The sequence below is a fragment of the Ranitomeya variabilis genome, chromosome 1, assembly GCF_051348905.1.
Source record: "Ranitomeya variabilis isolate aRanVar5 chromosome 1, aRanVar5.hap1, whole genome shotgun sequence".
Lineage (NCBI taxonomy): Eukaryota > Metazoa > Chordata > Amphibia > Anura > Dendrobatidae > Ranitomeya > Ranitomeya variabilis.
Window position 1 is genome coordinate 673,548,698 of NC_135232.1, and position 71,637 is coordinate 673,620,334.

Below are 71,637 nucleotides of genomic sequence, written 5' to 3' on the forward strand. Positions count from 1 at the left end.
AGTGTGTCCAGCATATTGCTCCCAGTGTGTCCAGCATATTGCCCCAGTGTGTCCAGCATATTGCCCCCAGTGTTTCCAGCATATTGTCCCCAGTGTTTCCAGCATATTGTCCCCAGTGTTTCCAGCATATTGCCCCCAGTGTGTCCAGCATTCTGCCCCAGTGTGTCCAGCATATAGCCCCTAGTGTGTCCAGCATACTGCCCCCAGTGTGTCCAGCATCCTGCCCCCAGTGTGTCCAGCATATTGCCCCCCAGTGTGTCCAGCATATTGCCACCATTGTGTCCAGCATTCTGCCCCCAGTGTGTTCAGCATCCTGCCCACAGTGTGTCCAGCATCCTGCCCACAGTGTGTCCAGCATTCTGCCCCAGTGTGTCCAGCATATTGCGCCCAGTGTGTCCAGCATTTTGCCCCAGTGTGTCCAGCATATAGCCCCCAGTGTGTCCAGCATACTGCCCCCAGTGTGTCCAGCACACTGCCCCCAGTGTGTTCAGCATCCTGCCCCCAGTGTGTCCAGCATATTGCCACCATTGTGTCCAGCATTCTGCCCCCAGTGTGTCCAGCATCTCTGCCCCCAGTGTCTCCAGCATATTGCCCCCTCTGCCCCAGTGTGTCCAGCATTCTTCCCCAGTGTGTCCAGCATATTGCCCCCAGTGTGTCCAGCATATTGCCCCCAGTGTGTCCAGCATATTGCCCCTAGTGTGTCCAGCATATTGCCCCCAGTGTGTCCAGCATATTGCCCCTAGTGTGTCCAGCATATTGCCCCCAGTGTTTCCAGCATATTGTCCCCAGTGTTTCCAGCATATTGTCCCCAGTGTTTCCAGCATATTGCCCCCAGTGTGTCCAGCATTCTGCCCCAGTGTGTCCAGCATATAGCCCCCAGTGTGTTCAGCATCCTGCCCCCAGTGTGTCCAGCATATTGCCACCATTGTGTCCAGCATTCTGCCCCCAGTGTGTCCAGCATCTCTGCCCCCAGTGTCTCCAGCATATTGCCCCCTCTGTGTCCAGCATCTCTGCCCCAGTGTGTCCAGCATTCTTCCCCAGTGTGTCCAGCATATTGCCCCCAGTGTGTCCAGCATATTGCCCCCAGTGTGTCCAGCATATTGCCCCTAGTGTGTCCAGCATATTGCCACCATTGTGTCCAGCATTCTGCCCCCAGTGTGTCCAGCATTCTGCCCCAGTGTGTCGAGCATTCTGCCCCAGTGTGTCCAGCATATAGCCCCTAGTGTGTCCAGCATCCTGCCCCCAGTGTGTCCAGCATATTGCCCCCCAGTGTGTCCAGCATATTGCCACCATTGTGTCCAGCATTCTGCCCCCAGTGTGTTCAGCATCCTGCCCACAGTGTGTCCAGCATCCTGCCCACAGTGTGTCCAGCATTCTGCCCCAGTGTGTCCAGCATATTGCGCCCAGTGTGTCCAGCATTCTGCCCCAGTGTGTCCAGCATATAGCCCCCAGTGTGTCCAGCATACTGCCCCCAGTGTGTCCAGCACACTGCCCCCAGTGTGTTCAGCATCCTGCCCCCAGTGTGTCCAGCATATTGCCACCATTGTGTCCAGCATTCTGCCCCCAGTGTGTCCAGCATCTCTGCCCCCAGTGTCTCCAGCATATTGCCCCCTCTGTGTCCAGCATCTCTGCCCCAGTGTGTCCAGCATTCTTCCCCAGTGTGTCCAGCATATTGCCCCCAGTGTGTCCAGCATATTGCCCCCAGTGTGTCCAGCATATTGCCCCTAGTGTGTCCAGCATATTGCCCCCAGTGTGTCCAGCATATTGCCCCTAGTGTGTCCAGCATATTGACCCCAGTGTGTCCAGTATCTCTGCCCCAATGTCTCCAGCATATTGCCCCCAGTGTGTCCAGCATCTGTGCCCCCAGTGTGTCCAGCATATTGCCTCCAGTGTGTCCAGCATCTGTGCCCCCAGTGTGTCCAGCATATTGCCCACAGTGTGTCCAGCATCTCTGTCCCCAGTGTGTGCAGCATCCTGCCCCCAGTGTGTCCAGTATATTGCCCCCAGTGTGTCCAGCATATTGCCCCCAGTGTGTCCAGCATATTGCCCCCAGTGTGTCCAGTATATTGCCCCCAGTGTGTCCAGTATATTGCCCCCAGTGTGTCCAGCATATTGCCCCCAGTGTGTCCAGCATATTGCCCCAGTGTGTCCAGCATATTGCCCCCAGTGTTTCCAGCATATTGTCCCCAGTGTTTCCAGCATATTGTCCCCAGTGTTTCCAGCATATTGCCCCCAGTGTGTCCAGCATTCTGCCCCAGTGTGTCCAGCATATAGCCCCTAGTGTGTCCAGCATACTGCCCCCAGTGTGTCCAGCATCCTGCCCCCAGTGTGTCCAGCATATTGCCCCCCAGTGTGTCCAGCATATTGCCACCATTGTGTCCAGCATTCTGCCCCCAGTGTGTTCAGCATCCTGCCCACAGTGTGTCCAGCATCCTGCCCACAGTGTGTCCAGCATTCTGCCCCAGTGTGTCCAGCATATTGCGCCCAGTGTGTCCAGCATTCTGCCCCAGTGTGTCCAGCATATAGCCCCCAGTGTGTCCAGCATACTGCCCCCAGTGTGTCCAGCACACTGCCCCCAGTGTGTTCAGCATCCTGCCCCCAGTGTGTCCAGCATATTGCCACCATTGTGTCCAGCATTCTGCCCCCAGTGTGTCCAGCATCTCTGTCCCTAGTGTGTGCAGCATCCTGCCCCCAGTGTGTCCAGTATATTGCCCCCAGTGTGTCCAGCATATTGCCCCCAGTGTGTCCAGCATATTGCCCCCAGTGTGTCCAGTATATTGCCCCCAGTGTGTCCAGTATATTGCCCCCAGTGTGTCCAGCATATTGCCCCCAGTGTGTCCAGCATATTGCCCCCAGTGTGTCCAGCATCTGTGCCCCAGTGTGTCCAGCATATTGCCCACAGTGTGTCCAGCATCTCTGTCCCCAGTGTGTGCAGCATTCTGGCCCGGGCCCCCAGGATTGCCGTTCGCAATAAAAAAAAACAAAAAGCGAGTTCTCCTCACCTGTTCGCTCTCCTTCGGCGATGCTCCCTCCAGCAGCGCGCACTCGCCGGCGACTGACAATGACATCAGATGCCGGCGATGTGCATGCTGCGACTGACGTCAGCTGTCAGCCTCCAATTGGCTGGTGGCTGTTAACTATTGACGTGCGGGTGCGCGGCCGCACGTCAAAAGCGTTAAACTGCCGCAGCATCGGATGCGGGCCCCCTCTGCCCACCGGGCCCATACGCCAGTCAGGGCAGTAATGCCTTGATGGCGGCGGTCAATCTGAGCGGTTGCCCAGGGCCCCCCCACATCACTGGGCCCTCGACTACCGCCCAGATTGACCTCATTATAATCCGCCACTGACTCCAGCCATTACATAACACGAACAATCCAGTTTTGCAGGCTTGTTTGCTCGCTCTTGAAAAATGTCAAATATTCTGCTGGCCCTGGGGCAACAAATGGGTGAATTCTGCACAGAAACATAGAAAGTATGATCAGTTCACCTATCCACGAGTGCAAGGGATCCCAGATTCAAGGAAAGGCGGTCCGAAAAAAAAGAGAGAATTGGATCTAGGACAGATAAAATGTAAAGTTAATCCCAGCGATAAAAACATTATTCAAAACAAAATCCATATTATCCAATGAGCGGTAATATCATCCGAGGAGAAAGTCCCAAGAAAGAAATTCAAGGACCTGGTTGACACGTTTCGAAGTGATACTGCCTATTCATAACCTGAATTCTGCCCATATATTGATACTAATCATTCAGCGATAGTAACAATGTGATGATGGAGGAAATGTACCAACTTGGCACCATCATAAAACACCAAAAAGTCCTCTTTTTTTCATACTATTTTGCATTCTCTGCAGTATGGCAGATTATTTTATCATTATACCTGCAAGCAACATCGGTCCCTTTCTATGATATTATTAGAAGTCATATCTAGATCAACTGCAAACTATCATTTGCATTTCCATGCATGATGGCACATTGCCATAGGTAGTAATGGCCACATCTTCATGGTGCTATCTTAAGCAATGTGCCAGTAAATACGTTACCAGGTAAAGGAACCCTAATTGTCCATCACTGATTTAGGTGGGGCTGTATGTCGACTTTGGCCAGGTCACATGTCCAAAGCTTGCTGTATGCCGCTACAAAACTCTCCAAATCCTCATAAGCTCAGTGTGAACATAAGTAGTGTTGGACATGTGTGGCCACGCTTAAAAATTACGCTCCCGGGGGGAGGGGGAGTTCTTCAAATAAAACATTAAAGGATAACTAACAACAGCTGTCCAACATGTTCTGTAATCTGAGATGCAAAGAAAGTTCCATTTTTTTTAAATGCAGTTTTTTATACTCCGAATTCTGAAATACAAGAAACACCCCTTTAAATCATAAGGGTATGTGCACACGTCAGGATTTTGTCAGGATTTTCTCAGGATTTTGTCAGGCTTTTTCCTCAGGTTTTGTAGCCAAAACCAGGAGTGGGTGATAAATGCAGAAGTGGTGCATATGTTTCTATTATACTTTTCCTCTAATTGTTCCACTCCTGGTTTTGGCTACAAATACTGATGAAAAATCCTGACAAAATCCTGACGTGTGCACATAGCCTCAGAGTAAACCTAAAGACACGTTCACACTATCAGTATTTGGTCAGTATTTTACATCAGTATTTGTAATCCAAAATCAGGAAAGGAACAATCAGAGAAATACACTCCAGCCAAAGGTGGGATAATCTCTAGTGGTGATCAATGCTGTTTTTCCCCGAATATCCATCACCACCGTCAGCCTCTGAAGTATAGACAATTCATTTGTCTCCTATTGCTCTTCTGCTGTGCAGTCTTGAATGTTTTAATTTATGCAGGGAAATTGCTAAAAAAATATGTAAAAGCAGAATATTGGTATATATACATGAATTGTACCCCTTTATTAGCGCACTAGGCAGCTGCCTACTATACTTGCCCCTGAGTCAGTCCATCAGTCATACTATATACAAGTATCCAACAAGCACCAGCTAATGTATCATTAATTCTCCTAGCCTGACTTCTAGCTTTGAGGCAGAGTTGCCTTCTATTTCAAGAATTGTGCACCATCAGGGAGGGTTCGTAAATATTTAGTCCTCATTTGCTTCACTGTCTAAACAAACCAGTAACCCAAGAATCCTCCATGCAAATAAGCTTCCTATCATCATTTCCATTCAGCCTGCAGTGATCTGTGCCTATATTTGCTGCATGTCCTATGCAAAATACAACCACCCCTTCCTGAAAAGTGGTGGTCAGGAGTGCAGACATATTTCTGGTTTTCTTGTCTGTTTTCACATTTAAAACAAACAAGCAAACTAACAAACACTACAGCCTAGCTGTTAACCGGAAATAATAAATGATTGATCTGCTGTCAAAATTCTAAATTTGATAGATTTTAGATTTTGTATCCCTTTAAGTGAGTGGGTTTCTATGAAACACTCTAAATAAACATTATTCTTCCTTAAAATACGTCCCCTCCCACTAAAAGAATGTAAAAATGCCAACTTGAGGCAGAGGCGGCGCCTGGTGTTGACATTTTGGGTGTGTTCTGTTCAGGTTTGGGTAGATGTTCCTGGATAGGTGTGGTATTACTGGGCGTGCACACCGCCCCCTTCCACAATCAAAGCCCTCTTTATATTAGAGCGCTTGCTGCTGCAGAGTTGTGCTGACTTTTTTTTTTTCTGCCCTTCTGCTTGTGGTTCCTGCCTGCATCCATCAGTGAGTATACTTTGCTTGTTCCTTATTCCTACAGCTGGTTTTACTTTTTGCTAAATGTTTTCCTTTTTGATAGCCAAGTTGATACTGACGTATGTATAGGCTGGAAAAAGAATAGAGTATAGCGAGGGGCGGATGAGCCAAAGATGCCACTTGTCCAGTTGCCCTAGAGGTAAAGGGGTCACTTCCACCTCCAAAACTGCAAGCGAAGATACCTAAGCGGGTGTGTTCTGATGACCTGTAAAGGACCCATATACTGTTCTTGCACAGGGGCCCTATTCTGTGTGTGTCAGCCCCGGGTATATCAGAGGAAGTCCCTGTAGTCTTCTGGTTTGTGGGGAGGGGGGCTTCACTTATGCTGACCCCCCTTCTCCATGGATCGCGTGATAACCATGATTCTGTACAGAGTATTTCCTCTTTTTGCATGCTACTAAAGAGCAAAAGGGACCTTCACGGGGCGCACAGGACCCTGAGTTACGGCAAAAGGATTTAATGGTTGGTAAGGAAGGGTCTTGCCTTTTTGTAATATAATGGGGTATGTGACCATCAGGGCATGAACTTTGATTTAATTAATATGCATAAATTTCTAAGATAATTACTACAGGGCTTGAAAGGATAACGAGGGATCGAAAGACAATCTCTGTATTGTAGTGGAGTGTAGGTTCACACTTCAAATATTTGAGATTTTTATTTTTTTTGTTTAAGCTACAGCTTTGTGCAGAATCTGAATCCGTGTTGGAGAAAAGTGACCTCTGCACCAAATTTGTAGTAACACACGTGGATTCTGCTGCAAGAGTGCGGTGGAATTATCCACCCCAAGCACACAACGTGCGGTTCCCAGCCTAAGACCTCGTTCACACGTCTGTGTCCGACCATCGGTGCAGTCAACCATGTATTTTATGGACGGATAAAGAAATGACAAAGCTTCTTCTATGCTTTGCAATGTTTCACATGGATTGTACATTGATGGGGTTTTTTTTTTTTTTTTTTTGCATGGGCACAATCCAAGAAAAAACACTGACCTGTGAACAGCAGCACTAGGTTTTAATGGTTACACTTTGTACCCGTGGAAAAAGAAAATACTGATACAAAAGAGACGTACAACAAAGACGTCTTTGAGTATATTTAATGGGATTGTCCGGTCAAACCCGGTTGTAAGTATCACTCATACATATCCTCCATTCCTGGGTCTGAAACTGGCAAATCCCTGCTGCGCACAGTGCTTGCGATGGGGGGATTAATAAATCTGCAGACTTATCGTTTTTGACCAGACATCCCTTAAGGGCTCCTTCTCACTTGTGATAAATACGTCCGAGTCTCAGAGCGGAGCATGCAGCTCCATGTATTGCTGTGCGGTCGCACGCTCCTCTCTGGAGTGCCGGCGCCAGAGAAGGGCTTTAACTTGCGAGACTTGGCTGTATTTCTCGCAAGTGAGAAGGAACCCTTAGGTGTCTAATGGGACAGAGCACTTTAAATGTGCAAGTCTTAAAATGGTTGGATAAAATTGACATGCTGTTGCTTGTTCTGTGAAACTTTTGAAGGCTAAATGATCACCCGTAATTTCTGCCTTTTTTACTTTAAAGTGAATGTGTCATCAGAAAACTACCTATTGTTTAACTGATGTACTATGACTTTTTGTTTTTAGCATTTATGTTGTGTAACTTTTTGGATATCTTTATCTAGATTTTTTTTGTTTGTTTACATCACCATATCTGAAATTTTCAAATTTGCTGTTAGTCCTTAAAGGGTTTTCCTGCTTTTGATAACTCCTGCTCCATAGCTTCAGGTTTTTCCTTTTTTTTTTTTTTCTTTTGTGCTTTACTCACCCTCACTGGGTCTAGCACTGAGTCTATGTTGCTGCCTTTGGTGTCTGTTATTCTCTGCTGCGCTGACATCACATCGACAGCGTTGCATCCAATAACCAAGCTCAGCGGCTGTGCCCGAGTTGACTGCAAGTACTGCCGTACTCACTAACTGGCTGCAGCGCTGTCATGCACGTGACCTCGCTGCTGCAGACAATAAGATAACAGGAGCAGTATCAGACTCAACAGTAGACCCGGGTAGAGAGGCACTAAGTGCAGTATGTTTACCCCCCCCCCCAAAAAAAAAAAAAAACAAAAAAAAAAAACCCTGCAACTGGGGGACAATGGTTTACTACAATGGCTTCACCCCATTAATAGTTAGCTCTCCCTCGATGGTTTTCATACATCTTATGCTGTGTGTACAGAGACTGTCTAAGGGCTTATTCACACGAGTATCTGGTCAGTATTTTGCATCTGTATTTGCATGCCAAAACCAGAAATGGGACTTGCAGAGAAAAATGATAATGGAAAAATTGCAACTTCCTATGTGTTTTGGAGACACTCTTGGCTTTGGTATACAAATATTGATAAAATACTGATGTGTGAATAAAGCCTAAAGCATTTCTTCTCCTGACCATGCAAGTATAGCAGCATGCTGACAGACGAACACTGTGCAGTGCGGCCATGACACGTCTATGTGCAGATAAACCTGCGCTCGTGACCATCTTTCCATTGCAATGATTAGTGAAGCCCACCGCTGCTTCCAGTGTGCCTCTAAGTGATGACCTACAACGTAATGATTGTGAAACCCCTTCATCAGTGTGACTTTCCATCTATGGCTGAATAATATCACGTGTGTCCGGTGCCATTGCATGCACTTGTCATATGTTGCTTATATTCTCTCACGTGTAAATTTAGGCCTAAAATGTGGCGTGACAAGTAATTTGTCAGATCCATCGTAACCCCTTCGGCTACATAGCGACAGCCTCACACGGGTGTCACGCAGATATATGTCCATCATGTTATTGCTCGTCTTTCTCTGAGATGAAGACTTCGAATGACTCTCGGTTTCATGAATGGTTACGAAACAGACTGGGTGTGACATGTCTGCATTAGCATTTATTGTTTAACGGCAAAACATTTGTAATGTTAGATTTAATATTTATTTGTGACCAAATTTTTTTAAAAAAAAGCAAAATATAGGTTAAAATTGTGCTGGTTAGGGCCTACAGTAGCTTCTGTGCAGTCTTGTCTCCATGGTTACAGGCTACAAAGTCTATGTAGTTATGTGGTAATCCCTCCTGCTCCTTAGTAAGGAATGGGGGCAGATAGAAATGAGTAACATATGACTGCAGGATCCGACTACAAAGGGGTTATTTGTAGTCTGTTACTACGGCGACACAGCCGATCTCGCTCTTGTGTAGGCCTCTACTGAGGGCAAAATCTCAATATAGATCTATTAGAAATTTATCTGATGAGGTCATCAGCATGGGTGGTAGCAAATGTCTTATGTGCATCATTTACCCCCAATTTAGATGCTAGAAGAAAGACGTAGATGTTCAAATAAACATGGGGGTGATTAAAGGAAAAACCGTGCCAGGATATTAAAGATGGCGGTCTAGAGAAATGCTGTTTAGTAGCAACAAGACAGATCCAGCTCCTGCTGCCGTTCACACTGTCTATGGGTGTAACATGGCTGAAATCTGCCTACGTTCAGCTCCTCGCCTTCCCCTCAGGCTCAGTTCTCTTTATACCAGAATGAGTCATGATGTTGAAATATCAGTTGTTTTAAAGCACAATGCACCATTTTCTGCTTCATGTAATCTTATACAATCTACACGTCTAGGACGAGAATAATGTTTTAAAGGAAGGGATTTGGTGATTCTTAGGCCTCATTCAGACTTGCTTATTGTTCATAATGTGTAGAGAAGAATATCGGGGCATCAATTTCTGAAGCCTTTTTTAGTGTCTCACTGACCCATATAGCAATTGCACAACCTCATGCACAAAGTCAAAACATATATTAAGCTTTCCAAGGAGAAGGAATGTCAGAACTCACCCAGTCTGCAGGTAAATCAGTCCAATTTTATTTTCTTAACATTCTGGACAATATCATAGTGCAATAGTTCTAATATTGCAGGGATTTCAGGAAAAAAGTGAGACATGGCTGACAACGACCGTTTCGCGCTTCACGAACGCAAGCCTGATGGGAGTCACAGGTCCATAATCATCGCAAGTTGCTGCACTCACTGATTGGCTGCCAATGTCTTTATTGGTTAATTTTACATTTATTTTGAGACTTTTTTGCTGTGCCTCCTTATTGTTTTAAATCGGTCACCAGCCACCATATGAAGCATATGTGTATTACTGTTTTTTTTGTAGAGACCTGAGTAAGAGATTGGTCCAATCTCAAAACGCATTGTCCTAATTCACTTGATCTTCATCTTTAGTCCTGGTGGTGCTTCTGTTAGCAGTGATTGGTGTGTGTGTGTGGTTTTTTTTTTTTCTCTGAAGATAAACGGTTTTTCTCCCTGATGGTTAAAAAGGCAAAGCTCCCTGCCCTCGACAAATGTGTGAATAAGGACTTGGCCTATGAGAATGGATTCTAAGAGTGTGTGTGTTTGTGAAGGATAACCCAGGTTCTACTACTAAAAGCCCATAAATTATGAATTTAGGTTTTCCAGTGTTTGGCTCGTCAATGTACAATAAATGAGCGCAGATCTAGTAGACATAAATCAGTCAGTGCTTGTTTACTGGACATAATGATGGCTAATACATTCCTTCTGAGCGAAATATACTCATTGCTCGGGTGATCCTCGAGTATTTGACTGTCGGAGATTTAGTTTACCTTGCCTCAGCTGAATGATTTACAGCTACTAGCCAGGCTGAGTACATGTGGGGGTTGCCTGGTTGCTAGGGAATCCCCAGATGTAATCAAGCTGTCTAGTAGCTGTAAATCATGCAGCTGGGGCAAGGTAAACTAAATCTCTGACAGTCACAAATACTCGGAGACCACCCGAGCAACGAGTATATTCGCTCATCACTATTTGAGTCATCAGACTCTTGTTCCTTGGGGTATCAGATAATTTATTCCAGAAAAATATAGATCTACTGATGTAGCTGTCAATTTTGGAGGGATTGACTGCGATCTTATGTGTACAATAGCCTAGCCACCATTATCTCATGCAGCATGCAGGAGAAGAGGTGTAGTTTGAGCATTTTTTTCGATTCAATATAATCGATCCTTAGTTCTTGCATAAAATTAGTGTTGAAAAGACATTCACTTTTGGCTTGGCTGAGATTATGTATGATGCTGCTGGGGAGGTGTTCGGACCTTAGTATACATTCGTTCTAAATACTTTGACAAAGTAGAGCTCTTCAAAACCTGGTACCATAGATATTGAGCTAAAAATATAGTCCAAGAAGTAGCATCTCATAAAGCAAATGCAGCAGTAGGTGTGGACCTAGTCGGAATCTTTTCAATATGGAAAGCCATTCTATTCTTTTAGGGTTTGTTGGCCCCATGGATGGGTTCATGGGGTGGTTCAGGCTGAATCTATAAATCCACACCCACATCTCAATGTGGCCACATTTGTCATTCTGCTTGTTTAACAGAGGACATACAACCAACCTTTGTTTCTCCTTTCTAAAGATGAGTTTAAGATGTCTCTACCTAAAGTGATCTATGTGCATTTTATGCCAGTGTAATGCCACCACTCCAGCCAATGGCCAACATTGCCACAGGCAGTAAAGTGGCTCAATATGACATGTCCCTATGATGACGACAAATTAATTATTTTGTAACATTTTTTTAACCCCTTCTTGCTGAGACAATTCTTGTACTTTTTTTTTTTTTTTCCCACTTCTATGTGATATAACTTTTTTTTTAAGTTGACGATGACATGGCTTTATTTGGCTACGTGCCCATGATCAGCAATGGCAGCATTGTGGATGCAGCGTATGTGCGCATTCTACATCACGAGCACAGTTGATGAGATTTTAGAGAAGTCCCATGCCCACTGTTTTTTTTTTTTTTTTTTTTTTTTTTTTTTTAACGCTGCATAAACTTACAATTGTGTAATAGCAGGGCTGATGGGAGTCGCTGTGTGCGCGCATGCATCGGCAATATCTTCGTTCAAATGCCGCTGTCAGTGATTGACAGCAGTGTTTACTGCTCAGAGCTACTGCTGTTACGGGCTTGTGCACTTTTTAGCACTTTCTTATTTTTTGGCACAGGTCTGTTATTATTTTCACACTATTTTTCAACATTTTTACACTTTTTCACTAGTGTATATTTGCATATTGGTTCACTTTTTTTATCCATTGCTATTTGGGCTCTGAATGTACTTTTATATATTCGGATGTGCGTCCGTATAATTTACTATATTTTTCTAAATTTTTTTTTTTACTACTTTTTATACTATTTATGTAATCTGCTACTGTACTTGTGCATTGTGTCCCATTTCCTGATTTTAATTTGACTATAGTAAAAATAAAAATATATTCTTTGGACTTTTTGGTCGTGTTTTTTTTTTTTCTTTTAATGGATTCAAAGTAAGTACACCATTTGTCATCAGGTCTAAGATCTATTTTAATTTATGTATGTACTGTGAAATTTGGTGACCATCAACTTTAAGGGATCTCTCTGCTCTTACATGTCTTGCTCGGTGATTATCTCCATTCCCAATGAAATATCAATTCTTGAGCATTTTTTTTTCTTACATTCTGGGAATGTAGCCTAACTCGTCCTGAAAATGTCTGAATACACTATTTGGATGTTGGCATAGACCTAAATAAATGTTGTGGTTTTTTTCTTGTATATAGAGGGGCTGAGCTGCACCGACCGCTCTACTGGTCACTGTTTGATTTTAGAATGTTATTGAGACTTTTTTTTTTTTTTCCCTTTTCATTTCAGAAAATGTCTGACGGCTTTTCGGTAAGTGGGAAAAAGTCTTCTTACTTGCTGATGTCTAACTGAGATGGTGTTTGGATGGGTTTTAGGTTGTAATTACCGTTATTGTACAGATTTATGGACCTTTCCTTTTTATATTAATGTTGAAATGTCCCATTGAACTTGCATTTCTGCTTTTGAAACATTTCTACCAGACAGGAAAATAGTCAGTCTGTATTTTGCTCATACATCTCACCCCGTTCTGAAACAGTGGGTTACCCCCTAAGACATGGGGGTCAACAACCATAAAAAGTTGCCAGTCCCTAAAGATTTGATACTGAGCCTCCTAACACAATCTAATTAGCATTCCTAATTACTTTGTTACATTAGTCACTGTAATTTTGGCGAAACAAAACCATTTTTGAGATTTACAGACATGTAGCAATTAGGAAAACTGTCCCCTGTAAACCTACCAGAAGATTTAAGCTCTGGTGGCTGAAGTTAGGAGTGTTGTACACTAACTTTTTTTTTTTCTCTTACCAGCTCGACGATGCTTTATCTGGTCAAGGCGCCCAGCAATCACAAGGGCAAAACTTGAATAATCCTTGGGGAAGTCAGAACCCTGGACAACCTGGTTTCCCTGGTCAGCAGTACCCAGGATACCCTGGGCCAGGTCAGCAATATCCAGGGTATCCTGGACAAGGACCAGCGCAAGGGCAAGGTCAGCAATATCCAGGGTATCCTGGACCAGCGCAAGGGCAAGGTCAGCAATATCCAGGGTATCCTGGACAAGGACCAGCGCAAGGGCAAGGTCAGCAATATCCAACGTTTCCTGGAGCACCACAAGGCCAGCAGTATCCAGGTTATCCCGGGTCAGGACAACCCTTTGCAGCAGGGGCTACCACAAGCCCGACAGCACCTATAGTAGCTCCTGGTCCAAAGGTAAGTCTGGAAGAATGGACACCTACAAGCATTTAGCAAGAACGGTTTATAGTTTCGCCACTCGATCTTCATCTGGAACAAAAGCTGGTGAAACATTTGCAAAATGATTTGTTGTTTTGACGTTAAAAAGCATCACGTTTAATTTTTTTCTTTTATTTATAGTCAGTACCATGTGCCTTACCCTTACCCTCAGGATGTATCCAAGGAATGATGTTGAATATTCAAGGTGTACCGACTGGTAACAGGTAGATTGCTGATACACCCATCATATGTCGACTAATAGTCATAATGGTCTCAACTCCAAAACCGTGCCAACCACCAGCGGTGTAACTCTTGAAGCTTGTGAGCCCCAATGGAAAATCTCCAACAGGGCCCTTAATCTTTAATAGAATTTGTATTTGCCCCACTTTCCCCATAAGCTTCAGGGCCTGGCCCGGATGTAACTGCATCCCCATGTGCCCATTTTGGTTATTAACATCAAAGTTTTAAACATTAGAATCGTTCCATCGCATCCTTGGCGGCGCTTCTGAAAGCCAAATTTTTGTTGCCCTTATCTGAATCCACTTTGCATAGCGGGGCCATGTGGCTCATGATAACCAAAGTGTTGGCTATACCTTCCCAGCTCCATATGCAGAATTCTCACCAATTTGTTGACATGACGCTTGAAGAAAGGTGTAAGGCACTTTGGAGGTATATAAAAGTATTTGTGCGCTGTGGCTTTTTTTTTTTGTAGTATGAATCTCGGTGTATTTAGAACCCCAGTAGTGTTGACGGCGTAGGTCCTGATCCCAAAAAACACCATGGATTTCACAAACTAAGAGGCAGGGGTACTTTGTTATGCTGACATCCAAAGATAACTTGTGTAGGACCTCTACACTTGCCATTGAGCCCCTCTGCTCACAATTGAGAAGCTGAGCACTCCTGCTTTGATTTTTGCTGTCTCCACACCAGGCCTGGAAGAACGCTCATTTATCAGCCCAGTAAGCTTCTGGCAATCGCCCAACAACCAAAATGCTTGTTAATCAGATCACGAACGCTGGTATGAAAAATCATTGTAAGGCCAGAGGATGGATATACATTTTTCTGAGCGATGTTGTTTTTTGTGGACAGTACTTGGATCGAAAATAGTGGTGTTAACATCTCCTTAGCTGCAGCACATCGCCCCTTTCTAATGAGATGTTCTGTCGATAATATATTTTCAGCCTTGCTCGGTTTCACAGTGGCGAACATTCTGATGCTCAGTTTATTCTTTCAGGTTTTCCATTGACTTTGTAGAAGGAAATGACATTGCTCTCCACATCAATCCCCGATTTGATGAAAAACCGTATGTAGTTGTGCGTAATTCAATGATTCAAGGTAAATGGGGACAAGAGGAACGTCAATGTCCAAAGTTTCCGTTTCAGATGCAACAACCATTCAAGGTAAAAATGAAAAGAGGAATAATCTCCACTTTAATAACCTTTTAAAAATGCAATGTAGACTTTTTTTTATATAATAAATGATATGAAAATTGTGCTGATTTAGCCCCATAGAGACTAAGGTTCTAGATCTCCTAGTCATAGGAAATGGTAAAGTCTACACTTCCTGCAGCCACAACTAGGGGGAGCTTTCTGTATGTTTATTTAATAAAATGCTGTGCAGTAAGAGCTCCCCCTGGTGGAGGCAGCAGATTGTATGATTATTTTTAAATCTGTCATTTGCTGTATTGCCAAACTTCTTGTAAGTTGGTAGTGCAGAGGAAGATTAACTTCAATGTGCCATTAAGGCTATGTGCACACGTTCAGGTTTTATCGCATTTTTTTTTGCGCTAAAAACTTTATAAAAACTCATTAAAAAACGCATGCATTATGCATTCTATCATTTAGAATGCATTCTGCATGTTTTGTGCACATGGATGCATTTTTTTCCGCGAAAAAAACGCATCGCGGTAAAAAAATGAGCATGTTCATTAAAGGGCCACTGTCACCGCATTCTAACAAGGTGGCTCTTTTAGTTTTAGGTGCATGTATTACCAAAATAAAGGGTTTTATATTTTCGCCAAAATACCTTTCTTTAGCCAGGGAGGCAGGTCCTCACCCCCCTGCTTGTAACGCCACATTGCCGTCACTCAAATGTTCAGGGGCGCCGGGCACCGCCCCCTCAGCGCTGTTTACCCATGAAATCCGGCGCCTGCGCTGTGTAGTACTGTCTGGTGCAGGCGCAGAGAGCTCTGGCCGTCTGACGTCACAGCCAGGCTTGCAGACTGCACCTGTGCGGCTAGTGCGGCCACCCACCTTGTGAATCCCAGCCCCGCAGTGTGTTATGCATTATGCAGAGTGCGGGGCTGGGATTCACAAGCAGGGTGGCCGCACAGGCGCAGTCTGCAAGACTGCATTGGAAGTCAGACGGCCAGAGCTCTCTGCGCCTGCACCAAACAGCGATACACAGCACAGGCGCCGGATTTCATGGGTAAACAGCGCTGAGGGGGTGGTGCCCAGCACCCCTGAACATTTGAGTGACGTCAATGTGGCGTTACAAGCAGGGGGGTGAGGACCTGCCTACCTGGCTAAAGAAAGGTATTTTGGCGAAAATATAAAACCCTTTATTTTGGTAATACATGCACCTAAAACTAAAAGAGCCACCTTGTTAGAATGCAGCATTACTGCTGCACAAGGTGGCTCTTTTAGTTTATAACGGCTGGAGGGGGTGACAGTGGCCCTTTAATTTTGCGGATTTTCTGCGTTTTTCCCGCAATTCTATGCATCTGGGAAAAACCGCACAAAAAAACGCATGCGGATTTCTGGCAGAAATTTCCGTTTTTTTGTCAGGAAAATTTCTGCAAGAAATCCTGACGTGTGCACATACCCTTAATGTGTCTGAGCTCAGTAGTAGGGTTATGAGCCTGTACGACACTTTCTGATGGTGCTTAGCAGTGTGCTTTAAAACAGACTTTTGTAATATCAGTGGGTGGTTGGGTCCCAGGACTCTGCTATATGATGGGTAAATAATAATGGCCTCTTATCACTAATCTCATTATGTACTCCTGATTAGAGATGAGCAAATTTGCTTGGGTTCCCTCTTAGGGTACCGTCACACAGTACCATTTTAATCGCTACGACGGCACGATCCGTGACGTCGCAGCGATCGTATGATTACCGCTCCAGCGTCGTAGACTGCGGTCACACGTTGCAATCACGGCGCTGGAGCGATGCCGAAGTCCCCGGTAACCAGGGTAAACATCGGGTAACTGAGCGCAGGGCCGCGCTTAGTAACCCGATGTTTACCCTGGTTACCAGCGTAAACGTAAAAAAAACAAACAGTACATACTTACATTCCGGTGTCTGTCCCCGGCGTTCTGCTTCTCTCCACTGTAAGCGCCATAGCCGGAAAGCAGAGCGGTGACGTCAGACGTCACCGCTGTGCTCGCTTTCCGGCTGGCAGGCGCTCACACAGTGCAGAGAAGCTGAGACGCCGGAGGACAGACACCGGAATGTAAGTATGTACTGTTTGTTTTTTTTACGTTTACGCTGGTAACCACGGTAAACATCGGGTTACTAAGCGCGGCCCTGCGCTTAGTTACCCGATGTTTACGCTGGTTACAAGCGAACACATCGCTAGATCGCTGTCACACACAACGATCCAGCGATGTCAGCGGGTGATCAAGCGACGAAAGAAAGTTCCATACGATCTGCTACGACGTACGATTCTCAGCAGGGTCCCTGATCGCTGCTGCGTGTCAGACACTGCGATATCGTAACGATATCGCTAGAACGTCACGAATCGTACCGTCGTAGCGATCAAAATGGTACTGTGTGACAGTACCCTTATTCGGCAAGCTGCAGAGGGAACCCGGCTTCCTGGATCAGCGCCGCAGCTGCATGTGTCAGTCACGACACATTCATGGAGAGCCCAATACACAGGCTGTCCATGCACGTCGTGACTGTGACACATGCAGCTGCGGTGCTGATCAGCCAGCGCGCTCCATGTGTCTGGGTTCCCCCTGCAGCTTATTCAGCAAGCGCTATAGCTTGCCGAATAAGAGGGAACCCGAGCAAATCTGCTCATCTCTACTCCTGATTACTGCTAAATTAATCTTGGGAGTCTGATTATTAGCTCACTGAGGTATCACATTACAGCCACAGCCTATGAAGATGGTGAAATATAGAGCGGCCTTCATTTTCTAGTGTTGTCACCCCTTTGCTGGATAATAGCATCTGTATAACTTCTTCCATGTTGCTGATTGTATTGCTGATGGAGGAGCCTGATTTTATATATCTATTTTCTCAGCTTCAAATTCTTTTTGAACCAGACGGCTATAAAGTGTCCGTGAACAATGAGACCATCTGCAAGTACCCACACAGGCTGAAAAACTTTGCCGGGATTAAGACTATACGCATTAATGGTGCTGTGACAATCAACGACGCTTCAGTTACTATGGTGTAATCTGTATCTCCATTTCCTTATTATCACATCTAGCCACATTGTTCATAGTCCGGTACAAGCTGATCCAGTGCATATATAGCTCTGCTGCTATACAAGTTTTATATCTGCGAAGCTGGAGACTTAAAATAAAGCCTATACACACCCATGTCTGAATGATTGCTCCTTGTCTATAGGTTCATGCATTCCTAGGTGGAAGCAGTAACAATGTGCTGCCTCTGGTATTTCTCCTCTAAGCCAGATCTGAGACCTGAGCTGGTGCAATATGAAATGCCAGTTACTTCCCATTACCAAAGTGTTAATTACTATTCTGTATATCTCAAGTGATGCCACCTCTAGGCTCATGTTGTCCTAGCTGTAGCCACCCTGACTTGCTATGGTTCCACATGGGATCTGAAACAAGCCTTAAAGGGCTTGTATTGATTTATTTTACTCCCTTGTATAGCACCATTCATTCCACAACACTTTACAGACATCATGACTGTCCTAACAATCTACATTCCCTATTAGTATGTCTATGGAGAGTGGGAAGAAAACGCACACAAACCTGGGGACAACATACAAACTCCTTGGTGGGATTTGAACCCAGGACTACAGCGTTGCAAAGCTAGAGTGCTAACCACTGAGCCACCCTTCTTCCTGTTACTCTTAGAAATTACCGTATTTTTCAGACTACAGTATAAGACGCACTTCCCCCAAAAAAATTGTGAGGGAAAATGGGGGGGTGCGTCTTATAGTTCGAATGCAGGCTTACCGGCAGTGGTGTGGGGATGATGAGGAGCGGTATGGTGTGAGCAGGGTCCCTTCCACAGGTGAGGTGACCCCGCTGCCCAGTATCCAAGAGAGCAGCAGAGCCGGGTGAATCATGGCTTTCTCAGTGGAGGCGGCCATCTTCCTGAGGCTGCGCGTGCGCAGATTGAGTTCTCTGCTTCCCAGGACTTCAGGAAAATGGCCACGTGTGCGCAGATTGAGTTCTCTGCTTCCCAGGACTTCAGGAAAATGGCCGCCGCGATCCCCATCTGCGCACGTGTGGCCTCCCGCAGCCATTTTCCTGTAGCACCGGAAAGCCGAGCACTCAATGTGCGCACGCGCCGTCTCAGGAAGACGGCCGCGCCACAGCGAAACCGATGATTAACACAGCGCTGCTGCTCACCTTGGATACCGAGCCGCGGCATCACCTCACCTGAGGTGACCGCATGTCTGCCACAGCACCGTCTTAAACCCCCCAATGGACACCAGGCCATGGCGTCACCCACTTAAGCAGGAAGGGACCCTGCTCAGGTGCATGCTGTACCGCCCACCGCGCCTCAGCATCACCGCACCTCTGCCAACACCATGCCTCCTGTGACCCTGCTCTGCCACTGCCAGCCCTCGGGTAAGATACCATACCTTAAATTCAGTCCCCCATCTTATAAAAAATCTTTTTCTGCAATTTTCACCCCAAATTTGGGGTGCGTCTTATAGTCCGAAAAATACAGTACATTTATTTTAAATACTGTTATTGCTCTTAAACCATGTACCCCTCAGTGTCCTTTGTACACAAGCGGATACTTGGCAAGCACTTGTTATCTGCAGGGTTAACACACCAAGAATCACTCAAAGTGCAAGCGAAACACTTAAAGCATGTATACAAACTGGCAGCAGCACACTGCAGTGTAAACCAAGGATGTGCTGTAAGTAACGGTGGCAGTGCCCCCAATCATCATTGTTCATATGCCTGTGTAAAACTATTACTGACCTACCTTAGTCAACTAGCACTAGTTGTTAGCCTTAAATCGACCATAAAGCATATGATTGATGGAAGCAAATGCCACATCTGCAGACGATTGGCTGCAGCAGTTTTGTGAATGATTGACAGGACAGCGCTTCAGATCCCACTGGCGAATCACAGCAGCCAAGACTAAGGGGAATAATCTCATTGCATCATCTTAGAATTCTCTCAAATTAAAGATTCTGGGACATGGGTTGTTTTTTTTTAAGAATTTATAAAGAAAATGTAATTTTGGTATAAGAAGCCTTTATCCCAGACCCCAGGTAAATGTGAGCTCGGGGTCCACACACTTTACTGCAGTGACTTCAGCTCGTTGCATTAGTATAAGTGATCTACTTCTGAGCTGCTAGGGAAATACATTAGATGGCCAGAGGCAAAGAATACACAACTGTCTAAAATAAAATATATACAGAGGTGGGTGTATGATGGAGGCAAAGCTTACAGTAAACTCCTGATATACATGTAACAGATCTCACTATACAAGAACACTATAAACACCAGCAAAACAGACTAGGTTTGTAAGGTGAGGCTCATGGCTTCCAGTCTGTACAGGTCCGAGGTCATGTCGCTGCATTCCTCTTAGCAAAGCAGATCAGTTCTCCATAGGTGAAAAACTCATTAAATCTGTTAGTGCGGCAACGTCAACCATCATAGGCGAATGCTGAACCTGCAAAGAAAAACTTCAGTTAGAACTAAGGGCCGATCAGGGTGAGTGAAATCTTGTAAAGGAGCATTAATTATTCCTTATCCAAGTAGGTTATATGTATAATATACAGATGCCCTTTAGAGGGCCACTTTTCTAAAATGAGTGCCCGAAATACAAAAGGAAATGTGTCCTCAACTTTGACTTCTAGAGATCACTTCATTTTCAACTTGCTCAATGGTTTACAATAAGTCATTTTGAGCAGGGTTGCCTAAACTTTCACAGCCCCCAATCTCTAAATGCATGGATTTGGGGATAGAAATAATTTTTGCAATTAGATTTCATTTAAAATTGGTGCAGCACTTATGAAGTAAGAAATACAGTGGAACTTGGGGGGGGGGGGGGGGGGGGGGGGGAATTATAGATTAAAATGGGCATAATGTTTAATAAAACACAATTGCTAAAGAGGTTAGGCCAAAATAAATGCATTTTGGAAGAGTGAAATATAGAGCAAGACTATAACTTAAAAGGGTAATCCAACACTAGACATGGCTTATCTGTAATGCCCGAATCTGTATTTTAAGGCCGGGGTCACACTAGCGAGTGCAATGCGATAACCTCACATGAATCCCTCACATCAATACTTGGGACCGGAGTGTGAGGCTCCATAGAAATACATGTAGCCACACACTCCAGTGGCAGTGCCCGGTATTGATGCAAGGGACTCGTCCGAGTTTCTCGCATTGCACGCGCAAGTGTGACCCCAGCCTAAGTGCGTAGAGACATCACAGTTGCAGAGATAGGTCCGGTACAGAGCAAAAGCAACTTCTAAAACATTTACAAACCAGACCCTGATCCCATTTTATGCCAGGAGGGAGGAAAACAAAAACCGTACACACTAAGCAATAGAAAAGTTTAATGTAGAACAGAATAAAAACATTTGGAAAAGCAAAGACAGAACTGAGGCTTTGTGTGTATATACAGAATCTGGATCATTCCTCGGATGGCAATGATCTACTGGGAGGAATTAAATCATTTCTCTACCATGATCGGGGTGCAGCTTCCAAGAAAGTGGAGTGGATCATTGGTGGTCTTCACATCTGATAAAAGAAAAAAAGTGCACAATCAGGTTTAGCAGCTGCTTTATTTCCAGGTGTTAAGCACAATCTCCTAGGAATGATTACAAGTGTTGCTGTGCCTGGCCCCTCAGGTTGCAGTACAGGCACAGCCCCACCAGTGTGCACAGCGCTGTGACTGGATAACCAATGAAGGGGCCATGGCACCTTTGTGGTGCCGATTGGGGAGAACAAAAGCTGAAGACCACCCCTGTATACATTAAAGGTGTTATCCCATTTAGTACATTAATAGCATATAAACATATCTCCCCTTCTTCCTAAATCTGATGTGTATGGCTACAGTTTCTATTGAAACTCCCTTTCAAAAAGTCTAAATTATTGGGCCCTATGATCGCTACATAATCTCCAGGTCTAAGGAGCCCTTGAAGCATCTACATCAAACAAAAGATTCACACTACCCTCATCCAGACCAGGGTGGTATTAGTTGGCACCACCTGCATTTACCAGGCCCTGAGAGGTTATGTTCCGTCATCCTGTACTGTACAGGTAAGATCAGGATTTTGGATGCAACGTACCCACGACTATCGTCATCTTAGCTGTAGTTAGGCCTCATGTGGCCTGGTAAATGCCAAGATGCTGCGCCACAAGTTCCAGCTGCAGAAGTAAAAACTGCCCCAAAAGACCAGACCAGGGCAAGATGAAGTAATATTCTTTTCCAGCTCCACTTCTGTACTTTAGGTTTGTTGATGCTGTCACTGACATGGATTATGGCCTTTTCCATAGGGTATAGGGAGATGCATACCGTCATCAGGCCCCGGTTCTGAAGTCTCCAGTAACTGGGGAGCTTGCGGTGCATGCACATCTTTTTCTGGGCTGTCCATGAAGACGTCGTCATCAGTAGTCACATTTATGTCAATATCCGTCCCAAGGTCACAGCTAGCTTGAGTGGTTTCGCTTGCTTCAAGGTCTAAACATTGCATGAGGCCTGGAGACTCCGCTGCTCCCATGTGGACTGCATGAGTGGGAACTAAATACTGTGTCAGGTCCACTACTGCAGGGACCTATGTGAGATATGACAAACACAGTGACATCCATTCTATATAGAACCAAGAAAAAAATAAATATATAGTCAAACAAAATAAAAGACAACTCACAGAATCATCTTCTGTATGCTCGGGATTCTGCACTATAGGATCTGGTTCTTGATTCTGCAGACTGAAGACACAGTTGTGATAAGTCAGACAGGGCTCAGAGACGAGAGTGACAGGAACCATGCATGGCACATCATACCACATAGGTAAACCTAACTTTAACCGAGTCAGGAACCAGGCTTGGTACAACACTATTTAAAGTCAAGAAGCAAGGAACGGTGCAAAATTTATTTTTTTAAATATTGCATTGTGCCAGACTTCAAATATGTTCACAAAGTGACTTTGGCGTACTTTGTCTGACCTGTTGAGGGCAGAGCAAAGTACTGCAGTGCGGAAGGTGCCGGGCCTCTCTGACCTTTCCCGGTGCTCTGCACTCAATAGTGCAGACAAAGTACACCTGTGCCGGAGCCGCAGCGTAAAGACAAGAGGACGTCATCCTAAGAAGATGGGAGGCCCTGGACCGGACCACGACGCCCATCGTACCAGGACCGCCCCTGGGTGAGTATAATCTAACCTCTTTTTCTCATCTTTCAGGATATATCGGGGGCTTATCTACAACATTACAGAATGCTGTAGATAAGCCCCTGATGGCGGTGGCCTTAGCTCACCCTCGATTTTGGGGGTGACAGGTTCCCTTTAATATAAGGCTAAAGTGCACATTGCAGGTCTTTTATATAACACAACGGGACCCTATAGTAGACAGACACCACAACCTTCCAGACTGAGGCCACTGATTATCTTATATACAGGGGAGTGTGTGCAAAATCCTAAAAGAACTTGGCCTAAAAATTACAACTGCCATGTCTTCCATAAGCCATAGTAGGGTATATAGATGGACATGGACGCATCTCATATACTGATAAATGTATGATGAATAAAATGAAGGATAGGTCAACACAGTGACTTGACAAGGATGGTGAATGTAGCAGCCCTACATTACAATAGTCCATCTCATGGCTACACGAGTCCTTTATTAGGCACCAGGTCAGAGGTACAGCCAAACTGCAGGAATTACCTTTCTTCTTCTGGCATACCAAACAGGGATTTTCTTATAGGGGACTTTGCTGGGCTTGGAGACTTCTCCGGTTTCAGGTCTACTGCAGCTTCTTCTACGCAACTTGTAATTGGCGTTACAGAGTTCTGGGCAATTTTCTTTGTTGATCTCGGCGTTTTTGGCCGAGAAGAACAGAGATTTCTGCAAAGACCTAAAAAGGAAAAGCAGAAAAAGAAAGTGGAAATTTTAAAAATTATAACAAGCTCCATCTGGAGATTATGGAATTAAGTGGAAAATGTCAAGAGAAGTCTCCGCAATGCTGCGTGGCTGAACAACGACCTGCAGTGATGGAAGCCGGACAGGGCAATGAATCACTTACTGCCGGGGACTTTGGCAGGACTCTCAATCCTAAAGAATCCGGCATCAAATACGATGGGGTCCACTTGCACTGGGATTACTGGCGCCTCCGCTTCAGAGGTCGGATCCTCAGTTTTAACTTTATTTTTCATTGCAGCTCTAATGGCAGCGAGGCGACTTCTGGCGGCCGCTTTCCCAATATCTTCTTGGTTCGATTTCCCGGGTGCTGCTGGACACATTTTTTTCTGCAAACCAAAAGTTAGGAAACTCAGATCTGTAGTACAGAGGCGATACCCGCTCCCATTGAAGCGGACGCTCCTAAAAACACGGGCTTGTCCAGATCTTTGACATTTGCAGTTCCTGACAGAAAATTAATTATTCCACCAAAACTGTAAACATTGAAAATTCCTTACCCTTACAGCCTTTTTAGCTTGAGTCTGAACTGTATTTTGCTGCCAGGCATTTTCTTCTAGTTTTCCAAGATTAACAAACTTTTTATTCACATCTTCAATCTAATTTAGAAAAAAAAAAAAAAAAAAAAAAAATGTATACAGAAAAGAAAGCTGTATTCTCATAATAGACACCACCCACTACTATAAAGGATAAACTGCCCCCTGCTGGACAACGCGTGTCACATCCACAACATCTGTTATGCACCAAGCACAAGATGGAATAAAGCCAAAGTGCTAAAAAGTTTATAAACTTTACTGTTATAATCCAAACATTACAGGAAATATATTAAAAGTGCAAGTGACGCTTGAATTGTATAACAGGAGGACTCATTTCTTAGTCCTAATCCAATTATTAGGGTGTGAAGGCTTTTATATCACAATGTCGCTGGTTAACGCTATACTTTTAAAATCCACCAGTGCTCTTAAAAGATTTCACTTAAAAAGGCAATAGCCAAGTATATGGACACCAGGGTTAATCATTCACTAGTGAGCCCATAATGCGAATGCACAAACAATACATTTTGCTGCCATGCATATAACATTCTGTCACTGTGTGCAGAGTCAACAATGAAAGGATGACTGTCGTAGAGGAAAAGTAAAATCCTTGGAGATCATCTCTGGAGAGGGGACATTTCACCTTTACATTGAACATATGGGAATAAGTATAAATGAGGAAATGAGAAAGAGCTGAGATTTCAACCTCCACTGAAGTAGGGACTTCCTGCAGTGATCAGGTAATTACAGTGTGAGAGTTGTTCTGAGAACTAGACACCACAACACAGATTAATTTACTTAGTACTCTTCCAAGGGAAGAGCTTCCTCTGTTCAAAGCACTGGTCCTCAGGCTTTTTTGGAGCTAGCGGCAATATTGGGGTTTGCATCAATCCAATATTTATGGGAGATACAATTTTGGCGCTGTGGCGAAAAGATGAACGTGGCAAAAGGATGAACATGATGATAAATTCACTCACACTGTAAAGCCATCCTAACTCCCTCCTACATGGTATTGGTCCGATCAATGATGCTATCCATGTTTCAGCTCTATAGAGGGATAGAAACATGATGGGAAACATGACGACAGTGACTGTCGCCTGGGACCTCTAAGGGTGAAGATGTTGGCGATCTCATGGAGTTCTAACAGACCTGGCACGTCCCACAAGCAGCCCCCATATGAGCAGACCAAGGGGAGGTATGTGGGTGTAACCTTGATCTAATAAAATCGGAGTTTGGGTGTCCTCTACAAAAGGATTACAACCTTTTACAAAACTACAAAGAGCCGTCAGAGAAGAGTAGTGTAGACATTATCCCAAGATTGTGTTAATACCTCATTCCTTTTTGCAGGAACTCACCTGAAAATAGATCATATCCCAAAAGCCATCGAGATCCGTACATGTAGTTTCCTTCTCCCCTCTCTTAAATTCACAATTGTCAACCAGTCCCTCAAACTGCTTAAACCGCTCGGTCATCAACAGTCTTGTTTGCCCCACTGTGGTTCTGATCAGGTCTTTGGCTGGAGAAAATATAAAAAGGAGACACGTTGCACCGACACCGCTCCAAACAGAAAACTAAAGTCCCATTGTATAACAGTCATATTTCATGAGAGACACAAAAGTGTGTGGTTATAGTAAGGACATAGCCAAGTCTGGTGTCAGCCAAAAGCCATAGTAAAAACTACAACAGTGCGAAACGATTTCTCCCTAAAAGGAGGCAATGCCATGTACTTTGCACCACTGGGATTTTTACCACTGCCCCCATAGATCACTAGTCTTAGCCGCTGTTCACACAACTTACTTGTCTTGAGCAAAATTCACGTGGATTTGCAAAAGAATCAGCCAGTAACCAGAGGCTGGCCCGCACGTTGCCACTATGGATTTTCAGCTTTAACCGACGAGGGTCCCCATCTGGATTAGCCTAATACACAACATGTGGCTACTAGTCGTGGTCTTTGCACAGAGCCCAGTACAATAGATCACTGTTCTTTCCACGGTTGTATGAAGTGCTTTGAGCAGGGGATTGGACCAGATGACCTAGGAGGCCCCTTCCAACTTTGTTGTTTTTTTTGTTTTTTTTATGCAGAAAAAGCACCAAAATCTGCCCGGTACTTTCAGATGTCATAATGGAGTTTTTATCTATTTGAAAATTACCATCTTCTGGAATATCCATGTCAATCCTTTTATCCCAGACGCTACACAACAGTGTCAGCTTCTGAATCTCAGACTTCAAGATGTCCCTAGAATTAGAAAAAAAAATTGGAATCACCTAAAACAAAATGGTACAAGCTGCCGCCAGAAATGAGCCAGAGTAAAGACGCTTAGAGAATAAAACCAATGATCACACCTAACAGACTAGTTATGTCCTGCTGCAATTCCAGCAGGGTCATGCAGTGGATTTCACTTCGTGAATTCTGATCTCCAGAAAGTTTTCACCTAAACGTCATTGTACTTTGCGATCTTTGTCGGTCCCGTAGACTTTAAAACAGAGCTCAAGGGAGTATGTCCATCCAAACAGGGGACTCTTGACCCGCATGTGTGTGATTAGTGGGGGTCCCAGTGCTCAAACCCCTTGCGGTCAGCATATTCGCACCCCATGTATACTGAAAAGTCCTAACTGAACCTGCTGTATTCTTTGTTTGATACTATTAGACATTTGGCTTTTTGTGCTATTTTGGCCAATATAAAACTGAATAGGTCCCTGTAATACATTTCCCCTATATAGGGCGTCATATTCAGACAAAAGATCCGCCTTGGCGGAGACTAACCTGAAGTATGGCACTTCGTGCAGAGGCTCCTGTGCTGGTATGGTCTTCTCCTCCATGCTTGGCTCACAAGGTGGTGGTGTCAGTGCCGGACTGGTGTGTGGGGCAGAACTGGCACCACTTGTACATTCTACTATTTACACACAAGACCATGTGACAGAATGATTAAGTATTAATTGCTTAATAACAAGAGTAGTTCTATAAATATATTTATGTATTTATCATGTCATTATTTATAAAAAATATTTATAATTACAGGTACATGAAACAATCACTATTGAGAGAGAAAACATACATACATCCATACATCCATACATCCATACATCCATACATCCATACATCCATACATCCATACATCCATACATCCATACATCCATACATCCATACATCCATACATCCATACATCCATACATCCATACATCCATACATCCATACATCCATACATCCATACATCCATACATCCATACATACATACATACATACATACATACATACATACATACATACATACATACATACATACATACTTTTTTTTTTTCCTCCTTACACCCTTGCTTACGGTGTCAAAATACCTTTATCTGGGGGAGAAGCATTTACATTCTCATCCTGCTTTACTTTCATGGTTATAGGTGATGGTTCAGATGGAAACACAGAATCAGTCTCTTCTGTATTATGTTCTCGTATAACCACAAAGTCCCTACAAATAATACAATATGCATCACCAACTGGTCCAGACCCCAAAACTGTAAGGCCACAAAATATAAAGCCTCGCACACATCATTACCTCCTACCATCCTGGGGACTCGATTTAAAAGTAGGGGTCAGAAATGCATTGGCCTTGTTAGGAGTCATGGGCTGAAACTTGAATGTAGACAATCCGTCCAAAGGCTGAAAGACAAAGTTGTCTGGAGCGAAGGACGGCACTCGCAACCTTTCTTTAAGGATGGTTTCGAGCTCTTGCGCTTTTTCAGGAGCTCGATCAACTACAGGAGGCTATGAAGAGAGAGTAAAGCCACAACAATTTATCATAAATCAGCCTATTGAGAATTTGATAGTATGAGAGAACAGGTTCGCAGACTTTGCTGTGTGACAAACTTGCTGACTGCATTCTGCAGCCAGCGTTGTATTAGTATGCATACAGGCTACAGATGTCACTTTTTTAAATGAAATCCTATTAAAAAAATGGTATGTAGAGAAAAAAAAAAATCTTGGGCTGCTCACTGAAATACATGCAAGAGTCTCACCTTACTTTTATCAACGGCCATCTTTGGGTTGGTCTCCCTTGTAACCTGTGGTTTGGCAGCTGCAGAAATAACAGTGCAGAAATTAAAAATAAATAAATAAATAAAAAAAAAAAAAAAAAAAAAAAATGAGAGGGGGAGGAAATCACAGGACCAGCTCATCTCTGATTGGTAGAATCATTTCTTCTTAAAGGGATTTTCTCAGAGACAGCCCCATTTATACTGGACACTATCAAGCAATCAGCTGATTTTGCCCATGGGGGCTACAGCCAGTCAATTGTATTAATGTATTAAAATGACGGGCATGTAATCTTACACGGCCAGAGCTGCTTCATTCTGGACTACACTAGGAGGTCCTGAACAGGGAAACCCACCTCTGCCCTCTTAGTGTATATGGAGAAATGTTGCTTTTAGGAGACTGCGCTTCAAGGACAATCTTCAATCAAATAACTCATTTTTTTGGAAAGGGAAGTGATCTGCTCATAGCGGCAGAGTACACAGATTTATTAAAGGGGCCGTCTGGTGAAAACATGTTAATCAGAGATGAGCGAAAATGCTGGGATAAGGTGTAATCTGAGCATGCTCCAGTGCTAATAGAGTATCTTCAGCGTGCTCGAATACTATGTTTGAGACCCCGCAGCTGCATGTCTATCGACTGTTAGGCAATCCCTGCATGTGTTGTGGCTAGCTAACAGCCACGAGACATGCAGCCGCGAGGATTCGGACATATTATTCGAACACGTTGAAGGCACTCGGATAGAACAGGAGCATGCTCAGATAACACCTTATCCGAGAACGTTCCTTCATCACTAGTCATCAGCCATTTACAGAATAGGCGATACCTTACTGATGGGTCCCAGTGGCCAGACCCTCACCTAACATCGATTGGCAGAATGGGGGCACATTTATCCTGCAATGTCAGTGTTCAACCGCTGCTCTATTCATTCTCTATGAGGCTGCTGCGCATTTGACATTTTTCCCCGACAGCCCCATAGTAAATTAATGGAGCAGTCGGGTGTCGGACCTCCCACTACTTTGTAATGGGGATAAAAATGTCCCATTCTGTCCATCGGTGAAGGACCCAGCTCTCGGACCCCCACCAAGTAACAAATCATCAGCTATTCTGTGGATGGGTAATAAGGGGTTGTGCAGCGAGAAGTTAAATACTTGTGCAAGTATCTCTCCCCCATACATTCTTACAGGGGGTTCACAATTATGGGACTTGGCCCCCCACAGCACCAATTGTGGCGATGAACAGTGATTACCTGAGGCCTTTTTCACTGGTGCTTTGCCAGCAGTTGTGGCAGTTTTGGAGGTTGCATTTGCAGCCGATCTTGTGATTCTTGTAGATTGATTGGAAACTGAAAAAGAAGAGCACCTTTTATTACTGATCATAGAGCTGGTCCTACAGGAGTGTAAAGTGATGAGCGGTAATAAAGGACCGTGGTGGGTTTGGTTGCAGACTTGTCAGCCGCCTACAATGCAGGCGAGCCGCAGTGCAGCGTGATTGACAGCTCTGTGCTCCGGTACATCGTGATCCCATGTAGGGAGATCACTAGACACAGTGATTCACATATGCAGAGAAAGGATAGTTGTCCAGGAAAAAGGTTTTCCTAATGCAGAGCCTGTCATACATCCACCCAAAAAAAAGGAAGATTACTGGGGGTCTGACCCTTCTCCGCCTCTCTAAAGCCATTTTATTACAAGCCATGTCTCATTACGCTCATCCTACAAATGGCTACAGATATGATCCCATCCTTTATAGCCTCCTGTGCCAGTTTCCATCCAGCACGGGGGTCATGAAGGATAATGGGAGTCGCTTTAATACTTTGATACAGTCTATAGGATTAGTCAGTTGCCTATATATCCATTCCAAGCTCTGCTGTACAGACCATACACTGTATAGTGTGGCCACCTCCTTTAGGACAAGTGGCACAATATATACATTATCTCCACATTTAGTATTTCATGCACCTTTGTTTTCCTTTTCATTCTTTCTCAGGACAGACGTCTGTCCCCGACTTTTTGGAATTGCACCATCTACTCTGCTGTTCAGCACGTTTACCTGTTAAAAATAAAAAATTCACATTTCAGAGTTACTTCCAATATATAGCTATATACAGAGCAGATGTCAGATGGGGTAAGAAAAAAAGCTTACAGGAACGGTCTGGGTGCGGGTCTTGTTAGCGGGAGGCTCCATTATCGCTGTGGACCGTGTAATTCTTGTTACGCTGGGTGCAGCAGGCTAGGTGTGAAGGAAAGAGCATCATTTAATACAATGTTAAAAGGGGAACTTTTTTTTTTTTTTTTAAACTGAAGAAATGCAAGAATTTGGGGCTAGAAGTCATTTTTCGCAATTAGGTTTCATTAAAAATGTTGCACCGTTTGACTTTTACAGGCTCTTTGTCCCCTGTCAATCAACCTTGATGCGGTCTGTGGTCATAAATCAGCTGAGAGGAGGTCAGAAAAAAAAAAAAGAGACAAAAGAATAACACTTTCAGAATGAGCTCAGTTTCTTAGTGAACTCATTCAATAGGGCAAAAGAGAGGCTATGGGAAAGCAAACAGTGCAGAATTCGTAATGTAACCCAATTACAAAAATTATTTTACCTCCAGATACATGCATGCATGCGAACAACTGCTTTTAAAGGGAACCTGTCACCCCCAAAATCGAAGATGAGCTAAGATCACCGTCATCAGGGGCTTATCTACAGCATTCTGTAATGCTGTAGATAAGCCGCCGATGTTACCTGAAAGAGGAGAAAAAGAGGTTAGATTATACTCACCCAGGGGAGGTCCCGGTGCGGTCCGGTCCGGTCCCTCCTATCTTCATAGGATGACGTCCTCTTCTGGTCTTCATGCCGCAGCTCCGGCGAAGGCGTACTTTGTCTGCCCTGTTGAGGGCAGAGCAAAGTACAGCAGTGCGCAGGCGCCGGGCCTCTCTGACCTTTCCGGTGCCTGCGCACTGCAGTACTTTGCTCTGCCCTCAACAGGAAGACAAAGTACGCCTGATCCGGAGCCACAGCGTGAAGACCAGAAGAGGACGTCATGGAATGAAGATGGGAGGCGCTGTACCGGACCTGAGACGCCCATCGGACTGGACTGCAGCGGGACCGCCCCTGATGACGGTGAGCTTACCTCACCATCGATTTTGGGGGTGACAGGTTCCCTTTAACTTGCAGCGGACGGTTAATAAATTCGTGCACGGCACTACCTTCTCTTTCACTTTGGCACCAGTCTGGATTTTGAGGACAGGAATAAATGATTCCTCCGGCCTGTAGATCCCACATTTAAAGATGCCTTTACTGGCTTTTTCTCGTTGTTCCTTCAGTTTCCTCAGTTGCTTCTCTTCTTTGTAGCGCTGCAACATCGCCCGTCGTTCATCCTTGATGACCTGCTCTTTTGTTCTTCCTTGATTTCCTGCATGGAAAAATCGGGAAACAAAATGTTCAAGACTTTAACTTGCAATGTGACGAAACCACCACAACTTTGCAATTTACTCCAGTTTTTAAAAATCCTCTACATTCAAGAGCGTAAGACTTTTTAATTCTATAGTTAACTACTAATTTCCTACATTGCCGGCCACTGCTGCAGTCCATCAGTGGTGGCCGATTTCCTAAGTGAGGAGTGCAGCGCTTACAAGCTCTTTTCTATAGAGCTTACGAGTGCTGCTCTGAAACTAACCAGATCATTGGATTGCCTCAGTCTCCCTGCAGCATCAGAGAGCAAAAAGATCGGGCCAACGCAACATTGCTGCTGTCCCAAACTGTTAAACAGGAGCGCACCACCCCACCTCAAAGACCCCGTTTAACAGAGGTGACCAAACTTGCTGCTCATGGCTCTCTGCTTTGGAAGGCTACATTTTAAAAAAGGGAAAATCCAATCATCCAGCCCCCACTGATGACATCTGAACACCAAACAAATAGTTACAGATTTGTCTTGCAGACAATATACAATATATAGCAAATCTAGGGACCCTCATTGGTGTAAAGACCCCAATTCACAACAGATAGCTGTGATCTGGACTATAGCTTGGCCATTAGGTCTTCCGACTCCTCCATACACAGCAGCGCTCGGTATGCCGATAGTTCATGTGTTGTCAAAAAGCAGCTGACAGACATTTCTGGCGGTGACTTATTTTGCTGAGAACAAAAGGATTGGGGAAAAAAAAAAGAAAAAAAAAAAAAAAACCAGTAACAAAGAACATGTAAAGCAGAGCGAGGAATCTCCGGGGCCGGCAGCAAGACTGAGCGATCATGTGACCACAAGGATGTGATAAGCAAACTTCCAGCCATATTCCAATTAGACAAGTGCGGCCTTGCTCAATACAAGCAGTGAGAGAATTCACAGACTAATGATAAGCCTGGACAACCCCTTTAAATCACACCATGTACATTAAATATTATAGAAACAATTTTTTCTTCACTACATTCATTTTGTTTTTTTATATGGAGTCATTCTTGCAGGATCTTTTATATTTCCTTCAAACCCTTGGCGACGCGCGCTACACATGGCAGATGCGCGCGAATTAACTACACGGAGCGGCTCAGGAGCTGCCAGCGCCGCACAGCCAGCACCCAAATGCAACAGTTTAATATCCTAGGAGGCACTTTGGAGGTTAGCAAGAGGTGGTGGGGGCATCTGATCACCTTCCCAATAAACTGAGAATGGATAAAAAGTCTTATGGACCCAAAAGCAATATATGGTAGGTAAAAGCAAAAGCAAGCCCTCATTCATCGATCAACCCCCCCACCACAAAAATTATAAGATATACATTCTTGCAAACTTGTTTAAATTTTATTTCTTAGATATAAAAAAGGGGGAAAAAGAACCCTGTATAAGTTTAGCATCACCACAACTGTACTTGTAGAACAAAGTCACGGTTGTAAAAACAAAGGTTGGAAAAGATTATTTTTGTTTTCTTTATTATTTTCAGTCCCATTTAGAATTTTTACAGAACATTATAAAACATGCCATCATGCAACTTTAATAGTAAAATAAAAAGAATAAATAGTAAAATAAATAAAAAGAAGATGATAAATATCAGGGCTCTTGGAAGAACAAGCAAGGTGTCTGTTCTGCAGGCATGTGACGGAGCCGGAGGAGCGGATCAGAGTGATACAGTTTGCTAAAAAGGATTCCAGATAAATTGTAGTTCATTTTAATCCTCCCCTCATTCTGTGCTTAGGAGTTCAGTGGGCGATTCTAGTCTGTGATAGTCCTTATATGCCTGCAATAATTAATTAGGACCTGCTACCTCCCTAAATGCAAGAACAATGGAGGAACTGAGCCCCTGCTTACTGACAAGGAGATGATAAATGGCCTCTTACCCGGCTGATTTTCAGACCCTCTTACATGGCAGGACTCGTTCACCTCCACGACCACCGTCATGTCCTGCTCCTTTATAAGGGAGACATTGGCGTCTGCCAACGACAGGCCCCGACTCTTCCCGAACTCCTTGTGTCTGTTCTCCTTCTGTGATATGGATTTACGTCGAGAGACTTTGGCTCTTAGGTTCTCCAGGCTCATGTCCTTCTTATATCGGCCTGAAAACTTGGAGCGAGCCTCCATTTTGGTTTTGTTACCTAAAAGAAAAAATTTGAGGGGGGTTAAGGATGAGTGATCAGGGGCTTCTTAGTACAAACGGCTCGAAGTCCATGAACGGGGAGGAGACGAAGAATCAGACATACGGACGAAAGAGCCAAACGTAGGACTAGAAACCAAAGAATACACCGCATTCAGAATTATTATGCAAGTGCTATTTTTCTTTGATTTTCCTACATGGCCAATGCTAACAAGTCCATACGCTGTGTCATGAATCCCTTCTGTGTTGCCTCCAATTTGTCACGTACCCGCTCTCAGCACGTGACTTGGGGTTGAGCCTGCAAGGGTTAATCTACTCCCCGCTCTCAGTCCAGCATTCAACCTCCGTCCTATGCTGTAATGGGAGCATAAATCACACACCGACCCAAGCCACACACCCGCTCATACACACTGCCACCACTCATCGAATACACGGGTGATGAGTCCCGGGAATATTGCTACTACTGTCTACCACTCTTAAGGATCAAACAGTCTAAGGCTATATTCTTTAGAACATATGAGGTTCAACTTAAGTTTGAAACTTTAATATAAAAAGATTCAGTGCTTACTGTAAAGAAAAATGTATAAAAATATGGTAATGACATACAGGTATGCAAAACAGCACAAAATAAACAGGAGAAAACTTACAGAAATTGCTAACTGGTAGTCTGCTTCTGCTCCCTGGGGGGGTGAATATGGACTGGATCACTTTAGCTTCCCAGGCTGCCCTCACATGTGAACACGATTCTATGTATACAGGCCTAATTTATAGATTTACTCTGAAGGTCAGATTTCTAGACCAGCCCCTCAGGTTAATATCATAATTGCTTGTCTTTGATTGGACCGCGGCCGCTCCCCCAATGAATATATTATTTGCTCTGAGATTCCCTGTGTAAAATTCTCAGATAGATAGTGTCAGGCCGTAATTGACATCTCTCTTCAGAGAGCTAGGTGTCAAACGTTTCCCTTTTTACTTGGTTCCCAGCACGACCCCCTGGCGAGATTGGAGTCAGTAGTCTGCCTTCTCAAGATATGTATGCTGTGACCTTTGTGAGGCCTGCAGTTTCAGGACAGATGTTCAACTACTGCTAGTTACACATAACCCTAGACATATGTCACTACACACATATAGATATATACATATTTCACCACACACTGCTCAATTCTCCAACCGTTAAAGGATAAATCTCCCAATGAAACAGGACTTATCAAAACTTAGAAAACACAAAACACTCAGACTGCACCACATTATTCTGCAAAACAGTCTCCAAACATTTAATAGGTTGTAAAGAACAGAAAATGGTCATTTGTTGAATTTGAAGCATTAATAAGTAATTTATTAACATCTCAACAGGCCAAGATAAGGACCCCTTCTTTGTTATCCTCACAGTTTGCATCCATTGAACTTGTGAGTTTTTGGAGAGTTTCTGCTTGTATCTCTTTGCATGAAGTCAGAATAGCCTCCCAGAGCTGCTGTTTTGGTGTGAACTGCCTCCCACCCTCATAGATCTTTTGCTTGATGATCCTCCAAAGGTTCTCTATAGGGTTGAGGTCAGGGGAAGACGGTGGCCACACCATGAGTTTCTCCTTTTATGCCCATAGCAGCCAATGACTCAGGTATTCTTTGCAGCATGAGATGGTGCATTGTCATGCATAAAGATGATTTTGCTATAGATGGAATGGTTATTTTTTTTTGTTCCATAGAAGAAAGTGGTCAGGTTTGGCTTTATCAGAAAGAGATTATTACTAGAGGACTAGTAAATCAGCTGCCGGGTAGTCCAGCCCCTCCCCCACAGGTTGGCAATCATAGCAGCACCGTCATGCCAATCACTGGGATCTTCAGTTGGCCCCTGGAGAGCCACCAGCACACAGCTTTATTCATCCTCCCCAGGTCTGAAACCGCTGCACCCAGCGTCCGTCATTGTCTGCAGCACTGACATCACCTCGACAGTGCTGCAGCCCATCAGCGAGCTCGTCAGCTTGTGCTGTCTTAGGCTACTTTCACACTAGCGTCAGACGACGCACAACGAATTGCGTCGTACCGACGCATACTGCGAAAGCGCCGCACAACGGGGGCAGCGGATGCTGTTTTCAACGCATCCGCTGCCCCATTGTGAGGTGCGGGGGGGCGGAGTTCCGGCAGCGCATACGCGGACGGAAAAGACAGTCACGACGCACCAAAAAACGTTACAAGCAACGTTTTATGGTGGCGACGGTCCGACGCACGACGGTTGCGACGTGTGGCAATGCGTCGCTAATAAAAGTCTATGGAGAAAAAACGCATCCTGCAAGCACTTTTGCAGGATGCGTTTTTTTCTACAAAATGACGCATAGCGACGTGCAGTGCACAACGCTAGTGTGAAAGTAGCCTTACATAACACAGCCGCAGAGCTGAGAGATTGGCTGCAGCGCTGATTTGACATCAGCTGACACTGGGAGCAGCGGTGGTCGGTGGAGACTCAGCCCTGGACCTGGGGAGGGAGAATAAAGGAGAGTTTAGACTGTGCAGGGGAAATCCCATCTCCATGATGAAGGGGTGTTCTCCAGGCACATCTGCAGGAGCGCACCGCGGCCCAACATTACAGGGCATGAGTGGGAGACCACCCCTATACCAGAGCCTTGTACTACACAAGGCTGACCCTGCAATGCCAGCGGTAGGAGCCGGAGCAGCAGCGCTCACGGCTTGTCCGGCGGCATCATCACACAACGTGCCGTAATAAGCACGGACATCTGATAATCCGCCATGTGGTCACAGCTCAGTACTACAACATAGGATGCACGGCACGTCTGCAATAATCAGCGGGAGAGATCTATGTGCACAGGTCTGACACCATCACAGTACTCACGGGATCCCGGGACCGAGAAGTCGCCTCTTCCGCAGCTCCCGCACTCTCTAAATTTGAATCACCGGAAGCTCTTCTCCCATTGGACGCACTATTGCATTCTGATTGGCTGAGCCGCAAACACTCGTAGACGCCTATTTGTTTTTGAAATCTGCGTCACAGTTACGGGGGGCGGTGTCCCGTTCTATACACGCATGCGTCCTGCTGGAAATGTGATAAAGTGCGCATGCGCATTATCAGTGTGTTTTGTTTTGCTTCTGCTGCCTTGACAGCGAGTAGAACAGAAGTTTTTTGTTTTTTTTCTAGAGAATTATGTCACCAGTACTGCTGGAGAGCTTTAACATTGAATTAGGGTTTCCCCTGCGCAGTTTAACTCTTCTTTACTCTCCCTCCTCAGGTCCAGTGCTGAGTCTCCACCGACCACCGCTGCTCCCAGTGACTGCTGATGTGAAATCACCAGCGCTGCAGCCAATCTCTCAGTTCTGCGGCTGTGTTATGTAGACGGTACAAGCTGCCGAGATCACTGATTGGCTGCAGCACCGTCGAGGTGACGTCAGCGCTGCAGACAATGATGGACGCTGGGAGCAGAGGTGCTGGACCTGGGGAGGATGAGTAAGGAAGTGTGCTGATGGCTCGCAAGGGGCCAGCTGAAGACCCCAGTGCATAGCATGACGCCGGTGCCTGCTATGGTCGCCAGCCTGTGGGGCAGCAGACTAGTCCTCTAATCTCTTAATGGTAAAGCTAAACCCTGGTGATAGATTCCCTATAATATTTAAAGGGAACTTCACCTTTAATAGTTTTGCCTTGTCCAGAGAAAGCTACCTGTCTCTGTAGAGACTAGGGGTACGTTGTGTGTGGCATTGGGGCATGCTGCCCTACTGGTCTATGGTGGCAGCATTGATCCTCTTGGGGGTCCATGTTCTCAGTCTGTAGCTGCAGATGGAGTTGTGGAGAGGAGCTGACACCTTACATCAGGGGTCTCAAACACGTGGGCCACATGTGGCCCCTGAGGCTGCTTCATGTGTCTCACAGGCAGGGCCGGCATCACACTCAGCGTCTGAAAATACGGTCAGTTTTTTACGGCCGTAATACGCAGAAAAGTCCCCAAAATAGTGGTCCGTATGTCATCCGTAGGCAGGGTGTGTCAGCGTATTTTGCGCATGGCATCCTCCGTATGTAATCCGTATGGCATCCGTACTGCGATATTTTCTCACAGGAATTGTATTGTGGAGAGTGAGAAACGAAGTCACAGCACAAGGAGATAACACCGGGAGGAGTTCTGCCCCAAGATCGGCAGCCTCCTTCTGAGGGGCGTAGCCGGTGGCCGGACACCGAGGGAGTAATAGACTCTACGCATTACTTCAGAGACCGGCAGGACAGTCAATTCCAAGTTGGCTGCCTGACCTTAATACCTAAGAAGACATGGTGGCAAATTGTGGGGGTCGGGGCGTCTCTACATAGTAACATAGTTATTAAGGCTGAAGGAAGACTTTAAGTCCATCTAGTTCAACCCATAGCCTAACATGCCCTAACATGTTGATCCAGGGGAAGGCAAAAAAACCCCATGTGGTAAGAGTAAGCTCCACATTGGGGAAAAAAATTCCTTCCCGACCCCACATACGGCAATCAGACTAGTTCCCTGGATCAACGCCTTATCAAGGAATCTAATATATATACCCTGTAATATTATACTTTTCCAGAAAGGCATCCAGTCCCCTCTTAAATTTAAGTAATGAATCACTCATTACAACATCATACGGCAGAGAGTTCCATAGTCTCACTGCTCTTACAGTAAAGAATCCGCGTCTGTTATTATGCTTAAACCTTCTTTCCTCCAGACGTAGAGGATGCCCCCTTGTCCCTGTCTCAGGTCTATGATTAAAGAGATCATCAGAAAGGTCTTTGTACTGTCCCCTCATATATTTATACATTAAAATAATATCACCCCTTAGCCTTCATTTTTCCAAACTAAACAGCCCCAAGTGTAATAACCTATCTTGGTATTGCAGACCCCCCAGTCCTCTAATAACCTTGGTCGCTCTTCTCTGCACCCGCTCTAGTTCAGCTATGTCTTTCTTATACACCGGAGACCAGAACTGTGCACAGTATTCCAAGTGTGGTCGCACTAGTGACTTGTATAGAGGTAAAATGATGTTCTCCTCATGAGCATCTATGCCTCTTTTAATGCATCCCATTATTTTATTTGCCTTTGTAGCAGCTGCCTGACACTGGCCACTGAATATGAGTTTGTCATCCACCCATATACCCAGGTCTTTTTCATTGACAGTTTTGCCCAGAGTTTTAGAATTAAGCACATAGTTATACATCTTATTACTTCTACCCAAGTGCATGACCTTACATTTATCCCCATTAAAGCTCATTTGCCATTTATCAGCCCAAGCTTCTAGTTTACATAAATCATCCTGTAATATAAAATTGTCCTCCCCTGTATTGATTACCCTGCAGAGTTTAGTGTCATCTGCAAATATTGAAATTCTACTCTGAATGCCCCCTACAAGGTCATTAATAAATATGTTAAAAAGAAGAGGGCCCAATACTGACCCCTGTGGTACCCCACTGCTAACCGCGACCCAGTCCGAGTGTGCTCCATTAATAACCACCCTTTGTTTCCTATCCCTGAGCCAGCTCTCAACCCACTTACACATATTTTCCCCTATCCCCATTATTCTCATTTTATGTAACAACCTTTTGTGTGGCACCATATCAAAAGCTTTTGAAAAGTCCATATACACTACGTCCACTGGGTTCCCTTGGTCCAGTCCGGAACTTACCTCTTCATAGAAGCTGATCAAATTAGTCTGACATGAACGGTCCCTAGTAAACCCGTGCTGATACTGGGTCATGAGGTTATTCCTCTTCAGATACTCCAGTATAGCATCTCTTAGAATGCCCTCCGGGATTTTACCCACAGTAGAGGTTAGGCTTACTGGCCTATAATTTCCGAGTTCAGTTTTTGTCCCCTTTTTGAATATTGGCACCACATTTGCTATACGCCAGTCCTGTGGTACAGACCCTGTTATTATGGACTCTTTAAAGATTAAAAATAATGGTCTATCAATGACTGTACTTAATTCCTGCAGTACTCGGGGGTGTATCCCATCCGGGCCCAGAGATTTGTCAATTTTAGTGATTTTTAGATGCCGCCGTACTTCCTGCTGGGTTAAAGGTAAGGTACCGCGTTTGTAGATCATTAATAAATCACTGTAATGTAGCATAACATGCTGCTATAACCAAGTTTTAAATGCATGTGAAACAGATTTCGTGTGTTATATGTGTTTAAAGAAGGAACTGGGGGCTGACATCTTGGTTTCACAGCAGTTCACGACACTACACTAACAGTGTCATTTTACAGCACCTCATGGACATAGGAGATAATAGACCGGCGAGGACCCTATCTATAACATTGGAGAAGCGTTAGCAGTGAGCTGGGCACGCCTCTGTGGGCTGCACAACTCACTGCTGTAGGTGTGACTAGCAGCCATTTTATTATAGCCCAGTGCTCTCTGCCCAGCTCCACTTACTCTCTATCACAGGAGCTCCATTCACTCCATTAAAGGGAACCTGTCACCCCGTTTTTTGAAGATGAGCTAAAAATACCGTTAAATAGGGGCAGAGCTGGGCGTTACATTAGTGTCTTTGTGTGCCTTTATAACCCACCTAAGCTGCCGAAATACCTTTGTAAAGTCGCCGTTTTCTGCTGTCACTCACGCTGGTCTGGTCATATGGGTGTGGTGACAGCGCTGTTTCTCCCCCAGAAACCTGCTCATCATTACGTTGGTGGCGTAGTGGTGTGCGCATGTCCAAAGCGAAGATCCACTGCCCAGGAGATTCAAAACAGCGCAGTCTTCGCTATTCGCAGTTTACCGGTGGGCGCGGCCATCTTTCCTGTGGCCGCGCGTGCGCAGATGGAGCGCTCTGCTGCCCGGGGCTTCAGGAAAATGGCCGCCGCGATCTCCATCTGCGCACGCGCGGAATCCCGCGGCCATTTTCCTGAAGCCCCGGGCAGCAGAGCGCTCCATCTGCGCACGCGCGGCCACAGGAAAGATGGCCGCGCCCACCGGTAAACGGCTGAATAGCGAAGACCGCGCTGTTTTGAATCTCCTGGGCAGTGGATCTTCGCTTTGGACATGCGCACACCACTACGCCACCAACGTAATGATGAGCCTGATCTGGGGGAGAAACAGCGCTGTCACCACGCCCATAGGACCAGACCAGCGTGAGTGACAGCAGAAAACGGCGACTTTACAAAGGTATTTCGGCAGCTTAGGTAAGTTATAAAGGCACACAAAGACACTAATGTAACGCCCAGCTCTGCCCCTATTTAACGCTATTTTTAGCTCATCTTCAAAAAACGGGGTGACAGGTTCCCTTTAAGCTGCATTCCCAGCCTGCAGAGAGAGGTGACACCTGACACCTCTCTGCCATACAATGTATCTCTCCCCTCCCTCCACAATGCCTGGCCATTCACTGCAGACCTGGAGCTCCTTCTTATCTTACTGAGGGATGAGTCACAGACAGCTCTGCACAGACAATGCTGCTCCATACACACCACATAAACTATGTAACTGTGCTTCTGATGCACTAACTGCTGGTGATAGCAGAACACAGGGCAGTCACACACAAAATGGCGCTGCCCTGTGATGCTGCTCTTCATTCTGCCCCAGGGATACTAGACCACCCAAAAGGGGAGGGAAATGCTGATGTCAGCAGGTACTGCCCAGATTTTCCAGCTAACAGTAAAGCTGGTAAGTCTTACTATAGCTGCTTGAGGTCTAAAACGGAAAATGCTCCCCCTAGTGGTCAATATATATATTTGTAAGAAAATATATAATATTTTTCATATAGAAATGTTTGCAAACAGTGCAAACATTGCATTAGTACATTTTATTTACTATTTTAAGCTTAATTTCACAAAAAAACTAACTACAAGAAAACTGGTGGCACCTTCCCTTTAAGCAGGTAACCTTTAATTGGGAATTTTTATCACTAGTCATATTGGCTGCCATGGGATTTTCTTTTGTAAATGCTGATGAAAAAAAGTCATTTAGCATATTGGCTTTTTCCTCATCCTCATCCACCATTTCACCCAGACTATTTTTAAGGGGGCCAACACTATCATTTTTTAGTTTCTTACTATTTATGTAGTTAAAGAATATTTTGGGATTATTTTTGCTCTCTCTGGCAATGAGTGTCTCTGTCTCAATCTTTGCTGCCTTGATTTGCTTTTTACAGAGTTTGTAGGGTCCCTACAAACAAGCCCCAGGCTATCCCAGTCATACGGGTTGTCCTATCCATACCATCTGGGGGACAGAGTGGAAGAAATAACATCAAGAACAATTACAAGAGTTGTGAGGACTATCCCATGGTGCTCAGCAGGGAGGTACTACAACACACAGGCGCTAGTAGGAAGGCTACTGATTTCCACCTAGATAAGGGAACTCTGGATGTGCCTTCGGACCGGCCGGACTCTGCCTGCCTTGTGAACAGTGCTCTGGGCTGTGGATGCTGAAGTCTTCAGTAAAAGGTAAAGAGACTGCAACCTTTGTGTCCTCGTTATTCATTGCGCCTTACATCATCCACCATCACCACCTACACACCTGGGAAGCCCTGGGGACATACTTCACCTGTGGGAAGGTATACCATTAGGCTGCCATTCCATCACCCCAGTGGACCCCTAAGCAGCGTCGGTCACCCTGACCGAGTACCACAGATGGTGTCACGAACACTATACAAACTACCCCTTTAATTGGACGCCCCTCAAAGGGCCACGGACCGGGTCAGGCCACCGTGACATCCCCCGAACCGAAGGACCCGGTACCGAGTACCCCTTTGCCCTTAACGTGGGGGCGCTCCAACCTTGGCAGGATCTACTTAAGCCTTAAAATCGGGTCATGTGTGCATAAGAACTGTGTCAGAACTGTATTGGAACTGTGATTTATTGCAAGGACTGTGTATTGCCATTTGCCGCCAAAATTCCCGCCAAAACCACCGCCATTGCCACGCCACGAGGAGCGCAGAAGAAGAAGAAGGGCGTGCCATGGGAGGAGACTACCAAAGTGGCGCCAGAAGTGACGACCGCCCCCTCCAACTGCTGCTGCGAGATGACAACGTGCCCAGAAGTCAAGAAGGAGCTCCACCCCCAGAAAATGGAGGAGCAGAGTGTGTGCTACCGAAGGTCCAGGAGCAGAGATGTTGACCAGCGGGTACCTGAACGGCGACGAAGTGACCCAGGACCATCTTCGCCGACCGGATGAGAATCAGAACTTACCGCTGCTGGAGGATCCGGATGTCTTGGGTCCGCAGTTGGAGGAGCCGAGCCGTCAACCCCTGGACGTGGAGCCGACAGCAGTGAAGAAATGGAAGTCGGGACTGTGCAGGGAGATCGCACGGGAAAAAACGCGGTCCGAGCAGCCGCAGACTCAAGTGTCCTCGTCAGCGGGGCGGACCGACATCGGTGGAACCACATCAGGCTCAGGTACCGAAAGCACCCCTGCCCCACCGACCGAGCCTGCTCCGGTGACCGTTCCACGTCCCGACTGTGACCGACCCCCCCTGCCGCTGAGTTCGTTGTGGTGGCCCTTGACACCATGGAAAAGATACTGCCCCCATTACCGTCCACCATGGGAGAACCACTGGATGTCAGTCCCGAAGGGGTGATTTTCAGTTGGGACGCTCCGAAGACTAGACCGGATGGGTCCAAACAAGAAGGTGCCTATATTGCTGTACTCACCTGGGAGCAATACAAACAATGCTTAATTTCACACTGGAAAGACAGAAAAGAGACAGAACGAAATGACCCACCGAAAGTACAAAAGTCAAAGACCGAACGCGGTAATAAGAACTTGGTGAAACAAGGAACCGTATTAGCCTTTCACCCGAAAAGGGGTTGGGGCTTTATACAGGAGCCGGGACTAGCGACTGAAGTCTTTGTTACCAGCTATGACGTGGAGGTCCAATTCCGCGATGGTTATCGGAACCGAATCTTACGCAGAGGGGACCAGGTGACCTACACTCGCCATCGGAGTGAACAAGGTTGGTGCGCTCGGAACGTTAAGCGATGTGGACACTCTGTAGCGCCACCTGCTGCCCTGACTGAGACTACCTCTGAATTGACGAATCCCAACATTACCACCACGGTGTGCATCATTTCTACTACTGAACCTGCCACTAAAACTGACATTCGAACCAAGACTCCTAGTGACTTGACCACATTTGAAAGTCGAACCAATGACATTGACACCGCATCAGACGAGGACATGGAACCAAAGCTTCCCCGGTCAGGAAGTGTTCATTATCGACTGATGTCTTGCAACCTACTATGAGAATAAACCTCGGAATCCTGATATTGTAAATAGTTAACTGTTCATTCCTTCTTTGCTGCGTCACGAACACTATACAGACTACCCCTTTAATTGGACCGTGATATCCCCTGAACCGAAGGACCCGGTACCAAGTACCCCTTTGCCCTTAACGTGGGGACGCTCCATCTGTGCCGACTGTCAAGCTGACAGCAGGCACGGAGAAGCTGCAGCGCGCCCATTCTTCCTCTCACACAGACAGCAGCGCCGCTGGATGACTAATCACTCAGTGGACAGCTGTGCCAGAGAGAGGAAGCTGCCCACAGTGATGCTGCAGAAGAGCAGTGAGTGTGTGTATGTGTGTGTGTATAGCGCTGCGGGGGAATGTGCAAAGAGGTGAATGGTGCTGTGTGAGTCTGTGTGTGTAGGAGGAGTAGATGGCAATGATGGGGCAGATGGGGAGAAGGCAATGATGGGATGAGGAAATAATGGATGTGGTGGAAAGGGCAATGATGGGAATGGGAGGGAGGGAGGAGGAAATGATGGAGGTGGTGGAAGGTCAATGATGGGGGTGGTGGGGAGAAGGCAATGATGGAGGTGGAGGAGAAGGCAATGATGATGGTAATGGAAAATACAATGATGTAAGTGGTGAGGAAGGAGGGAATGAATGGGGGTGGTGGAGGAGAAGGCTGTGATGGAGGTGATGGAGAGGGCAATAATGGGGTGGTAGGGGAGAAAGCAATGATGGAGGTGGTGGAAAGGGCAATGATGTGGTGGTGGTGGAGAATGCAGTGATGGTAGTAGAAAGGACAATACTGGTAGTGGTGGAAAAAGCAATAATGGGGGTGGTGGGGTGGTGGGTGAGAAGGAAATGATGGAGGTGGTGGAAAGGGCAATGATGGGGTGGTGGGGAAAAAAGCAATGATGGAGGTGGTGGAAAGAACAATGATGGGGTCGTGGGGGAGAATGCAATGATGGTGGTGGTGGAAAGGACAATGATGGTGGTGGTGGAAAAGGCAATAATGGGGGTGGGGGGAAGAAATAATGGAGGTGGTTTAATGGACAATGATGGGGTGGTGGGGGAGGAGGAAATGATGGAGGTGGTGGAATGGACAATGATATGGGGTGGTGGGAGAGAAAGCAAAGATAGTGGTGGTGCAGAAGGCAATGATGGAGGTGGTGAAGAGGGCAATGATGGGGTGGGGGATAGGATCATAATGGGATGAGGGGGAAGGAGGATAATGAGGGGTGTGGAGGATTTGGATGGGAGGAAGGGGGACTTATAATGGACTTAGGAACAGTGGGAGGTGGAGGAAGACATTATTACTTATTATGTCTAACACAGTCCCTTAGTATAGAGTGTACGTACTTATTATGCATAGCGCCCCCCTTAGTTACATAGTTTCTTCTTTTATTATATATTATGCCGTCCCTTATTACATACCATCCTCTAGTTACAGTTGTGGCCAAAAGTATTGACACCCCTGCAATTCTGTCAGATAATACTCAGTTTCTTCCTGAAAATGATTGCAATCACAAATTGTTTTGTATTATTATCTTCATTTAATTTGTCTTAAATGAAAAAACACAAAAGAATTGTCCTAAAGCCAAATTGGTTATAATTCCACACCAAACATTAAAAAGGGGGTGAACAAAAGTATTGGCACTGTTCGAAAAATCATGTGATGCTTCTCTAATTTGTGTAATTAACAGCACCTGTAACTTACCTGTGGCACCTAACAGGTGTTGGCAATAACTAAATCACACTTGCAGCCAGTTGACATGGATTAAAGTTGTCTGAACCTCTGTCCTGTGTCCTTGTGTATACCACATTGAGCATGGAGAAAAGAAAGAAGACCAAAGAACTGTCTGAGGACTTGAGAAACCAAATTGTGAGAAAGCATGAGCAATCTCAAGGCTACAAGTCCATCTCCAAACACCTGAATGGTCCTGTGTCTACCGTACGCAGTGTCATCAAGAAGTTTAAAGCCCATGGCACTGTGGCTAACCTCCCTAGATGTGGACGGAAAAGAAAAATTGACAAGAGATTTCAACGCAAGATTGTGCGGATGTTAGATAAAGAACCTCGACTAACATCCAAACAAGTTCAAGCTGCCCTGCAGTCCGAGGGTACAACAGTGTCAACCCGTACTATCCGTCGGCGTCTGAATGAAAAGGGACTGTATGGTAGGAGACCCAGGAATACCTGCATTTATTAGATGGTCCCCTCTCTTTTTACATATAAAATGACTGCTGATGGAGGAGCCGGTGACCAGACGAGTCCATCAGGTCCTGCATTAGAAAAGAAGCTTTCCCATGCTACTTCAGCCATCATTGCATTATACAGCTAACAAGACAGGACAGTATGTAATAAAAAACAGGGCTCTGTATAATCCAATATGTAAGGGACAGTATTGTACAAAACAAGAGAGGGCACTGTATAATATGGGATGGCAATATACATAATAAAGGAGACTATGTAATATATATACATGTATGTGTGTGTGGCTATATATATATATATATATATATATATATATATATATATATATATATATATATATATAGCTTTGTTGCCATAAAAGGAGGGGGACCCAGACACATTTCTTGCACAGGGGCCCCAAGCTGTCAGCATCTGCCCCTGTTGCCAGGTCAGAGCTATGCCAGCAGCGTGATCCGATCATGTGCCCGCTCTGCAGAGGCGAACACTGGTGGTAAGTGCTCCAGTGGAGCTGAAGACACAGAAGATTAAGTGCAGGGGGGCTTTATTATGTGTGGGGAGAATTGGAGTGGGGATGGGCTTGTTTAATGTGTGTGGGGAGAATTGGAGTGGTGATGGGGGGATAATTGGAGTGGGGATGGGGTGTCTAATGTGTGTGGGGAGAATTTGAGTGGGGATGGGGGCTTTATTATGCGTGGGGAGAATTGGAGTGGGGATGGGGGTGTTTAATGTGTGTGTGGAGAATTTGAGTGGGGATGGGGGATTTATTGTGTGTGGGGAGAATTTGAGTGGGGATGGGGGGATTTATTATGTGTGGGGAGAATGTCATGTCGGACGCTGTTCAGACCAGGTCGTTCGACAGACAGCGGTAATTCCGCTTTTGACCACTATTTGCTCATTGGCGTCGGCTAGGTTCTGTCCAACTGTTCCAGGGTTAATTTACCTGATCCTCGGATTGGAAGCTGGGCCATGCCCATGGCCTTTAAATAGTTCTCCGGATCATTGGGCGTCGCCGATTATAGCTTCTGTCTTGCGTTGTTATCTCGGTCTGGAGTGGAGAGCTGGTTGTTGCAGAATCGTTGCTGGTGGTGTATTTTCCTTTGTCTTATTTACTCCTTCCTATATTTGTGTTTATTTTGCCCTGCACATTTATAGTGTATTCCTGTTTGACTGCGGCGTGGTGTATATTTTCCTTTATCCTTGTCTGTGCTAACTGTGGGTATTGGTGTATTACATTCACTGGGTGGATGGCAAAGGTGTTCAGCTTAGGGTTGTAACAGGAGGCAGGGTGAGGTTCGAGGCCTGGACATGCACACCATCAGTGTAAACTTCAGGTAGAGGGTCAGTCAGCATTTCCCTAGTCTGAGGGAAATTGCAGGGGCCCGGGTTATTAGCTCTCAACCACCTAGCCTCCCCGTGACATTATAATCGGCCTAACAACAAAAAAGAAAAAAAAAAAAAGGGGGTTCTTTTTTTTGTGTGTTTTGTCATGGATCCCATGACTTCCATAACCCGCCAGTTGGAGGCGCTGTCCCTACAGGTCACGGAGTTGAGGGGGGCAGTACAGCAACAGGGACTAGCAGTATCTAATGTGCAAGCTAGAGCGACAGAAAAAGTTGCTGAGCCTAAATTTCCTTTGCCTGAAAAATTTGCTGGGGAACGCAGTAAATTTGTTTCTTTTTGTGAAGCTTGCAAACTATATTTCCGTATGCGCCCGATCTCCTCGGGTAATGAGGCTCAGCGTGTGGGCCTGGTGTTGTCATTGTTAAGCGGGGATCCCCAAGCATGGGCGTTTTCTTTGCCATCTGATTCTGTTGCATTTGACTCTGTGGAGAGTTTTTTTTCTTCTCTTGGGAAAATCTATGATGAACCTGACAGAATGGCTCTGGCAGAATCTAAGATACGCTCCATTCGCCAGGGGGAGCGAGTAGCAGAGGATTACTGTTCTGAATTCCGCCGCTGAGCGATCGATACCCAATGGAATGATCCAGCATTGCGGAGTCAGTTTATTCATGGGGTTTCTGGAAGGGTTAAAAAAGCCCTTCTGATGTATGAGACTCCTGCTTCTCTAGATTCCGCTATGAGTCTGGTTGTCCGCATTGATCGCCGTCTGCGTCAGGGGGAGCATGAGACACCGCCTGTGGGTGAAGGTTTAGGTTCACGTGAGGTTGCTGCAGGTGAGCCCACGGAGCCTATGCAAATCGCAGGGGTGTCACATGTAAAGCGTCGAGCCCCAGAGATCAGGAAGCAGGGAGCCTGTTTTCTCTGTGGTAAAATTGGTCATTTTATTAACATCTGTCCTCTGCTGTCTAAGAAAAACGCAACGGCGGAAAACTTCTAAGCTCAGATGGTGTGGAGGAGACCAATCTGAGCTTATGTATATCCTCCATGGTGGTTTCTCAATGCATGCTCCCTGCTAAGGTTTTTATCGCTGGCAGTGAGCTGCCAATTACTGTTTTTGTGGATAGTGGTTCAGCCACAAATCTCATTGATGAGGAGTTTGCGCGCACAGCAGGTTTTAGGATTGAAAAACTGTCTCATCCTATCCGTGTGGTCACCATCAATGCTGCTCCTCTCTCTCAGGGGGAGATTACTGAATTTGTGGCTGAGGTGAAACTCCACATTGGGGTTCTACATTCCGAGCGGGTTACATGTAAGGTGCTCAGGAATCTTCCTGCTCAGGTGGTTTTGGGTTTTCCTTGGTTGTCCATGCACAACCCGGTAATTGACTGGAAAACTCAGGACATAATTCAGTGGAGCGGGTTCTGCCAGGAGAATTGCCTGGCTACATGTGTGGCTGCGGTGACTTCAAGCGTTCTGGAGTCACTTCTGGATTTTGTGGATGTGTTCTCTGAAAAGGGTTGCTCAGAGTTGCCGCCACATCGTTCCTATGACTGTTCTATTAGGTTTAAACCAGGGGCCAAGTTGCCTAAAGCAAGGATGTTTAACATCTCCGGTCCGGAGAGACAAGCGTTAAAAGATTATATTGCTGAAAGCTTGAGCAAAGGGCACATCAGGCCGTCATCCTCGCCGGTGAAGAAGAAAGATGGTGGATTACGCCCGTGTTTGGATTTCAGGGAGTTGAACCAGATTACGGTTTGTGATCCATACCCGATGCCACTGATACCAGATTTGTTCAACCAGGTGGCGGGTGCTAAGTGGTTTACCAAGCTAGTCTCCCCGTGACAGAGAATTGGAGTGGGGATGGGGGGTGTTTAATGTGTGTGGGGAGATTTGGAGTAAGGATGGGGGATTTAATGTGTGTGGGGAGATTTGGAGTGGAGATGGGGATATTTATTGTGTGTGGGAAGATTTGTAGTGGGGATGGGGGGCTTTAATGTGTGGGGGAGATTTGAGGACACAAAATGATGAGCAAAGGGGGAGATAGGGGGCATGTATGAGGATACAGTACAGGGGAATGGGGGCATGTATGAGGAAACAGTACGGGGAAATGGGGTGCATGTATGAGGAAACAGTACGGGGGAATGGGGGCCATGTATGAGGAAACAGTATGGGGGAATGGGGGGCATGTATAAGGAAACAGTACTGGGGAATGAGGAGCATGTATGAGGAAACAATATAGAGGAATGGGGGGTGTTGTGAATTTGGTTTCTGGGCTCCCCCGGTGGTTTCTGGTGGTACTGCACTTATGTGCTTCATCTCCTCTGTTCACCTGTTTCCATCAGGATGTGGGAGTTGTCTATTTAGCCTTGCTCCTCAGTCATTTCTATGCCGGCCAACAATGTTACCAGAAGCCTTTCTGTTGCATGTTCCTGCTCCTAGACTACTATCAGCTAAGTTGGACTTTGAGTCCTAAGTTTGTTTTGCATTTTTGTTCCAGTTCTCTGTGTTTGAATATTTCTGAGGCTGGAAGCTCTTGTGAGCTGAAATTGCCACTCTGGTGTCATGAGTTGATATTAGAGTCTTAAAGTAATTTCAGGATGGTGTTTTGAAAGGGTTTTCAGCTGACTGTGTAGTTCCCTTTTCTGTCTTCCTACTATCTAGTAAGCGGACCTCAATTTGCTAAACCTATCTTCATACTTCGTATGTCAATTTCCTCTAAAATCACCGACATTATATGTGGGGGCTACTGTCTGCCTTTTGGGGAAAATTTCTCTAGAGGTAAGCCAGGTCTGTATTTTCCTCTGCTAGGGTCAGTCAGTTCTCCGGCTGGCGCTGGGCGTCTAGGGATAAAACGTAGGCACGCTACCCGGCCACTGTTAGTTGTGCGGTAGGTTTAGCTCACAGTCAGCTCGAGTTCCCATCTTCCAAGAGCTAGTCCTTTGTATGCTTTACTACGGTCTCTTGCCATTGAGAACCATGACAGTTTGGCCGGACAAGGGTTAAAATAATTGGCAGAAGAAAGGAGAGAAAAGAAGTCTGCAGAGAATTTTTTTTTTTTCCTGAGTTTGCTCATTAGTTGATTCACTAGCATCTCTGCTTACTGCAGCCTTCGTCTCTCTCTCCTTCTAATCCTTGAATGGTTCTGATTTCACCTGATTAATATGGATCCTCAGAGTTTAGCTACAGGTTTGGATAATCTCGCTGGGAAGGTTCAAAGTTTACAGGATTTTGTTATTCATGCTCCTATATCTGAACCTAGAATTCCTTTACCTGAATTTTTCTCCGGGGATAGATCTCGCTTCCAGAATTTCAAACATAATTGTAAATTATTTTTGTCTCTGAGATCTCGCTCCGCTGGAGATCCTGCACAGCAGGTCAGGATTGTAATTTCCTTGCTCCGGGGCGACCCTCAGGACTGGGCATTTGCTTTGACACCAGGGGATCCTGCGTTGCTCAATGTGGATGCGTTTTTCCTGGCTTTGGGGCTGCTTTATGAGGAACCTCATTTAGAGATTCAGGCTGAAAAAGCCTTAATGGCCCTGTCTCAAGGGCAAGATGAGGCTGAAATATACTGCCAAAAATTTCGTAAGTGGTCTGTGCTTACTCAGTGGAATGAGTGCGCCCTGGCGGCGAATTTCAGAGAGGGTCTCTCTGATGCCATTAAGGATGTTATGGTGGGGTTCCCTGTGCCTACAGGTCTGAATGAGTTCATGACAATGGCTATTCAGATTGATCGGCGTTTGCGGGAGCGCAAACCTGTGCACCATTTGGCGGTGTCTACTGAGAAGGCGCCAGAGATTATGCAATGTGATAGAATTCTGTCCAGAAGCGTACGACAGAATTTTAGGCGAAAAAATGGGTTATGCTTCTATTGTGGTGATTCAACTCATGTTATATCAGCATGCTCTAAACGTACTAAGAAGGTTGATAAGTCTGTTTCAATTGGCACTTTACAGTCTAAGTTTATTCTATCTGTGACCCTGATTTGCTCTTTATCGTCTATTACCGCGGACGCCTATGTCGACTCTGGCGCCGCTTTGAGTCTTATGGATTGGTCCTTTGCCAAACGCTGTGGGTTTGATTTAGAGCCTCTGGAAGTTTCTATACCTCTGAAGGGTATTGACTCCACGCCATTGGCTAGTAATAAACCACAATACTGGACACAAGTAACTATGCGTATTAATCCGGATCACCAGGAGATTATTCGCTTCCTTGTGTTGTATAATCTACATGATGTGTTGGTGCTTGGATTGCCATGGCTGCAATCTCATAACCCAGTCCTCGACTGGAAAGCAATGTCTGTGTTAAGCTGGGGATGTCAGGGGACTCATGGGGACGTACCTTTGGTTTCCATTTCGTCATCTATTCCCTCTGAGATTCCGGAATTTTTATCTGATTATCGTGACGTTTTTGAGGAGCCTAAAATTGGTTCACTACCTCCGCACAGAGAGTGCGATTGTACTATAGATCTGATTCCGGGCAGTAAGTTTCCAAAGGGTCGTTTATTTAATCTATCTGTGCCTGAACATGCTGCTATGCGGGAATATATTAACCCCTTCATGACCCAGCCTATTTTGGCCTTAATGACCTTGCCATTTTTTGCAATTCTGACCAGTGTCCCTTTATGAGGTAATAACTCAGGAACGCTTCAACGGATCCTATCGATTCTGAGATTGTTTTTTCGTGACATATTGGGCTTCATGTTAGTGGTAAATTTAGGTCAATAATTTCTGAGTTTATTTGTGAAAAAAACGGAAATTTGGCAAAAAATTTGAAAATTTTGCAATTTTCACATTTTGAATTTTTATTCTGTTAAACCAGAGAGTTATGTGACACAAAATAGTTAATAAATAACATTTCCCACATGTCTACTTTACATCAGCACAATTTTGGAAACAAATTTTTTTTTTGCTAGGAAGTTATAAGGGTTAAAATTTGACCAGTGATTTCTCATTTTTACAACAAAATTTACAAAACCATTTTTTTTAGGGACCACCTCACATTTGAAGTCAGTTTGAGGGTTCTATATGGCTGAAAATACCCAAAAGTGACACCATTCTAAAAACTGCACCCCTCAAGGTGCTCAAAACCACATTCAAGAAGTTTATTAACCCTTCAGGTGTTTCACAGCAGCAGAAGCAACATGGAGGGGAAAAATTAACATTTAACTTTTTAGTCACAAAAATGATCTTTTCGCAACAATTTTTTTATTTTCCCAAGGGTAAAAGGAGAAACTGGACCACGAATGTTGTTGTCCAATTTGTCCTGAGTACGCTGATACCTCATATGTGGGGGTAAACCACTGTTTGGGCGCACGGCAGGGCTCGGAAGGGAAGGAGCGCCATTTGACTTTTTGAATGAAAAATTGGCTCCAATCTTTAGCGGACACCATGTCGCGTTTGGAGAGCCCCCGTGTGCCTAAACATTGGAGCTCCCCCACAAGTGACCCCATTTTTGAAACTAGACCCCCCAAGGAACTTATCTAGAAGCATAGTGAGCACTTTAAACCCCCAGGTGCTTCACAAATTAATCCGTAAAAATGAAAAAGTACTTTTTTTTCACACAAAATTTCTTTTAGCCTTAATTTTTTCATTTTCACATGGGCAACAGGATAAAATGGATCCTAAAATTGGTTGGGCAATTTCTCCTGAGTACGCCAATACCTCATATGTGGGGGTAAACTACTGTTTGGGCACATGGTAAGGCTCGGAAGGGAAGGAGCGCCATTTGACTTTTTGAATGAAAAATTATCTCCATAGTTAGCGGACACCATGTCAGGTTTGGAGAGGCCCTGTGTGCCTAAACATTGGAGCTCCCCCACAAGTGACCCCATTTTGGAAACTAGACCCCCCAAGGAACTTATCTAGATGCATAGTGAGCACTTTAAACCCTCAGGTGCTTCACAAATTGAGCCGTAAAAATGAAAAAGTACTTTTTTTTCACACAAAATTTCGTTTAGCCTCAATTTTTTCATTTTCACATGGGCAACAGGATAAAATGGATCCTAAAATTTGTTGGGCAATTTCTCCTGAGTACGCCGATACCTCATATGTGGGGGTAAACCACTGTTTGGGTGCACGGCAAGGCTCGGAAGGGAAGGCGCGCCATTTGACTTTTTGAATGGAAAATTAGCTCCAATCGTTAGTGGACACCATGTCGCGTTTGGAGAGCCCCTGTGTGCCTAAACATTGGAGCTCCCCTACAGTTGACCCCATTTTGGAAACTAGACCCCCCAAGAAACTAATCTAGACGCATAGTGAGCACTTAAAACCCCCAGGTGCTTCACAGAAGTTTATAACGCAGAGCCATGAAAATAAAAAAAATATTTTTCTTTCCTCAAAAATGATTTTTAGCCCAGAGTTTTTTATTTTCCCAAGGATAATAGGAGAAATTGGACCCCAAATGTTGTTGTCCAGTTTGTCCTGAGTACGATGATACCCCATATGTTGGGGGTAAACCACTGTTTGGGCGCACGGCAGGGCTCGGAAGGGAAGGCACGCCATTTGGCTTTTTGAATGGAAAATTAGCTTCAATCATTAGCGGACACCATGTCGCGTTTGGAGAGCCCCTGTGTGCCTAAACATTGGAGCTCCCGCACAAGTGACCCCATTTTGGAAACTTGACCTCCCAAGGAACTAATCTAGATGTGTGGTGAGCACTTTGAACCCCCAAGTGCTTCACAGAAGTTTATAACGCAGAGCCATGAAAATAAAAAATTATTTTTCTTTCCTCAAAAATGATTTTTTAACCCACAATTTTTTATTTTCCCAAGGGTAACAGGAGAAATTGGACCCCAAAAGTTGTTGTGCAGTTTCTCCTGAGTACGCTGATACCCCATATGTGGGGGTAAACCACTGTTTGGGCACATGCCGGGGCTCGGAAGGGAAGTAGTGACGATTTGGAATGCAGACTTTGATGGAATGGTCTGCGGGAATCATGTTACGTTTGCAGAGCCCCTGATGTGCCTAAACAGTAGAAACCCCCCACAAGTGACCCCATTTTGGAAACTAGACCCCCCAAGGAACTTATCTAGATGTGTGGTGAGCACGTTCAACCCCCAAGTGCTTCACAGAAGTTTACAACGCAGAGCCGTGAAAATAAAAAATCATTTTTCTTTCCTCAAAAAAGATGTTTTAGCAAGCAATTGTTTATTTTCACAAGGGTAACAGGAGAAATTGGACCCCAATATTTGTTGCCCAGTTTGCTGTGAGTACGCTGATACCTCATATGTGGGGGTAAACCACTGTTTGGGCGCACGTCAGGGCTCGGAAGGGAAGTAGTGACATTTGAAATGCAGACTTTGATGGAATGGTCTGCGGGCATCACGTTGCATTTGCAAAGCCCCTGATGTGCCTAAACAGTAGAAACACCCCCTAAGTGAACCCATATTGGAAACTAGACCCCCCAAAGAACTTATCTAGATGTGTGGTGAGCACGTTCAACCCCCAAGTGCTTCACAGAAGTTTACAATGCAGAGCCGTGAAAATTAAAAATCATTTTTCTGTCCTCAAAAAATATGTTTTAGCAAGCAATTTTTTTTTCACAAGGGTAGCAGGAGAAATTGGACCCCAATATTTGTTGCCCAGTTTGTTGTGAGTATGCTGGTACCCCATATGTGGGGGTAAACCACTGTTTGGGCGCACGTCAGGGCTTGGAAGGGAAGTAGTGACATTTGAAATGCAGACTTTGATGGAATGGTTGCATTTGCAGAGCCCCTGATGTGCCTAAACAGTAGAAACACCCCATAAGTGACCCCATTTTGGAAACTAGACCCCAAAAGGATCTTATCTAGATGTGTGGTGAGCACTTTCAACCCCCAAGTGCTTCACATAAGTTTATAACGTAGAGCCATGAAAATAAAAAATAATTGTTCTTTCCTCAAAAATTATGTTCTAGCAAGTAATTTTTTATTTTTGCAAGGGTAACAGGAGAAATTGGACCCCAATTGTTGTTGCCCAGTTTGTCCTGAGTACGCTGGTATCCCATATGTGGGGGTAAACCACTGTTTGGGCGCACGTCGGGGCTTGGAAGGGAGGGCACACCATTTGACTTTTTGAACGCAAGATTGGCTGGAATCAATGGTGGCGCCATGTTGCGTTTGGAGACCCCTGATGTGCCTAAACAGTGGAAACCCCTCAATTCTAACTTCAACACTAACCCCAACACACCCCTAATCCTAATCCCAACTGTAGCCATAACCCTAATCACAACCCTAACCCCAACACACCCCTAACCACAACCCTAACCGCAACACACCCGTAACCCTAATTCCAACCCTAATCCTAACCCTAATCCCAACCGTAACCCTAATCCCAACCCTAACCACAACTGTAACCCCAACACAACCCTAACCCTATCCTTAACCCTAACCACAAGCCTAATCTTAACCCTATTTCCAACCCTAGCCCTAATTCCAACCCTAAGGGTACCGTCTCACATAACGATTTACCAACGATCACGACCAGCGATACGACCTGGCCGTGATCGTTGGAAAGTCGTTGTGTGGTCGCTGGGGAGCTGTCACACAGACCGCTCTCCAGCGACCAACGATGCCAAGGTCCCGGGTAACCAGGGTAAACATCGGGTTACTAAGCGCAGGGCCGCGCTTAGTAACCCGATGTTTACCGTGGTTACCAGCGTAAAAGTAAAAAAAAAAAAACGTACATACTCACATTTCGGTGTCCTTCAGGTCCCTTGCCGTCTGCTTCCCGCTCTGACTGAGTGCCGCCGTACAGTGAGAGCAGAGCGCAGCGGTGATGTCACTGCTGTGCTGTGCTCTCACTTTCCGGCCGGCAGACAGTCAGAGCGGGAAGCAGACGGCAAGGGACCTGAAGGACACCGAAATGTGAGTATGTACGGTTTTTTTTTTTTTACTTTTACGCTGGTAACCACGGTAAACATCGGGTTACTAAGCGCGGCCCTGTGCTTAGTAACCCGATGTTTACCCTGGTTACAAGCGAACGCATCGCTGGATCGCTGTCACAACGATCCAGCGATGACAGCGGGAGATCCAGCGACGAAAGAAAGTTCCAAACGATCTGCTACGACGTACGATTCTCGGCAGGGTCCCTGATCGCTGCTGCGTGTCAGACACAGCGATATCGTATGGATATCGCTGGAACGTCACGGATCGTACCGTCGTAGCGATCAAAGTGCCACTGTGAGACGGTACCCTAACTCTAATTCCAACCCTAACCCTAAGGCTATGTGCCCACGTTGCGGATTCGTGTGAGATTTTTCCGCACGATTTTTTAAAAATCTGCAGGTAAAAGGCACTGCGTTTTACCTGCAGATTTACAGCAGATTTCCAGTGTTTTTTTGTGCGGATTTCACCTGCGGATTCCTATTGAGGAACAGGTGTAAAACGCTGCGGAATCCGCACAAAAAATTGACATGCTGCAGAAAATACAACGCAGCGTTTCTGCACGGAATTTTCCGCACCATGGGCACAGCGGATTTGGTTTTCCATAGGTGTACATGGTACTGTAAACCTGATGGAAAACTGCAACGAATTCGCAGCGGCCAATCCGCTGCGGATCCGCAGCCAAATCCGCTGCGGATCCGCGGCCAAATCCGCTGCGGATACGCGGCCAAATCCGCTGCGGATCCGCGGCCAAATCCGCTGCGGATCCGCGGCCAAATCCGCTGCGGATCCGCGGCCAAATCCGCTGCGGATCCGCGGCCAAATCCGCTGCGGATCCGCGGCCAATCCGCTGCGGATCCGCGGCCAATCCGCTGCGGATCCGCAGCCAAATCCGCACATGCCATAACCCTAACCCTACCCCTACCCGTAACCCTAACCCTACCCCTAACCCTACCCCTAGTTCTAACCCTAACCCTAGTGGAAAACGAAAAAAAAAAAAAAAAATTTTTCTTTATTTTATTATTGTCCCTATGGGGGTGATAAAGGGGGGGGGGGGGTATTTATTATTTTTTTTATTTTGATCGCTGTGATAGAACCTACCACAGCGATCAAAATGTACCTGTAAGGAATCTGCCGCCTGGCAGATTCGGCGGGCGCACTGATCATGCGCCCGCCATTTTCCAAGATGGCGGCGCCCAGCGAGGAGACGTCCGGACACCGGGAGGATCGGTAAGTATGAAGGGGTGGTGGGGGGGTGGATTGGAGCACAGGGGGGGTGATCGGACCACAGGGGGGGTTTATTGAAACAAGGAGGGAGCGGGCAGGAGGACGGGGGAGCCGGCAGGCGGACGGAGGGGACCGGACCCCATAACGGACCACTGGGGTGGCGATCGGTGGGTGTGGGGGGGGACATATTAGGTTTTCCAGCCATGGCCGATGTTATTGCAGCATCGGCCATGGCTGGATTGTAATATTTCACCAGTTTTTTAGGTGAAATATTACAAATCGCTCTGATTGGCAGTTTCACTTTCAACAGCCAATCAGAGCGATCGTAGCCACGGGGGGGTGAAGCCACCCCCCCTGGGCTGAAGTACCACTCCCCCTCTCCCTGCAGATCGGGTAAAATAGGATTTAACCCCTTCACCCGATCTGCAGGGACGCGATCCCTCCATGACGCATACGCTGCGTCATAGGTCGGGAAGGCACAGACTTTCATGACGCAGCGTATGCGTCAAAGGTCGGGAAGGGGTTAAGGAGTCCTTGGAAAAGGGACATATTCGTCCTTCGTCATCTCCCTTAGGAGCCGGTTTTTTCTTTGTATCTAAAAAAGATGGCTCTTTGAGGCCGTGTATTGATTATCGGCTTTTGAATAAAATCACGGTTAAATATCAGTATCCTTTGCCACTGCTTACTGATTTGTTTGCTCGAATAAAGGGGGCCAAGTGGTTCTCTAAGATTGATCTTCGTGGGGCGTATAATTTAGTGCGAATTAAGCAGGGGGATGAGTGGAAAACCGCATTTAATATGCCTGAGGGCCATTTTGAGTATTTAGTAATGCCTTTTGGTCTTTCAAATGCCCCTTCAGTCTTTCAGTCCTTTATGCATGACATTTTCCGTGAATATTTGGATACATTTTTGATTGTGTATCTGGATGATATTTTGATTTTTTCGGATGACTGGGACTCTCATGTCCAACAGGTCAGGAGGGTTTTTCAGGTTTTGCGCTCTAATTCCTTGTGTGTAAAGGGTTCTAAGTGCGTTTTTGGGGTTCAAAATATTTCGTTTTTGGGGTACATTTTTTCCCCCTCTTCCATTGAGATGGACCCTGTCAAGGTTCAGGCTATTTGTGATTGGACGCAACCCTCTTCTCTTAAGAGCCTTCAGAAGTTTTTGGGCTTTGCTAATTTTTATCGTCGATTTATAACTGGTTTTTCTGATGTCGCTAAACCGTTGACTGATTTGACTAAGAAGGGTGCTGATGTTGCTGGATGGTCCCCTGCGGCTGTGGAGGCCTTTCGGGAGCTTAAGCGCCGCTTTTCTTCCGCCCCTGTATTGCGTCAGCCTGATGTTACTCTTCCTTTTCAGGTTGAGGTCGACGCTTCAGAAATTGGAGCTGGGGCGGTTTTGTCGCAGAAAAGTTCCGACTGCTCCGTGATGAGGCCTTGTGCGTTCTTTTCTCGTAAGTTTTCGCCCGCTGAGCGAAATTATGATATTGGTAATCGGGAGCTCTTGGCTATGAAGTGGGCTTTTGAGGAGTGGCGTCATTGGCTTGAGGGGGCTAGACATCAGGTGGTGGTATTGACCGACCACAAGAATTTGATTTATCTTGAGTCCGCCAGGCGCCTGAATCCTAGACAGGCGCGCTGGTCGTTATTTTTCTCTCGGTTTAATTTTGTGGTTTCTTACCTACCGGGTTCTAAAAATGTGAAGGCGGATGCCCTTTCTAGGAGTTTTGAGCCTGATTCCCCTGGTAATTCTGAACCTACAGGTATCCTTAAGGATGGAGTGATATTATCTGCTGTTTCCCCAGATTTGCGACGGGTCTTGCAGGAGTTTCAGGCGGATAGACCTGATCGTTGCCCGCCTGGTAGATTGTTTGTTCCTGATGATTGGACCAGTAGAGTCATCTCGGAGGTCCATTCTTCTGCGTTAGCAGGTCATCCTGGAATCTTTGGTACCAGGGATTTGGTGGCTAGGTCCTTCTGGTGGCCTTCCCTGTCGCGAGATGTGCGAGGTTTTGTGCAGTCTTGTGATGTTTGTGCTCGGGCCAAGCCTTGTTGTTCTCGGGCTAGTGGATTGTTGTTATCCTTGCCTATTCCGAAGAGGCCTTGGACTCACATCTCCATGGATTTTATTTCTGATCTCCCTGTTTCTCAGAAGATGTCTGTCATCTGGGTGGTGTGTGACCGTTTTTCTAAGATGGTCCATTTGGTTCCCTTGCCTAAATTGCCTTCCTCATCCGAGCTGGTTCCTCTGTTTTTTCAAAATGTGGTGCGCTTGCATGGTATTCCGGAGAATATCGTTTCTGACAGGGGAACCCAATTCGTGTCTAGATTTTAGCGAGCGTTCTGTGCTAGGATGGGCATTGATTTGTCTTTTTCGTCTGCTTTCCACCCTCAGACTAATGGCCAGACCGAGCGAACTAATCAGACCTTGGAGACTTATTTGAGGTGTTTTGTGTCTGCGGATCAGGATGATTGGGTTGCCTTTTTGCCCTTGGCGGAGTTTGCCCTCAATAATCGGGCTAGTTCTGCCACCTTGGTTTCTCCTTTCTTCTGTAATTCGGGGTTTCATCCTCGTTTCTCTTCCGGTCAGGTGGAGTCTTCGGATTGTCCTGGAGTGGATGCTGTGGTGGAGAGGTTGCATCAGATTTGGGGGCATGTGGTGGACAATTTGAAGTTGTCCCAGGAGAAGACTCAGCATTTTGCCAACCGCCGTCGTCGTGTTGGTCCTCGTCTTTGTGTTGGGGACTTGGTGTGGTTATCTTCTCGTTTTGTCCCTATGAAGGTTTCTTCTCCTAAGTTTAAGCCTCGGTTCATCGGCCCGTACAAGATATTGGAGATTCTTAACCCTGTGTCCTTTCGTTTGGACCTCCCTGCATCTTTTTCTATTCATAATGTCTTCCATCGGTCATTGTTGCGCAGGTATGAGGTACCAGTTGTGCCTTCCGTTGAGCCTCCTGCTCCGGTGTTGGTTGAGGGTGAGTTGGAGTACGTTGTCGAGAAGATCTTGGACTCCCGTGTTTCCAGACGGAGACTTCAGTATCTGGTCAAGTGGAAGGGCTACGGTCAGGAGGATAACTCTTGGGTGACAGCCTCTGATGTTCATGCCTCCGATTTGGTCCGTGCCTTTCATAGGGCTCATCCTGATCGCCCTGGTGGTTCTGGTGAGGGTTCGGTGCCCCCTCCTTGAGGGGGGGGTACTGTTGTGAATTTGGTTTCTGGGCTCCCCCGGTGGTTTCTGGTGGTACTGCACTTATGTGCTTCATCTCCTCTGTTCACCTGTTTCCATCAGGATGTGGGAGTTGTCTATTTAGCCTTGCTCCTCAGTCATTTCTATGCCGGCCAACAATGTTACCAGAAGCCTTTCTGTTGCATGTTCCTGCTCCTAGACTACTATCAGCTAAGTTGGACTTTGAGTCCTAAGTTTGTTTTGCATTTTTGTTCCAGTTCTCTGTGTTTGAATATTTCTGAGGCTGGAAGCTCTTGTGAGCTGAAATTGCCACTCTGGTGTCATGAGTTGATATTAGAGTCTTAAAGTAATTTCAGGATGGTGTTTTGAAAGGGTTTTCAGCTGACTGTGTAGTTCCCTTTTCTGTCTTCCTACTATCTAGTAAGCGGACCTCAATTTGCTAAACCTATCTTCATACTTCGTATGTCAATTTCCTCTAAAATCACCGACATTATATGTGGGGGCTACTGTCTGCCTTTTGGGGAAAATTTCTCTAGAGGTAAGCCAGGTCTGTATTTTTCTCTGCTAGGGTCAGTCAGTTCTCCGGCTGGCGCTGGGCGTCTAGGGATAAAACGTAGGCACGCTACCCGGCCACTGTTAGTTGTGCGGTAGGTTTAGCTCACAGTCAGCTCGAGTTCCCATCTTCCAAGAGCTAGTCCTTTGTATGCTTTACTACGGTCTCTTGCCATTGAGAACCATGACAGGGGGGCCTATATGAGAAAACAGTATGGGGGATGGGTGCAGACAGTATAGGGAGCGAACTGGGGAATGTATGTGGACACAGTATGAGTAGCCATGTGAAAAATGTATGTTAACAGAGTATGGGGTGTGAGGGTGATGAGATATGTGCAGACACAATATGGGGAGTCAGGTGAACAGGCAGTATAGAAAGTGAGGGGGTAAATATATGAGGAGACAGTATGGTGAACAGGGGGATGTGAGAGGAGACAGTATGAGGAGGGAGGGGAATAGTGTGAGGAGACAGTATGTGGGAGAAAAGTGAGTGGGCACAGAATAGAAACTGAGCAGTAGGGGCGTAGTATGGGGGGACAGTGTAAGGGCACAGCCAGGAGGGGACAGTATACCAAGGAGGGGGAGTGTGATGAGAGGTTACAGTATAAATACTGGGCCCTATAGGGGGGACACAGTGTGAGAGGACAATGTGAAGAGGGGGGCCGGTATGGAAAGGAGAGGTCAGTGTAAAGAGCATGTACCATAAGAGGGACAGTCCAGGGGTCATAATTTGTGCAGACAATATAATAAGGGGCAATTTTTTATTCAGGAGCATTATAATGACACTTCTATCTTTAACCCCTTTCTGACATCTGACTTTCTATCCCGTCGAGGTGGGGTGGGCCCGTATGACCACCGACGGGATAATACGTCATACGCGATCGGCCGCGCTCACGGGGGGAGCGCGGCCGATCGCGGCCGGGTGTCAGCTGCATATCGCAGCTGACATCCGGCACTATGTACCAGGAGCGGTCACGGACCGCCCCCGGCACACCGCGATCAAACATGATCGCGGTGTACCGGCGGTATAGGGAAGCATCGCGCAGGGAGGGGGCTCCCTGCGGGCTTCCCTGAGACCCCCGGAGCAACGCGATGTGATCGCGTTGCTCCGAGGGTCTCCTACCTCCCTCCTCGCCGCAGGTCCCAGATCCAAGATGGCCGCGGCATCCGGGTCCTGCAGGGAGGGAGGTGGCTTAGGCTACGTTCACATTTGCGGTCCTCGCCGCAGCGTCGGGCGCCGCAGCGGCGCCGCATGCATCATGCGCCCCTATATTTAACATGGGGGCGCATGCACATGCGGTGCACTTGCGTTTGGCGCCGCATGCGTCCCTGCGGCGCCCGCGTCGGGGCGCAGAGGACGCAGCAAGTTGCATTTTTGCTGCGTCCAAAATCAATGAAAAAAAGGACGCATGCGGCGCAAAACGCAGCGTTGTGCATGCGTTTTGCCGCGTTTTTGTTTGCATTGTGCGCTGCGGCGCCTACGCTGCGGCGCACAACGCAAATGTGAACGTAGCCTTACCGAGTGCCTGCTCAGAGCAGGCGCTGGTAAGCCTGCAGCCCTGCACAGCAGATCATCGATCTGACAGAGTGCTGTGCACACTGTCAGATCAACTATCTGTGATGTCCCCCCCTGGGACAAAGTAAAAAAGTAAAAAAAAAAATTCCCCACATGTGTGTAAAAAAAAATAAAAAAAATATCCTAAATAAAGAAAAAATATATATATATTATTCCCATAAATACATTTCTTTAGCTAAATAAAATAAAAAAAACAATAAAAGTACACATATTTAGTATCGCCGCGTCCGTAACGACCCAACCTATAAAACTGCCCCACTAGTTAACCCCTTCAGTAAACACCGTAAGGAAAAAAAAAAAAAAAACGAGGCAAAAAACAACGCTTTATTATCATACCGCCGAACAAAAAGTGGAATAACACGCGATCAAAAAGACTGATATAAATAACCATGGTACCGCTGAAAACGTCATCTTGTCCCGCAAAAAACGAGCCGCCATACAGCATCATCAGCAAAAAAATAAAAAAGTTATAGTCCTGAGAATAAAGCGATACCAAAATAATTATTTTTTCTATAAAATAGTTTTTATCGTATAAAAGCGCCAAAACATAAAAAAAATAGTATAAATGAGATATCGCTGTAATCGTACTGACCCGACGAATAAAACTGCTTTATCAATTTTACCAAACGCGGTACGGTATAAACGCCTCCCCCAAAAGAAATTCATGAATAGCTGGTTTTTGATCACTCTGCCTCACAAAAATTGGAATAAAAAGCGATCAAAAAATGTCACGTGTCCGAAAATGTTACCAATAAAAACTTCAACTCGTCCCGCAAAAAACAAGATCTCACATGACTCTGTGGACTCAAATATGGAAAAATTACAGCTCTCAAAATGTGGTAACGCAAAAAATATTTTTTGCAATGAAAAGCGTCTTTCAGTGTGTGACGGCTGCCAATCATAAAAATCCGCTAAAAAACCCGCTATAAAAGTAAATCAAACCCCCCTTCATCGCCCCCTTAGTTAGGGAAAAATAAAAAAATTAAAAAATGTATTTATTTCCATTTTCCCATTAGGGTTAGGGTTAGGGCTAGAGTTAGGACTAGAGTTAGGGCTAGGGTTAGAGTTAGGGCTAGGGTTAGGGCTAGGGATGGGGCTAGGGTTAGGGCTAGGGTTGGGGCTAGGGTTAGGGTTAGGGCTAGGGTTGGGGCTAGGGTTAGGGTTAGGGCTAGGGTTGGGGCTAGGGTTGAGGCTAGGGTTAGGGCTAGGGTTAGGGCTAGGGTTAGGGCTAGTGTTACGGCTAGTGTTAGGGCTAGTGATAGGGCTAGGGTTATTGCTAGGGTTAGGGCTAGGGTTAGGGCTAGGGTTGGGGCTAGGGTTGGGGCTACAGTTAGGGTTGGGGCTAAAGATAGGGTTAGGGTTTGGATTACATTTACAGTTGGGAATAGGGTTGGGTGTGTCTGGGTTAGAGGAGTGGTTAGGGTTACTGTTGGCATTAGGGTAAGGGGTGTGTTTGGATTAGGGTTTCAGTTATAATTGGGGGGTTTCCACTGTTTAGGCACATCAGGGGCTCTCCAAACGGGACATGGCATCCGATCTGAATTCCAGCCAATTCTGCGTTGAAAAAGGAAAACAGTGCTCCTTCCCTTCAGAGCTCTCCCGTGTGCCCAAACAGGGGTTTACCCCAACATATGGGGTATCAGCGTACTCAGGACAAATTGGACATCATCTTTTGGGGTCCAATTTCTCCTGCTACCCTTGGGAAAATACAAAACCGGGGGCCAAAAAATAAGTTTTGTGGGAAAAAAAATAATTTTTATTTTCACGGCTCTGCGTTGTAAACTGTAGTGAAACACTTGGGGGTTCAAAGTTCTCACAGCACATCTAGATAAGTTCCTTGGGGGGTCTAGTTTCCGATATGGGGTCACTTGTGGGGGGTTTGTACTGTTTGGGTACATCAGGGGCTCTGCAAATGCAACGTGACGCCTGCAGACCAATCCATTTAAGTCTGCATTCCAAATGGCGCTCCTTCCCTTCCGAGCTCTGTCATGCGCCCAAACAGTGGTTCCCCCCCACATATGGGGTATCAGCGTACTCAGGACAAATTGGACAACAACTTTTGGGGTCCAATTTATCCTGATACCCTTGTGAAAATACAAAACTGGGGGCTAAAAAATCATTTTTGTGAAAAAAAAATAATTTTTATTTTCACGGCTCTGCGTTATAAACTGTAGTGAAACACTTGGGGGTTCAAAGCTCTCAAAACACATCTAGATAAGTTCCTTAGGGGGTCTACTTTCTTAAATGGTGTCACTTGTGGGGGTTTTTAATGTTTAGGCACATCAGGGGCTCTCCAAACGCAACATGGCATCCCATCTTAATTCCAGTCAATTTTGCATTGAAAAGTAAAATAGCGCTCCTTCCCTTCCGAGCTCTGCTATGCACCCAAACAGTGGTTTACCCCCACATATGGGGTATCATCGTACTCAGGACAAATTGCACAACAACTTTTGTGGTCTAATTTCTTCTCTTACCCTTGGGGAAATAAAAAAATGGGGGCGAAAAGATCATTTTTGTGAAAAAATATGATTTTTTATTTTTACGGCTCTGCATTATAAACTTCTGTGAAGCACTTGTTGGGTCAAAGTGCTCAACACACATCTAGATAAGTTCCTTAAGGGGTCTACTTTCCAAAATGGTGTCACTTGTGGGGGGTTTCAATGTTTAGGCACATCAGGGGCTCTCCAAATGCAACATGGCGTCCCATCTCAATTCCAGTCAATTTTGCATTGAAAAGTCAAATGGCGCTCCTTCCCTTCCGAGCTCTGCCCTGCGCCCAAACAATGGTTTACACCCACATATAGGGTATCAGCGTACTCAGGACAAATTGCACAACAATTTTTGGGGTCCAATTTCTTCTCTTACCCCTGGGAAAATAAAAAATTGGGGGCGAAAAGATCATTTTTGTAAAAAATATGATTTTTTATTTTTACGGCTCTGCATTATAAACTTCTGTGAAGCACTTGTTGGGTCAAAGTGCTCACCACACATCTAGATAAGATCCTTAGGGGGTCTACTTTCCAAAATGGTGTCACTTGTGGGGGGTTTCAATGTTTAGGCACATCAGGGGCTCTCCAAATGCAACATGGCGTCCCATCTCAATTCCAGTCAATTTTGCATTGAAAAGTCAAATGGCGCTCCTTTCCTTCCGAGCTTTGCCATGCGCCCAAACAGTGGTTTACCCCCACATATGGGGTATCAGCGTACTCAGGACAAATTGTACAACTAATTTTGGGGTCTATTTTCTCCTGTTACCCTTGGTAAAATAAAACAAATTGGAGCTGAAATAAATTTTTTGTGAAAAAAAGTTAAATGTTCATTTTTATTTAAACATTCCAAAAATTCCTGTGAAACACCCTAAGGGTTAATAAACTTCTTGAATGTGGTTTTGAGCACCTTGAGGGGTGCAGTTTTTAGAATGGTGTCACACTTGGGTATTTTCTATCATATAGACCCCTCAAAATGACTTCAAATGAGATGTGGTCCCTAAAAAAAAATGGTGTTGTAAAAATGAGAAATTGCTGGTCAACTTTTAACCCTTATAACTCCGTCACAAAAAAAATGTTGGTTCCAAAATTGTGCTGATGTAAAGTAGACATGTGGGAAATGTTACTTATTAAGTATTTTGCGTGACATATGTCTGTGATTTAAGGGCATAAAAATTCAAAGTTGGAAAATTGCGAAATTTTCAAAATTTTCGCCAAATATTCGTTTTTTTCACAAATAAACGCAAATTATATCAAAGAAATTTTACCACTATCATGAAGTACAATATGTCACAAGAAAACAGTGTCAGAATCGCCAAGATCCGTTGAAGCGTTCCAGAGTTATAACCTCATAAAGGGACAGTGGTCAGAATTGTAAAAATTGGCCCGGTCATTAACGTGCAAACCACCCTTGGGGGTGAAGGGGTTAAGGGCGTCATGTGGAGATTTTCTGCAAAAGACCGGAGAAGATGGAAGTCTGCAGAGATGAGCTGTACATGAGAAAACTCATCATGGGGTCTGGACAAGATGAAAAAAGAAGGAGAACGACTCCAGAGACGACGTCATCTATAAGATACCTGGATGTAAATGTTATTTGTAATACTGACTAATTCTCATGTTTTTATTTATGTTAGGAGCATTAAAGGGGTTGTCCAAGTTTGTAATGAGTCTGCAGTTATTCATTGTGACTGCAGACTTTTGAATTCTCACAGTGCACACTGCACACTGTCAGGATTCTCTCGTGCCGGCAATTTACATACATGCGATCACGTGTTGACTAGACGTGTGGCCTCACTCAATGAAAATGAAATGAGTGAGGCTGGGCACGTCTAGTCGGAATGTGGTCAGAAGTATACAAATCACATGCTTGTGCTGACATGACATTGGGTATTCGTGATGCCCGTGAGTTTCACTTAAAACTTACCATTAACCTTAAACTCTTCTAACCACCCGTTCCCCGCACTCTTTTAACCCATACCCCAATGACTACACATCAAACATTTGTTTGGATAAATTGGCCACAGCAGCCTTTTTTATTAACATTCAAGCATAACAATTTAATTTCTTAACATTAAACCCCAGGGAATGCGGTCCTCGAAGCCCCAAGAATTAACCAACTCATATCCAATCTCCATAATTTGGCCTCCAGGTCGTGTCCTTGCCTCTAGCCGCTAGGCACCAGCTGAGAGACGCTTAACAGACTCGCCTGGCCAATATCCGCCAGAATCCCACGGCCCCAGTCATCTCGACTGTATAACCACCAATTTCCTTTCCAAATTTCCAAACCACACCAGGTGGAGTCCAGGATCTTAAACCCCCCCCCCCTCCAAGCCGCCATTTCTTAGCACCACCAACTTCGAGGACCTCTTTCCCCCCCCCCCGCCCTGCTGCCGCGACGAAACATACCTACATAACCTTTAGCGCAACAGATCCAACCCTTGCCAATCTTGCCTAAACGCCTGACACGAAGTCTCTGACCTTTGTACAAACCCAGCAATTTTGCAAATTCAAAAAAGGGAGAGTGGGTGGGAGCTTGCTATTGCTAAGAAGGGGCACCAAAATGGTTGCTCCTCTAAGATGGGTGCCCCCTTTTATAATCAACCCCCCTGTCGCCCCCTCCCTCCGGCGCACTTAACCTCCTAGCCAATCCGTGAGCCCCAATTCAAATAAAATTGCCTCTTCACTCTACACTATCACCCCCTCCTTTCTGTTCACTCCCTATAGGCCCACTCAACCCTGTCATGCTGTCCTCCCTTAAAGGCCTGCGGCCCAGTCCGTCCTCACTTGACCGTCCACCGGCCAGGGAGAATCCTAGAAGTGTGCAGTGCATTAGTTGTAAGAGTTCAGAAGCCTGCGATGTCAGGATTCAGCTCTGCAGGTTCCAGTAGTCATCACATGGACACTTCACTCATATGCGACTTTCATACTTATGGTCCTGTGGCAACGAGCTTCTCTTCCTGCTTCTCTCAGGCTTGTGGGTATATGACTAATTGTGCAAATCGCATATGTCCTTGGGGGGAGGGGGGGTGCCAAACTGAATTCTTGCCCCGTGTGCCAGAAACCCTAGATACACCTCTGTGTGAACCTATTAAAAGACTGGAAGGAGCGGGAATGTTTGGTCTCGGAAGGCGACTCCGGTCGTACTAACAGAAAACCCTCTGTCACCGGCAAAGGAAGGATTTTATTAGCCAGCATTATGTCCAGTAAACAAACGCTGATTAACTTGTGTCTACTACATCAGCGATCGTTAATCGTGTATTGACGAGCCAAACACTGAAAAACCTAAATTCACCATCATTTATGGGCTTTTAGTAGCAGAACCTGGGTTATCCTTCACAAGCACACAATGTAAGAATCCATTGTCGTGGGCCAAGTCCTCATTCACACATTTGTCAGGGCAGGTGGTTTTGCCATTTTTACCATCAGGGTGGAAAACAGTTTATCTTCAGAGAAAAATTAAGGAAGAAAAAAGTTTGCAAGCTTCGCCTACCCAGTAAAAAGTAAAAAAATGGACAGCACATGGATGAAACATGGATGACAATCTTTTTTTTTTCTTTCTACATACCAGTTGACTTGCATTGGCGAGTTTGTGTTGTGATTCAGATCAATAACACCAATGTCCAGAAAAAAAAGGAATCACTGCTAACAGAAGCAGCGCCAGGACTAAAGATGAAGATCAAGGGTCATTATTAAAATAATTGGGACAATGCGTTTCGAGATTGGTCCAATCTCTTCCTCAGGTCTCTACAAAAACTAGTAATGCACATGCTTTATATCAGTGGTTTCAAACTCAGCTGGGTATATGGGCTGAGTATAGAAAAAAATTGAATTTGGGGGGCCGCATTCTTTGAAGGACAAAGTGTCATTTTTAGTGATACTTTTTTTTCTATACATCTTTTGAACATTTTTGCCGTGTTTTTTGGGGGAGGGGGTGTGGGAAAGGGGCTGCATTATACTGTGTATGTTAAGGGGCTGAATTATACTCTGTGGGTGGGCTGCATTATACTGTGTGTGGGTGCATTATACTGTGTGTGTGGGCTGCATGATACTGTGTGGGGGGCTGTATTATATGGTGTGGGGGGCTGCATTATACTATGTGTGTGGGGGCTGCATTATACTGTGTGGTGGGGCTGCATTATACTGTGTGTGTGAGATTCATAATAGTGGTATTATGAATGCGTGTTAAATAGCAATACTATGTATATGTTTGGTATAGTAGTACTATGAATGTCTGTGGATCAGTACTACTGTTTGTCTATGGTATAGTGGCACTGGTATGTAGGTATGTTGTATTTGTACAATGTATGAGTGCAGGATATTGTTACTATATATCTGTGGTGTAGCAGTACTATGTATATCTGTGGTATAGAGGTATTATTTACCTATGATATGGCAGTATGTATAGTCGTGACCAAAAGTTTTTAGACTGACACAAATTTTGGTTTTCTGCTTCTGTTTGCTTTTATTCATGATTACTGAAGTACAATTCTAAAAAATTAATATTTTTAGTATTGACAAATACATAAAGTTTATGCAAAGACTCAATATTTACAGTTTCGACGCTTATTTTTCATGACTTCTGCCCTTCGTTCTGTCAGCTGGATATAGGTTTCTGTGCCAAAACATGACTGATGACTAGTGTTGAGCATTCCGATACTGCAAATATCGGGTATCGGCCGATATTCGCTGTATCGGAATTCCGATACCGAGTTCCGATACTTTTGCGATATCGGATACCGGAATCAGAAGTTCCTATAGTGCAATTGTGCACTATAATGGAGCGTGGGCGGTGCATGGGCAGAGACTGTGTGTGTGTGTGCGGGCGGGGTCTGTGCGTGACCGTGGGGGGTCTGTGCGGGCCTGCCGGGGTCTGTACGGGCTGCCGGGGGTCTGTGCGGGCTGCCGGGGGTCTGTACGGGCCTGCCGGGGGTCTGTGCGGGCCTGCCGGGGGTCTGTACGGGCTGCCGGGAGTCAGTGCGGGCTGTCGGGGGTCTGTGCGGGCTGTCGGGGGTCTGTGCGGGCCTGCCGGGGCTCTGTGCGGGCTGCCGGGGGTCTGTGTGGGCCTGCCGGGGCTCTATGCGGGCTGCCGGGGCTCTGTGCGGGCTGCTGGGGGTCTGTGCGGGCTGCTGGGGGTCTGTGCGGGCTGCTGGGGGTCTGTGCGGGCCTGCCGGGGGTCTGTGTGGGCTCCTGGGGGTCTGTGAGGGCCTGCCGGGGCTCTGTGCGGGCTGCCGGGGTCTATGCGGGCTGCCGGGGGTCTGTGCGTGTGTGCAGGCATCGTCCGATAAGACTACAAGTCCCATCGGACGATGCCTGCTACAGTGACAGTGTTGACACATTAGCCAATGATGGGACAGTTGCAGCGCCCCAGAGTCCTGGTCGTTGCAATAATGTCATTCTTCCACCAGGGGGAGTGATATTACGTCTGATGGCAATTAAGGAGATCTTCTGTCCAGGTATCACAACCACACACAACACACTTCACACTCCAGTCCACCAGGGGGAGCAAAGGTTCTATCTACTAGGCCACTCCTCACAGTTAGGTAAAACTGGTGGGTTGGTTAGGAAGTGAGGCAGAAGCTAGCTTGATTCCATCCAGTGAGGATCAGACAGAAGCTGACTGGGCTTCACACACAGTCAGATCCTGACGGAGTTTGGCAGAAGCTGGCTGGAGTGGGTTCTGTTATGATCCGGTGACCTTGGAGCCGCATGAAACTTTCTCTGGAGTAGGTGGAAACTGTACTGACCGCAAATCCTGAACTAACACCGCAACTAGAAGTAGCCGTGGGGTGTGCCTGACCAACCCTAGACACCTCGACACAGCCGGAGGACTAAATACCCCTATAGATAGAAATAGGAATACTACCTTGCCTCAGAGCAGAACCCCAAAGGATAGGCAGCCCCCCACGAATATTGACTGTGAGTAGGAGAAGAAAAGACACACGCAGGCAGAAAACAAGATTTAGCAAAGAGGCCACTCTAGCTAAATAGAAAAGGATAGGACAGAATACTAAGCGGTCAGTATTAAAACCCTTCCAAAAATATCCACAGCAGATAATACAAAAAATTCCACAATCTAACTAAAGATGTGGAATGAATATCTGCACCCCCAGAGAATCCAACAAGACTGAGAAAATACTGACACAATCTAAGCTGGACAAGAAAACACAAAAGAATAGCACTGAATTATGAAGCACACAACATGTGTGCCACAGAAACACAAC

General features: G+C 45.7%; 2 protein-coding genes across 9 annotated transcripts; one reads left to right on the forward strand and one right to left on the reverse strand.

Annotated features, from left to right (window-relative positions):
* Positions 1-5,534: 5,534 nt before the first annotated feature.
* Positions 5,535-17,925, forward strand: LGALS3 (galectin 3). Of its 7 annotated transcripts, none has more exons than XM_077264392.1 (6): positions 5,535-5,726; positions 12,441-12,461; positions 12,960-13,358; positions 13,521-13,603; positions 14,614-14,779; positions 17,625-17,925. In XM_077264392.1, the coding sequence occupies exons 2-6, from the start codon at positions 12,444-12,446 to the stop codon at positions 17,778-17,780; spliced, it is 822 nt and encodes a 273-aa protein (XP_077120507.1). In that variant the 5' UTR covers positions 5,535-5,726; positions 12,441-12,443; the 3' UTR covers positions 17,781-17,925. The 7 variants fall into 7 exon arrangements, with proteins under 7 accessions (XP_077120507.1, XP_077120515.1, XP_077120561.1 ...); XM_077264400.1 differs by lacking the exon at positions 5,535-5,726 and adding an exon at positions 5,729-6,222; XM_077264446.1 differs by lacking the exon at positions 5,535-5,726 and adding an exon at positions 6,201-6,218.
* Positions 17,926-19,754: 1,829 nt separating this feature from the next.
* On the reverse strand, positions 19,755-36,774 carry DLGAP5 (DLG associated protein 5). Of its 2 annotated transcripts, none has more exons than XM_077264458.1 (19): positions 36,646-36,774; positions 33,547-33,801; positions 31,431-31,636; positions 30,376-30,462; positions 30,192-30,282; positions 29,483-29,578; positions 28,221-28,279; positions 27,761-27,969; positions 27,549-27,673; positions 26,980-27,109; positions 26,366-26,451; positions 25,571-25,731; positions 24,183-24,281; positions 23,792-24,014; positions 23,434-23,623; positions 22,422-22,482; positions 22,070-22,328; positions 21,236-21,291; positions 19,755-20,215 (listed from the first exon to the last, which is right to left on the reverse strand). In XM_077264458.1, exons 2-19 carry the CDS (start codon positions 33,785-33,787, stop codon positions 20,141-20,143), a joined length of 2,454 nt encoding a protein of 817 aa, XP_077120573.1. In that variant the 5' UTR covers positions 33,788-33,801; positions 36,646-36,774; the 3' UTR covers positions 19,755-20,140. The 2 variants fall into 2 exon arrangements, with proteins under 2 accessions (XP_077120573.1, XP_077120581.1); XM_077264466.1 differs by having other exon boundaries at positions 20,007-20,215; positions 26,980-27,106.
* Positions 36,775-71,637: the final 34,863 nt, after the last annotated feature.

Excerpts from the sequence above, each read along its gene's own strand:
- LGALS3 (XM_077264446.1), top strand. Across the intron at positions 12,462-12,959 it reads AAATGTCTGACGGCTTTTCG|CTCGACGATGCTTTATCTGG; the intron begins GTAAGTGGGAAA and ends TTCTCTTACCAG. Across the intron at positions 13,359-13,520 it reads TAGTAGCTCCTGGTCCAAAG|TCAGTACCATGTGCCTTACC; the intron begins GTAAGTCTGGAA and ends TTTTATTTATAG.
- DLGAP5 (XM_077264458.1), bottom strand. The coding sequence starts at position 33,787 with ATGGAGGCTCGCTCCAAGTTTTCAGGCCGATATAAGAAGGACATGAGC. Across the intron at positions 22,483-23,433 it reads GGTATGCCAGAAGAAGAAAG|TCTGCAGAATCAAGAACCAG; the intron begins GTAATTCCTGCA and ends CTGTGTCTTCAG. Across the intron at positions 21,292-22,069 it reads AGAACCGGGGCCTGATGACG|ATGTGAAGACCACCAATGAT; the intron begins GTATGCATCTCC and ends TTCTTTTATCAG.